This window comes from Pristiophorus japonicus, chromosome 4 (assembly GCF_044704955.1).
Source record: "Pristiophorus japonicus isolate sPriJap1 chromosome 4, sPriJap1.hap1, whole genome shotgun sequence".
Classification (NCBI taxonomy): domain Eukaryota; kingdom Metazoa; phylum Chordata; class Chondrichthyes; family Pristiophoridae; genus Pristiophorus; species Pristiophorus japonicus.
In genome coordinates this window covers 101,067,350-101,139,438 of record NC_091980.1, presented here as the reverse complement: position 1 = coordinate 101,139,438, position 72,089 = coordinate 101,067,350, and the positions used below count along the sequence as shown (strand labels likewise).

The 72,089-nt window shown below is 44.0% G+C and overlaps 1 protein-coding gene across 1 annotated transcript; it reads right to left on the bottom strand.

Moving 5' to 3' along the window:
- Positions 1-12,414: 12,414 nt before the first annotated feature.
- On the bottom strand, positions 12,415-66,859 carry LOC139262129 (histamine H2 receptor-like). The gene is made up of 2 exons (XM_070877277.1): positions 65,659-66,859; positions 12,415-12,571 (listed from the first exon to the last, which is right to left on the bottom strand). The coding sequence occupies exons 1-2, from the start codon at positions 66,780-66,782 to the stop codon at positions 12,415-12,417; spliced, it is 1,281 nt and encodes a 426-aa protein (XP_070733378.1). The 5' UTR covers positions 66,783-66,859.
- Positions 66,860-72,089: the final 5,230 nt, after the last annotated feature.

Below are 72,089 nucleotides of genomic sequence, written 5' to 3'. Positions count from 1 at the left end.
GCATTAATAGTTGTTTGTAAACTGGCTTTTGACCACTGATTTGGCAGTTTTTGTATCTACTTTGTAATTTGTGTACCTGCTTCCTTTGTCTATTTGTTGATTGGTTGATCCCATACCTGTATAGTTGTGGTTTGTGCTGTCTTATGAATATGACTTCAGGTACAAGTGTGACACATGATCGAGTTCAGCTCATTCAAGTGTGGCAGGCACAGGCTAGACATGAGATCGATAGATATGCAAAGCCCGCATTCTAGCACATTTCATAACAACTTTCCAAGAATACCTTATGTGACTGAGAAATAAAACAGCTTAATTGTTATCAATCTGGAAAAGTATTTGGAAATTTGTATTTGCTCTCATTTTATACTTGGTTTCAAGTAATTCAATGACTATTTCACTGCAAATATATAGAGAAAAAAAGTGGAATGATCGAGATCAAGAACTAAATCTAAATGTGATCAACTGAATTTCTATTATTGGATTGAACCTAAAATGTTTGAGCCATTTACAATTTCAGCAATTCAATTCAACAGAGTTTAGACTGTACACTGCACTCTTGATCCAAATTTGCTTGAAAGAAGGTTGTTTTTCTATCTTAATAGTATAACAACAACTTGCATTTATATAATGCCTTTAGCGTAGTAAAATGTCTCTGGGCACCTCATGGGAGCAATTACCAAAAGAATTTGATACTGAGCCACATACAGAGCTATTAGGACAGGTGCCCAAAAGCTTGATAAAAGAGGTAGGTTTTAAGAAGCATCTTAAAGGACGAGAGCGAGATGGTGAGGTTCAGCGATGGAATTCCAGAGATTAGGATCTAGGCAGTTGAAGCCACGGCCACCAATGGTGGGACAAAGAGAATCAGGGATGCGCAAAAGGCCAGAATTGGACGAGTGCAGAGATCTCGGAGTGTTATAGGGCTGGAGGAGGTTACAGAGATAGGGAGTGGTGAGGCCATGGAGGGATTTGTAAACTAGATGAGAATTTTAATATCGAGGTGTTGTTGGACCGGGAGACAATGTAGGTCAGCGAGCACAGGGGTGATGGGAGAACGGGACTTGGTGTGAGTTAGGATATGGATAATAGTGCATTGGATGAGCTCCAGTTTATAGAGGGTGCAAGATGGGAGGCCAGCCGGGAGAGTATTGGAGTAATCGCGTCTATAGGTAACAAAGGCAGTGCCCAGGAAATATATTGTAATAATTGGCATATGATCTATTCCATTGTAATTTTACAAGTGGAATTGGTTTGTCGCAGGCAATAACCTGAAACAAATCAAAGATGACACTTCAAGATATTATTAAGGATTAGATTGCGATACACATGCATGGTAGTAATGTGTAATCTCAGTATATAATCAGAAATGTATTTAAAAAAATAGCTGGTCCAAACAGCCTTGTTATTATTTTTTGTGGAAATGTCATGTTTGCTACAAAGTGACATTTTCAAATATACCTTGCATTGAACAGCAGTGTATGAACATATAATGGCCCGCAATTTGCGGTCAGCAGCATTTGTTCGGGTAAAAAGTTTGGGTTTTCTGACGCGTAATTGAAATTAACAGAAGTTAATGGGGATTCCCAGCAAAGAGCTGCTGTGATGTCAACAAGCTGTTTAAGCAGCCAATCAAAATGCAGAATTCCCACAGACAGCGAACCAGGAACTCGGTAAGCTTCTTTTTGATTTTAACTTTTTTTTAAATGTTAGAGAGAGCAAAACAAATATTGGGGCTCTCACATGGAGCAAAGATAAACCTGAAATAAATATGAACAAACTTAAAATATAATATATATATATAGATTTCTTAAAGTTTCTTAAAGAATTTTATTTTCATTAAAATGGATAAATTTGACACTCCACAATATTAAAATTAGTTTTTCAGGGCCATAACCTTTGTTTAACAGTCAAAACACTGTTAAAGCCACAGTTGCACCTAATCCAAAAAGGTCTAACTTTTAATGGGATATTTAACAGCGATGTTACCTAAGCCTAAATTTTCGTTAGTTTCCATGATTTGACAGATGACACTGATTGTGGGGGTGGGGGGTTTGGCAGGCACAGCAGAGCCTGTGGAAGAGCAGTGAATGACAGACCACAACTTCAGGATTTCCGGAATAGGCTTTCCAGCTTTTTCTCTCAATTAATAAAGAATTAATTGAAAAGGTGTTTCTTTGCATTAGCATATGGAAAATTCATGATTGGTACAATAGTACCCCAGTTTATTTTACTCCAATCTTTCTGTGCTTTCAGTTTCAGCTTCCAAGGTTAAATTAATGGGACAAACATCCTTGTTACAATTTCAAAAACAGTCTTATGTTGCACCGCCTAATATAGATAAGAAAGAAACCCTATCTTTCAAGTCAACTTCAGATAAATTGAAAAACTTAAGTGTTATTTGATCTTTAAAATGGTGTGAAAATATTATCACTGTTATCTATACTTGGGTATAAAGGTTGATACTGTGCAGCAGTTCGTTCACATTTTCAGATGAATTTGGTATGCTTTTTGATAATGCTTTAAGATGCTACAAGATTGAACATAAAAGAGGATTGTCGTATAATTGAAACTATTTTCTTTTGTTTTTGTAAACCCCGTTCAGTTCGAACAAAGTTTACAAAATTCAATACGTGTTTTTATAAAAGGAATTCAGCTTAATAAACAGTCTGCTAATGCTGCGTTCTGTATTGAGAATTGACAGAAACAAAACTTTAATTATGATCATAGATAAACAGAAAAGCCACTTACAGATCTGGGTAGATTGTGTTTCTGTTTGGTCAGCCAATGGATTTAATGCTAAAGTCGATACAGCGACCACCCACTGTGAACAAACATGTGGTACTGTTAATGGATCAGAGAGAAAACTGGAGGAAATGGTTTCCACAAAGCAGCTGTATCAGAGCTGCAGAGTATCAGAATATCTTAGCTTCTGTGAGATGTTTACTTTAAATGGCCCCTATTGTGTAGCAGATAACATAAAGGCCAGGGGAATTATTTGCTTTTTTCCATTTACAATATCTTTTAATAATCTATCAATATAGGTTGTACCAAATGTTATACTTAAACTAGGTAAAGATGTTCAATAATTTTCACAATTGTACAACAACAACAATTTGCATTCATGTGGTGCCTTTAATGTAGTAAAACAATCTAAGGCGCTTCACTGGAGTGATTAAAACATCAAGATTTGACACCGAGCCACATAAGGAGATATTAGGACAGGTGACCAAAGGCTTGGTCAAAGCATCTTAAAGGAGAGGAGGGAGCCAGAGAGGCGGAAAGATTTAGGGAGGGAATTCTCGAGCTTAGGCCCGAGGCAGCTGAAGACACAGCTGCCACGGTGTAGCAAAGAAATTCGAGGATTCACAAAAGGCCAGAAGTGGATGAGCACCGAGGTCTTGGAGGGTTGTAGGGCAGAAGGAGGTTACAGAGATAGGGAGGGGAGAGGCCATGGAGGGATTTGAAAACAAGGATGAGAATTTTAAAATCAAGGTGCTGCCAGACTGGGAGCCAGTGTTAATCAGCAGGCAGTGGGTTGATGGGTGAACAGGACCTGGTGTAAATTAGGATACAGGTAGCAGAGATTTGGATGAGCTCAAGTTTACAGAGGGTGCAAGGTGGAAGGCTGGCCAAGAGAGAATTAGAATACTCGAGTCTAGCGGTGACAAAGGCATGGATAAGGGTTTCAGCAGCAGATGAGCTGTGGCAGAGGCTGGGATGGGCGATGTTACAGAGGTGGAAATAGGCAGTCTTGGGCATGGAGTGGATATGGAGTTGGAAGCTTAGCTCGGAGTCAAATAGGATGCCAAGGTTGCAAACAGTCTGTTTTAGCCTCAGATAGTGGCCAGGGAGAAAAATTGAGTTTGTGGCTAGAAAACAGAGATAATGGCAGTGGTCTTCTAATATTTAATTGGAGGAAATTTCTGCTCCTCCAATGCTGCATGTTGGATAAACAGTATGATAAATCAAAAGTAATAGATGGGTTGAGAGAGGTGGTGGTTGTAATATAAAGCTCCACCGAGTGGACGACTGCGGTAATGCAACTGCTGATGTGAATGCAATAAAAAGTCACCTGAGGTATTGGAGCCATCTTGTAAGTGTGCTTGTTTGTGATGTCATAAAGAATATATCACATAGGCGATAAAGATAGGATAATCGGATTCCCTAGCTGGAAGTTTTATTGGTAGAACATCCAGCCAAACAACAGAGAAGTTCTTTGTTTTGCAGAACAGCTAAAAAGCTGACGTGAATTACAAGCACACTTGGCTGAACTGAAGAGTTCAGATGACCATGCCTATGGGAATAATAGGGCACTTGGGTGAGTTCCATCGCAATCGAGAGACTTTCAGAGCAAATGTGGAGTGGCTAGAAATGTTTTTCACCACGAATAGTATCGTTGAAGTCGCCAATGATGAAAACCATAACCAGGTGTTGTTAGAAAGGAAATGGCCTATTTTCCTGACTGAAGCAGGTTCTGAGGTGTATGAAACCCTGAAAAATGTGCTTGTTCCCATAAAGCCAAAGGACACGCCACTGTCAGAGATTCTAACCAAATTAGAACAGCACTACAGTCCTGAGCCCCTGGAAATTGCTGAAAGTTATCATTTTGGAATACAAGATCAGTTCATTGATGAGACTATCAGTGAGTACATTGTAGCTTTAAAAAAGCTATCCATTCATTGTCATTTCGGAAATGTTCTGGACCGAGCGTTACGTGACCGCTTTGTTTGTGGAATGAAAAATGAAGCAATCAGAAGAAAGTTGTTGACAACCCCTAACTTGACTTTTGATTTAGTTTGTCAGACAGCTATGTTGTTGGATATGGCTGACCAATACTCCCGAGAATTTTGTACCATTTCCAGTCATCAGACAACTGAGGTGAATCACCTGAAAGTTAGAAGACAAAGGCAGTTGGGCCCCAAAGCCTCAGTAACTGGCCAAGGTCAGTGTCGTGCTATCAATGTGTTGGGCAACACATTGCTCAAAGCAGTCCATATGTGAAGGCAGAGTCTTTCTTCTGCAAGAAAACAGGGCATCTAGCGAAGGCATGCCGACTGAAGAGTAAAGCAACTTCCACAGTTATATGTAGAAATCACCAGAGACTAAGTAGCATTGAAGAGAAGCCACAGGATGAGAAGGTTCTGGACATACACGTCATCAGGAGCACAAGGATACCTAATAATGATTCGCAAAGTATCGTCATCCAAGTAGACATTGCAGGAACCAGGATACCCATGGAAATCAACACTGGTGCATCCGTGAGTGTAGTACCGGAATCGCTATATCTCGACAAGTTGAGTGATTTTCCACTGGCGAAGTCGAAGATAGAGCTGCGAGGCTACTCAGGAGAGCAAATCCCTGTGGTAGGATATATCACCGTACCGGTGAAATACAAGGATCACTTTCAAAGCTTGCTTTTCTTAGTAGTAGCAGGAGACAAGCCTACCTTAATAGGTAGGAATTGGTTGGGATCGTGTTGAAATGAAATTTGCATCGAAGGATGATGTCATCAAACAATATCCAAAGGTGTTCTGCGAAACAGGCAGTCTGATCCAAGGTTTCAAGGCAAGTGTCAGAGTACAGAAGGACGCTAGACCAGTTTACTGCAAGCCATGTCCCTGTACCATACGCACTCAAGGAGAAAATTGAGCAAGAACTCAAAAGACTAGAAACTGAGAACATTGATCGAGAAGTTCCTCTCGAGGTCTTCCTGCGGGCAATTGCCTCCTCGCCAGAGAATTTTTACGAATCTCCCTGGTGGTCTAGGAGGCACCCTGGATTCCAGTGGGGAGGCCTTCTCTTCCCTCGCTGTGAAGCGCGCTCCCATCCGGAGGATTCCCACGCAGAAGATGCAGTCACATGTGACTACTCAGCCAATCAGGTAAGTATTTCACAGGTTCCCATTAATAGCATTGAGACTCGCGCATCTACGAGTTCTCAGTGCTATTAATGGAAACAAAACCAAACACACAAAATAATAACAAATAAAAAACAGACCACACATATTTAAAATTAATTGAAATTAAAGTTATTATGTCTTATAAAAATAAAATCTTTTCCTGATTTTTAAAAAAGTTTTTTTAATTGTGGTTAAAAATAAACTTACCGTAGTGGGGAGGGATTTTAATAATAAAATGTGTTTATAATTCAATTTTAGCGTGTTTTTGTATGTTTTAAAATGCTTGCACCTGTAAAAGTAGACTATGCGTCTGCTTTTATCAGGCGCAAGATTTTTGAGGACATTTGCTGGACAAGATATGCGTAAATCCCGCAATCTTGCCCAAGAAATGTTCTCGCTCCCGAGATATCTACAAGCTGTCAAGCTCCAACTTGATGGATCGGAAAAGCCGGTTTTCAGCACATGTGCATTGTACGGGCCCGGGACAATGGAATTTCTACCCCATTATCTCTAAGATAGATCTATGTAATTAGGCTATACCCACTGTTGTTGTACCTAAGTCAGATGGTAAGGTAAGGTTGTGTGGTGATTATAAAGGAACTGTAAACCAAGTTCTAGAGGGTAATCTCCCCAATACATTGCCAAATGTAGAAGACTTGTTCACAACACTGACAGGTGGCCGGATCTTCTCAAAGTTAGATCTCATAAATGCCTACTTACAACATGAACTAAATGAGGAGTCCAAGTCATGCTTGACTGTAAATACTCATCTAGGCCTATATCAATTTAATAGGCTACCATTTGGAGTGTCTTCCGCCCTCACCATATTCCAAGAGGGTGATGAACCAGATTTTGCAAGGCCTTGAATGGATAGTATGTTATTTAGATGACATATTCATTTCAACATCAAACAGGCAAATCCATAATATTGTATTGCATAAAGTGCTCAAATGGCTAGAGAAGCACAGAGTACGAGTGACTGCTCACATGTGTGAGTTATTTCAAAACTCAGTGGAGTATTAGGGCACAGTAGACAAAGATGGTTTACATCCAACCAAGGGAAAGCTGGATGCAATCAGAAATGCACCCACTCACAAGAATGTCACTGAACTTCGATCATTTTTGTGTCTTTTCAACTATTATGGGAAATTCCTACCAAATTTGGCTACAGTGTTACATCCACTGAATGGGCTGTTGAAAAAACAGGTCCATTGGAAGTGGTCAAAAGAATGTGACGCAGCATTCAAAGAGTGTAAAAGCCAGGTGGTAGAGAGTACCATGTTAGTTCGCTATGATGTATCTTAGGAGATCAAGCTAGCATGTGACATCTCTCCGTATGGAGTTGGAGCAGTGATCTCTCATGTACTAGTTAGTGGGGAGGAGAGACCAATTGTTTTTGCTTCACGCACTCTCAGTGCCAGTGAGTGTAATTATGCGCAGATCGAAAGAAAAGTTTTGGCATTAATTTTTGGGGTCCCTAAGTTCCACAAATACTTGTATGGTCATAAGTTTACCATCATTACGGACTATAATCCCCTGACTGCAACCCTCCATCCAAAGTCCCCAGTTCCAACCTTAGATGTAGCCCGAATGCATAAATAGGCATTGATTTTGTCAGCATATATGTATGACATTAAGTACAGATTATCAGCTGATCAAAGTAATGTTGATGCTATGTCTAATTTGCCATCCCCATCACAAGATTTACCCAATAGGGAAGAAGTGTTCTATTTTTCATACATTGATGAACTGCCAGCCACAGCTGAAGAGATTAGTAGAGCAAGCAAACGTGACCCAGTTATGTCAAAGGTATATGATTACATAGCAAATGTCTGGCCAAACCAGGTATCAGAGAAAGATATACATCATACTTCGTCCACGGGAATTAATTGTTTGTGGATAAAGATTGTATCATGTGGGGTGCAAGAGTAGTTATCCCAAATAAATTCAGGTCCAAATTATTAGGAGATTTTCGTGATCAGCACCTAGGAATGTACTTGACCAAGAGTTTTGCATTCAGTTAATTATGGTGGCCAGGTCTAAAGATATAGAGAACATCATTCGTCAGTGTACAACATGTCAATCGGTAAGCAAGAAACCACCGTCAGTACCATCACAGCCATGAAAATGGCCTCCCAGGGTATTGCAAAGTTTACATGTAGATTTTGCTGAGCTAGAGGGACAATTGTTCATTGTCATTGATAGCTATTCGAAGTGGGTGGAGGTGTTTCCGATGTGAAAAATAACAACAAGTAAAACACTAGACAATTTGTTTCATATGGCCTCCCAGAAGAACTTGTGTCTGATAATGGGCCGCAATTTTGTTCAGATAAATTTGCACAGTTCATGAGCAGAAATGGTGTGAAACATACCAAAATTCCACCGTACCAACCTGTTTCAAATGGTGCAGCAGAGTTCACAGTACAAATTATAAAACGTGCTCTCATCAAGCAAATGTTGGATCCAAATCTAAAGAAAGGCAGTTGTCATTGGACCCCAAATTGGCTAATTTTCTGATTACTTAGCGTAATACTCCTCATACAACTACTGGTGGAACACCAGCAGAGTTGTTTCTCAAAGGACAGCCACAAACCAAGTTCTCGCTGTTAAAGCCAAACATGGCAGTCAGTAGAAGAGAAATAATTAAGACAGAAAGAGAATCATGATAGAGGTAGAGTAAGAAAGAGAATGTGAAATTGAATTAGAAGGTTAGAGTGAAGAGTGGTTACCAGGAAGAGTAGTGAAGATATGTGGTCCTTGCACACATTTGGTCAAGATGTTTGATCATAGGTTAGGTTTGTTCACATTGTTCATATTTTACCTACAGATGTGGAAGGAATTGAAAGTTGGAATGATTCGATTATTTCTGATGAGTCAGATAGTCTTGTTGGAAAATGATAATCAGGCCTGTATGTTAAAGACACTATATAAATGCAAGTTGTTATAGGAACATAAGACCAGGAGTAGGCCATTGAGCCCTTCAAGCCTGTTCTGCCATTCAATGAGATCATGACTGATTTGTGACCTAACTCCATATGCCCCCCCTTTGGCCATATCCCTTAATATCTTTGGTTAACTAAAAGCTATGAATCTCAGATTTAAAATTAATAAATGATCTCGCATCAATTGCCATTTGCAGAAGAGAGTTCCGAACTTTTACATGCAAAAGGTGGTAGAAGTGATTCCTAATTTCACTCCTGAAAGGGCTAGCTCTAACTTTTAGACTATGCCCCCTAGTCCTAGAATCCCCAACCAACAGCAATAGTTTCTCTCTATCTACCCTATCCGTTCCCCTTAATATCTTGAAAATTTCAATCAGCTCACCCCTTAACCTTCTAAATTCTAGGGAATACAACCCTACAACTCTGTTGTTGTTGTTGTACTATGGGATCGTCAGTCCTCTCCACCAGATTACAGCCATGCAGTGCAGATAAAATTGTAACATTATTGAGGTAATTTTCACCAGCTCCCTTAGGCACTAAAGAGTCTTCGTGGTGGCCAAATGGGGATCTTAAGCTGAAATTGTGGTTCCACCTGTGTTTAGCGCAAGACACCATCTTGTTAAAAGAGTTGAAGTGCATGCTAGGAACATCCGTCCGGAGGATCATTCAGGGCCTGATTGACACTTAAATTGCCTGCTGGCGCTTATTAAAGGGGCTGCACGGCATTGTGGTGGATAGGACGTGACCTAATGCCCTCGGCTACCATAGATCAGCTGAATAGGAGGAAACAAGTCATTGCTGAGGATTTCAGGCACTACTTGAAGGCATGCTCACCGTTTACTGTTCACTTGCTGCTGGAGGTTCGAAGAGGACTTTAGAAACACATCGGGAGACTTTCTGAGACAGATTATTAAGATCTCACTAACATTCTATCAACATTTATTCCAGAAATTCTCTGAGGACTTTACTTAAAAAGTGATTGCTATGCTCCCCTGGGTTATTGCACACGTTTGTTGGGAATAGTCAAGTTAAAGACTATCTCTGGTCACTTTAATAATCAGGATCAACTATAAACCAATCTGGTCAGTATATTGTGTTTAAGACAGAATATAACTCATCAGTTATACAGCAAAAAACATACAACCGTAACAGATAGTTGATACCAATCCTGATCGGACAAACGTCTGGCACAGTAAGCAGTTCTCTTTAGCTTGCAGTCTCTTTCTCTGTCTAGAGATTCCTTCAGTAAAGCATGGGATCACTCAAAGATTGTTCATAGATTTATATGTAACCTTTAAGGCTGCTGACCAAGGGCCGTGCGACACTTTGTCAGCTGGCGTGGACACGATGGGCCAAAATGGCCTCTTTCTGTGCTGTAAATTTCTATGTTTCTATGAGTATTCGACTGTTACACTGTTTGCGCGGTCAATCTTGATTAGGCTACCTTTATTTTCTTTTAGGGGTGGGCCTGACCCTGGATATTGACAAGACCTTTTGACCTACAGAGCTTCCCCTAAAAACGTAATATCCAATAAGGCTTCTATGTCTCGATTCTTGGTTCAAGAACCCACCCGAAAGATGTCTCCTGATTTTTTTGGTCACATGTTTTTGTTTATACTGTCCCAGAGTTTGATCCTGTGGAAATCTTTAATCTCTCTCTATCCTTATTCTCTTGGGTACAATCAATACAAAGCCTTAGTCCTTACCCTTTGAACCATGAGGCCCAAACCAGAAAACTGCCTACTCAGTGTCATTATCTCCTTTACGACGCAACAACATGGTTAACTCTCACAACTTCCATCCATTCTAAGTCTTTCTGAAACAAATTGTCTTAAAGATACATAAACAAAACTGAAGCTTTAACTTGAAAACCACAGATAATGGTTGTCATAGCGCAGAATGCTATGACATCTCAGCAGGGTACCAAAACATTAGCACTTCTAAGCATGTACTACCAGTCTAGGAGACATTTTGTCTCCAGTTATAAACAACGATTTAAAACACAGCATTCATATCAGTTTTATACATACGTATCAGTTTTATACATTTTAGGCGTCCCTGATTTTTAACACGTTACAGAAGTCACCAGGCGAAAGGGAGTGATTGGTGATCGGAATCTTGCTGGGGGTCCCCCTTGCTCTGCAGGAGGAATGGGAGGAGGACATGGGGCCAGGCAGAATAGCACCAGCTGCTGTAAGGGGAAAAGGGGGGTGAGGTGGTCTCCTTCCCCCCGCTGTGGGTGCAGGACATTCCTCCTCCTCTGGACCCCCTCCACCAGAACCTCCAGTGTCATGTCCGAGAACCTGTGCGCCCTCTCCTTCGGTCCCTGAGCAATGCTGAACTGTGTCAGTCAGTGCACTCTACACCTTCAGTGGAAGTGTGTGTGTGGAGTCCACATGTATTACTCCACTAAAATTGCTTCTAATCAGCGCTTGCGTGCTAAACCTGCAGGTGTCTGTTTTAGCACCTCCAGGCAAGTTAGAATTATGGCAATCAGCAATTGGACCCAAAATTGCATGCTAACACCAGTGTGGAGCGGTGGGGGGGGAATATTTCCCATCCCTCCAATTACGGGCAGTAACTGACTCAGGGTGGGACTTCCTGCGACTGTCGTGGAAGTTCTACCCCGACCACGAAATTACGGTTACCGTTCCTCAGAGAAAGTGGAGCGCAATCTCGCGCACTCCACTTCCTCTTGGGGCGGATTCCCAGGCAATACTGGGACAGCAGTGCTTCATGGATGCTCCGCGGAGCATCCGTCGTGTTTCAACGACCCTCCCTTTTGGTTAAAGGTGAGGGCCGCTGGTCACTCTGCTGGGCCTCTGATGGCCTTCACTGGCCCACCAGGGCGGCATGGTGCTGAGGCCACAGCTCAGCACCCAAAACGAAGTGCCGGGATACACGATGGTCGGCCAAACAGATCAGATGGCAGCACGGGGCGTTACCATGGCAGTCCTCCATTAACTCCTGCACAATTTGGCCGGATCCGGTAGTGCTCCTCGAAAACTGTTTTGCGCCCCATTAGCGCCCCCAGGAGGCGTTAATAAGCATTGCAAAAGGGGGCAATTTCGACCCCCAGACTTTCAAACAGACTTGTATTCAACCTATCCCGAAATAAGCCCCTTTATCTCTCCAGGCCATATATAATTATCTGGTTCATAGAGCAGTTTTTGTATAGTTCATGCCTTTAGAGTGAATAGAAAATTACCTTTCATTTATTGCACTGTTAGATCAAAGTAAAAAGCAATGTGAAGACATTAATGTTGTTAGTCATATTCTGATGAATGATTTATTTAATGTGATTTGATAGTTTAGCTATGTAATCCGTATCACTGGTAAATATAAATATCAGCAGAAATTCAATTTCAGTAACATAATACATAAGCAGGTTTAAGAATTAACTTACAGATTCATATGTAAACTTTGAACTTCCATCCATTTTCTTACAAACAACTTTAAAACACACATGGGAATCTTAACATGACAATCACATGAAGGTAGTTTTCAGTAGACTGATCAATATTGCACATTAACCACCTATAAAATAACATTATAGACTTGGTAGTTCAGTGCTCAAGGTCCCACAATCCTTTGGGGCGTCATAGATTCCACCTCAGTCTCCTCCAGATCCGGAATCCACAAGTTTTTCATCAATCTGACCTTTGTCAGCCATAAGTCTCTGCAGTAAGAGATGATCTCTGCTGAAATTCCACAGGAAGTGACAAGATTTCTGAAGAAACAAATGGGATGAGATGTTAAAGGATGTGATGTACTTTCTGTGGTGTGCCTAAACAATGAAACAAATCATCAGATCTAACAAGTATAAAGGATGATACATTAGTTAGTGTAGCAATAATAAGGGCCCAGAATTTCCTGAAAACTTGCGCCATAATAATACGCATCTATGACTTACATCAATATCATGGCATTGAAATTCTAGGAAATTATAGCATAAGGGACTTATGCTGGCCATCTGCTCTGCTCCACCAAAACCCTTTTCCTAACCAGTTAGAAGTTAATTATATTGGTCTAGAATTTGCTGGAGCGGGGTTAGTTAGAATCTTTCCTCACCCTTCAGTTTAAAAAAAAAATTGCGTCGCAATTTATATGAATGCGAGTTGATAATGGCACAGCGAGGTCAAAGAGCATCTGGGACTTCCATTAATGATGGAACCAACAGTCTATCTCCTTAACTAATGAAATTTAGGGAAAAAAGAAAAATGAAAAAAGAAAAAAAGAAAATAAATTTATAATGTTAAAGACCTCTAGGAACAATTTACATGGAGGGAAACTCCATGGTTTCAATTGGACCTTTTCGGGGCCTCCCAAGTTGATTGGCATGGCAGGAACATCTATCCTGTCATTGAAAGAGTCCTTCCGTCATTAAATACCAGCCCTAACTTTCTGCGGTGACTTTAATTAATTTTAACAGTGCAAATGCAGCAATTTCTTGACACTCATGGGAATATTGATGACATTCTTATAAAACAATCCTAGTGCCAGTTTGAAACTGACAAGCTTGTATGCAATTGCAGTTGAGTTTACCTAATAAAATAGCCATTTAATTTACTATGTTGACTACTATCATTCTCCAACTGGAATTCACCTATGGAATAAGTTAAACACTACCAGCGTGTAATGTGTTGTAGTATAGGGAAACCTGGAAAATAATTTATTGTTGTGCAGACCATTTTTTCAAAGACACCAAATTGTTACCTTTTTATAATTGAGAAAAGGTTTGCAATTGAACTGACAGGCAGAATGCTTTGGTTCCACAGAAAGTTTAATATTCCAATCGTATTCTGTCTAAATATGATATTCTACCTCGGGTTTCTGAAGAACTTCATGCCTCGCCAACCTCTGAGTTTGAACCCCACATCCCCCCCCCCCCCCACCCGACACTTCCAATTACCCCCTGATCTCTTCCCCCCCCACCCAGCCTCCGATCCCCCACCCCCCACCCCCCTCGGACTCCAATCCCCTTATGACAGGAATGGACCAGTATTAAAGGGTTGAGAACCTGGAATGAGTTATTTGACCTCAGCCACAGAGCAGTTAGGATGCTACAATTGGCCTCTATACTCCTGGACCAGGGAGAGACAATCAGCTTGGGTTATCACTCCTGATTATTATCCACTGGAAAGTGTGCAGGTGTGACTAGCAAGTGAGAATAGCATGAGTTTTGTCTGGGATGCCCCTCTTATGTTTTGGGTCTTTTCTAACACTGCCAAGGGCATGTCCCAATTTCTCATATATTCAAATCCGTGACATCTAGGTAAGCTTTTTGTAAAGCATCCAGAATAAAGAAACAGCAAATTCTGCCTTATTAATTGCTTTTAGCTATTGGGCATAAGCTATGTTTTCACAGGGTTTCTCCTCTCACGGTTGATGAGTGGTAGGGGACATTATCACTTGAGGGATAGATACTGTTCTCTGCAGCCGAGAGCTTGAGTCGCAAAGGCTGTGTTGCCTGCCTGGTGCCAGGGTTAAGGACATCTCCTCTGGGCTGGAAAGGAACTTGGAATGGAAGGGGAAAGATCCAGTTGTGGTCCACATAGGTACCAATGACATAGGTAGGACAAAGAAAGAAGTTCTGCTGAGGGTGTATGAGTAACTAGGGGCTAAATCAAAAAGCAGAATCACAAAGGTAATAATCTCTGGATTACTACCTGACCCACGAACAAATTTGCATAGGTTAAATAGGATCAGAGCGATGAATGCATGGCTCAATGATTGGTGTGGGAGAAATGGGTTTCAATTCGTGGGGCACTGGCACCAGTACTGAGATAGGAGGGAGCTGTTCCATCAGGATGGGTTTCACTTGAACCAGGCTGGGGTCAGTGTCCTGGCAAATTGAATAACTAGGGCTGTAGATAGGGTTTTAAACTAAATAGGGATCTGGTGAGCGGAAATTAAAAAAATCAAAGAGGAAGGAAAAGGCAAAAGTGCAGGGTAGCAATAGGGGTAATGATAACCAGAGTGTGACAGGAAGGTACAGAGCGTATACACATAAGACAAAATTAAAGGCTCTATATCTGAACGCACACAGCATTCGTAACACGATAGATGAGTTGACCGCACAAATAGCAATAATTGGGTATGATCTGATAGCCATTACAGAGATGCAGTTGCAAGGTGACCAAGGATGGGAACTGAATATTCAGGGATATTTGCCATTTTGTAAGGATAGGCAGAAAGGAAAAAGAGGTGGGGTAGCTCTGTTAATAAGGGATGAGATCAGTGCAGTAATGAGAAATTATATTAGCTCAGAAGATCAAGATGTAGAATCAGTTTGGGTGGAGATAAGAAATAATACGGGAAAGAAGTCGCTGGTGGGAGTGGAAGGCCAGAGGATTGGGAAATTTTTAGAAACCAGCACAGGACGACTAACAAATGATAGAGATAGAAGATACCTTATGAGAGTAAGCTAGCAAGAAATATAAAAAGACAGTAAGAGAAGGAAGAGAGTAGCTAAAGTAAACGTTGGTCCCTTAGAAGATGAGGTTGGGAAATTAATAATGAGAAACAGGCAAATGGCAGAGACTTTGAACAAATATTTTGTATCAGTCTTCACGGTAGAAGACACTAAAAGCATCCCAATAATTAATTATCAAGGGGATATTGGGATGGGGAGGGGGACTTAAAACAATCACTGTCACTAGAGAAAAAGTACTCGGCATACTAATGGGACTAAAGGTGGACAGCTCCCCTGGACCTGATGGCCTGCATCCTAGGGTCTTAAAAGAGATAGCTGCAAAGTTAGTGGATGCATTGGTTGTAATCTACCAAACGTCCCTAGATTCTGGAGCGGTCCCAGTGGACTGGAAAACCACAAATGTTTAAGAAAGGAGGAAGACACAAAGCTGGAAACTATAGATCAGTTAGTCTAGCATCTGTCATTGAGGAAATGCTGGAGTCCATTATTAAGGAAGTAATAGCAGGACATTTAGAAAATCATAATGCAGTCAAGCAGGGTCAGCATGGTTTTATGAAAGGGAAATCATGTTTGACAAATTTGCTGGAGTTCTTTGAGGATGTAACGAGCAGAGTGGATAAAGGGGAATCAGTAGGTGCCATGTATTTGGATTTCCAGAAAGCATTCGATAAGGTGCCACATAAAAGGTTACTGCACAAGATAAGAGCTCATGGGTTAGGGGTAATATATTAGCATGGATAGAGGATTGGTTAACAGAAAACAGTGCTTTGTCATAAATGGGTAATTTTCAGGTTGGCAAACTCTAACTAGTGGGGTGCTACAGGGATCTGTGCTGGGGCCTCAACTATTTACAATTTATATTAATGACTTGGATGAAGGAACTGCATGTAATATAGCCAAATTTTCTGATGATACAAAGACAGGTGGGAAAGCAAGTTATGAGCAGACGCAAAGAATCTACAAAGGATACAGATAGGCTAAGTGAGTGGGCAAAAATTTGGCAGATAGTGTATAATGTGGGAAAATGTGAGGTTATCCACTTTGTTTAGAAAAATAAAAAAAAATGATTATTTAACTGGGGAGAGATTACAAGATGCTGCAGTACAAAGGGATCTGGGGTTATTGTACATGAAACACAAAAAGTTAGCATGCAGGTACAGCAAATAATTAGGAAGGCAAATGGAATGTTGGCCTTTATTGCAAGGGAGATGGAATATAAAAGTAGGGAAGTCCTGCTACAACTGTACAGGGCATTGGTAAGACTACACCTGGAGTACTGTGCAAATTTTTGGTCTCCTTATTTAAGGAAGGATATATTTGCATTGGAGGCAGTTCAGAGAAGATTCACGGGATTGATTTCTGAGATGAGGGAGTTGTCATATGAAGAAAGATAGAGCAGTTTGGGCCTATACTCATTTGAGTTTAGAAGACTGAGAGGTGATCTTATTGAATCGTGTAAGATTCTGAGGAGGCTTGACAGGATCGATGCAGAGAGGATGTTTCCCCTAGTGGGGGAATCTAGAACTAGGGGGCATAGTTTTAGAATAAGGGGTTTCCAATTTAAAATGGAAATGAGGAGGAATTTCTTCTCTTAGTGGATCATGAATCTTTGGAATTCTCTACTCCAGAGAGCTGTGGTGGCTGGGTCATTGAATATATTTAAGTGGAGATCGACAGATTTTTGAATGATGAGGGAGTCAAGGACTATGGGGTGCGGGCGGGGAAGTGGAGTTGAGATCCATGATCAGATCAGCCATGATCTTATTGAATGATGGAGGAACTCCAGGGGCCAAATGGCCAACTCTTGCTCCTATTTCTTATGTTCTTATGAGTGGTATATAGCATCACCGCTTCAAATATTACTTTCAGTTTAAAGCTACTAAATAAGTTTATTTCACAAAAGGTGAACAAAAAAGTAATTGTCCTGTTATAGTTTATATATATATATATATTTATATTCAACATCTTTCCACTCAATGCCATATGCCTGATGTGCACCTACAATGAAAATCAGCCCCATAGTTTGTTGGTATACTATCTCTCTGTGCTATGATCATTGCCTATTTAAACTGCTTGGAGAATATATAACCAATTAAATGGTTTGAAAAGCAATTACACATTTTGTAACTTATGCTCTGTAAGCCTGTTCAATTCTACCTGACAATTTATTGATTTTAGGCTGAATTTGCAGTATTTCAAGATCCTATACTTATGTGGCAATGGAATTACAATTAATGGATTCAGAGCCCTGTTAGCAAATCTATTGCACCATCATTGCTGTAGTCTATCTTTAGCTTGAGAAGTCTATATTTAATAAAAATTACATTAGGCAATTTCCCATCAAAGTCTGTTGACAAAAGACTAGCTCCGTAATGGTATTGTAAATACACATGAAAATTTCTTCCATTTGCTATTTTTAGTAAAACTGTAAACATGTTTTAAGGAAAAGAACATCAATAATGGTAACAAAATACATTTACCACAGCATTTGAAAGATAAATAACAGATTCGTTTAGTTAATTCTCTAACATAATTTGAGTTAAATACTATTATTGTATCTTCTCCATCAATTAAAAATGTATCTGTACTCTATGTACAATCTGAGTTGCCTGGCTTTACCTTGCAATATGCGAACTACACATGATTCAGTGGGAATCGCAGCAGGCACAATGAACAATCACCATGGAACAAACAGAATCTCAGCCTACAAACTACAGCCTTCAGCTCCATCCAGGGTTAGCTACAATGGACAGATGCTCCTCTGGTTCCCTTTATCTTTTCCCGCTGCAGAACTTGAAAGCTTCTGAAAAACCTGATGTACATGCTGTCAGGTGTTAAGGTGTGCCGCAATGGTGTTCCTATTCCTGTCTCATCAGGTACTTATAGAGGTAGTTCTTGCTCTTTCTCACTTCATAGTGTGTAATTTTTCATTGGTCATTGGATCTTATGTGATTGAGAAAAGACTTTTACATGCCTGTTGATTCTTCTGCTTTCCTGTCATACACTACAACTCCAGTGATTTCCCATTAAAAGTGCAGGTTAGTTCATTTTTGCTACCCATATCAGATTTTATCTTCTCCCTGTTGACTTGCTACCAAACTTGTCAATTGGACCTCCTTCCGTCCTACAGCCCTGTTGCCTCCCTTTCTAGTTTTGCTCCCAACCCCCTGGCCTTGTGATACACGTCTGGCTTTAAAAATATTAGAATCCAGCTGACATGATTTTTCTTTGTCCCAAATCTCTGCTGCCTTGTGTTACTGAAATATTCATTCAGCCTGGGTTTCAAAGGAGTTTGAGCACAATTTCTGTATAACCAATAAACAGTCTGTTTGAAGTCTATCCTGATACAAAACAGTGACTGCACTTCAAAAGTATTTTGAAACATTCTGAGGTTATGAAAGATGTTTTATAAATGATAGTACGTTCTTTCTTTTATTACAATTATCAAAGGCATAATTTAATGTATTTTTAGGGACAAAGGGCGTAATGTGTTATCTATTTATATAACATTTGTTTCATAAGTATTTTTACCACATATTTTATCCCTACAATGTAATATCAGCACCAACAATCAGAAGTGGAATCAGTTATTGTGAAGATTTCAGATTTTTAAACAAATTAATTATTGATCGTATCTACACTGGTGTTAGATACAAAATTGCCCACCGCTGGAAACGGGGCACACACCCTCCGTTTCTTGTGTTTTCACCGCCGCGGTGGATGAGGTGGCCTCTTGAGTGAAATTCTGCTCTTTAGCTTTTTTTTTCCGGCTGACCGGAAGTTGGTCATAAAGGGGGCAGATATGCGGCAGTGAGCACACTAGAGGGGCAGAAGTTGGAGCGGGGGAGTGGGTGGAGTAGTCGCCGCTGTCAGTCACCAGCGTAGCGCTGATGATATCATCACGGCGCAGTGTCACCACGGTTCTCCCCTTTACTTAAAGGGGAGAGCCTGAGCAAATTTTTAAAGTTTGGTCTACTGGGCCACCAGGGAGGATTTTGGCCGGGCCAATGACCTGGCACCCAAGAGGGGATGCCAGGCTGCCTGTTGGCAGCCCGGCCAAACCCGGGGACATAATTGTCGGTCCGACACAGCAGTCGGCCGACAAAAGAAAACATGGCGGCAGTGGCAGTGCATCCTCCCCTTTAATGGGAGCCGCACCGCCATTTTAGAAGGCCACAGCCTCGCTGCACCGCCTGAGAAAAGCAGCTTTTGGCATCGCCCGGCGAGAGGAAGATTTTCTCGGCGGAACTTCGCCATCAGGGTGAACATCGGTGGTGCGCCCTCTGATGACGCACTTAGGACAGATCGGCAGCGGTGGAGGGCGGGGGGAGCGGGTCACCGCCGGGATACCGCAGGAGCGGAATTTTAAAATGGCGGTCATTATACGAAAAATCAGTGGCCATTGCACTCCGCAGCGTGGCCACCAATTTCCGGAGGTAACAGGCCTTAAGGAAAGGGACAATTTCAGCCCCATGATGTGTACACAGATTATTGAGAACATCATTATTAATATCCAGTAGCAGTAAATGGTGATCATGGTTTCCAGAGCAGGAATGATTAATGCACATAGGAATCTAGATTTACAACAAACCTGAAATAATGAGCCATTGATCTTTCTTGCATTGTTAGATTTCCCATCCCTCCTATTAAAAATACATTTTCATCTGAAATTCACCATGTTAACTACATGGGCCGGAACTTTCTGAGGTCCTTGTGGGCACAATTGGAGGCAGGTCGGGAGGGAAATTTGAAAAACTTTGGAGTGGGTCGGGAACCTGCCGAAATCCCGGCCGCAATTGCCTTTCCCTCGGGCACATTTGCCAGCGCAGCATTGCAAAGTGCATTGTCAGTACAGATTTAACTTTCTAGAGGTTGCAAGTAATTCCAGTAAAGTCGGGATCCACTGTCAACTCATTGGGAGAACCGATCACACCATTGACAGATTACGTTTGTCATCGCTACTTGACCTGCCATCTATTACACCAGAATGGATGCCATTTATACCGTCTCACTTTGATCCTCAGAATCGAACCACGATGAGCCCCAACACCAGCAGCACCAACAACACCACCAACCTTCTCCTAACCAATCTGATACTGCACAGGACAGGCATCAGCTTAGAGCTTCACCGTGCCGGAGGCGATATCCCCAACACAGGGTATACAGGCAGAGGATGAGCTTCCTCAACATAATGAAGCAGCAGTGCCAAAGGAGGCTCAGACTATTGTGTCAGGTCATTGCAGACATTTGCACATTTCTGGAGCAAGACCTGCAGCCCAGAGAAGCAGGTGGACTCGCCTTACCAGTGGCAGTCAAAGTCACCCTTGCCCTCAACATCTTCGTCTCAGGCTCCTTCCAGGGATCTGCAGCAGACATTTGCGGCATCTCGCAGTTGGCCGCCCACAGATGCAGCACACAGGTCACCGATGCCATCTTTGGCAAGTCATTCAATTATGTGAACTTTGCCACTGATGAAGCCAGTGTTACTGAGTGGGCGCTGGTCTTTGCTGCTCTGGCTGGCTTCCCACGGGTGCAGGGCATTGTTGACTGCACACATGTGGCCATCAGGGCAACCCCATATCACCCAGGAGTCTTTGAGAACCACAAGGACTTCCACTCCCTCAATGTGCAGCTGGTCTGCAACCATTGGAAGATCATCATGCTTGTGTGGACCAAATTCCCTGGCAGCTGCCATGACTCCTTCATCCTTCGCCAGTCCACCCTCCCTTAGCACTTTGTTCCTCCGAACAGACATTCCGGCTGGTTGTTTGGAGACAAGGGCTATCTATCCACTGAAGACGTGGCTTATGACACCCTTAAGGAGGCCAAGTACTGAAGCCGAGGAGAGATCTAATGAGAGCCACATATCCACCAGATGTGTCATAGAGAAGACTATAGACATGCTGAAAATGCGCTTCAGATGCCTTGACAGATCTGGATGAACCCTTCAGTACGCACCAGCCAGGGTCTCCAGAATCATCGTGGTCTGCTGTGCCCTGCACAACATAGCGCATCAGCTGTTCCATGCAGGTGGCCATCCTATCCATGGAAGAGCCTACAGTCGCCATCGCCTGCAACACAGTGGTGTTTATGTTGGGAGATGGATTCCTCCATTCTCTGCACATTTGCAGACATCGTGGTTGCAAAACCTGTTAGAGCCTCCTGCACTTCTTGTTGCAGCTCCAGGATTGCCCTCTTTCTGCATGACCCCCAAGGCTCAGGGTCTGCAGGCAACTGAGCAGAGCTGGGAGTGTCCTGTACTCTCCGACGAGGAGTCTCCACTACTGTCCCTGTCTCCACTATCTCATCTTGCTCACTTGTGACTTGTGACAGATCCGGTGCAAAAATACTCTATCCCGTGTTGGACCCACCGAGGTGTGCGTCTCTGCGCTGGTGCTGGGCGTGCTTATATCTGGTGATGGTGCGCCCTCAGAGGTTGGAGGTTTCTCTGAGGAGTTGTCTTCCTCTTCCACCTTGATAGTTGGGGGGGGCTCTTGATGGGCCTGCAGGAGAGTAAAGAGATGAGTTAGATACATCATATAAAGAATGAATACAGATATCATTATGCACATGATGACCATTCAGTGGCTGCTGACATCAGTCCCCATGTGAGTGACTGCTGTATACCATGTGGCTGTATGAGATGTAATTCTGTCACCAGGTTGCTGAGATGTCCCTCTCTCTCCGTCTCCCACCTCCAGCTGCTCTGCGACTCCAGACACTTCAAAGGCAACCTCTGCTGCTGCTGTTAAGGTGGCTAATGATGAAGGGCTCCCTCCGGTTCTCTCCCTCTCCCTCTTATTGTGGGGTCTCTTTTCCTGCAAGGAGGGAAAAAAAAGAAGGGTGAGTGAGAGTGATGAAATGAGTGTAAGGATTGGATGGATTACATCGTTGGCGAGTGACTATGATGGAGTAGGATGGAAAATGCCAAGTGGCCTCTTTGTGTGTTGTTAGTTGGTATGATAAGAATTATCACCATTACGTTTTTATCGACACCAACACCTTGGCTGCCCGTACTTGCAAACATCGCACCACCACACCCATGCCGCGAATTTGCAATCTCCAGAAAATACAACCGCTACACCAGCTGCATGCCGATCCAGATCGACTTGAACAACCTCCCACCAAACCATCTCAAATCCAGAAGGCCATTTTGGACCATCGCCGAAACCCTTCAGCGATCTCCCCTCAGCTTTGAAGACTGATGGCGAAATGCTTGGAAGAACTGTGACATACAGAATGGATTTCTTACAGAGGACCCCACAATACAACTTGAAGGATCAAAGCTTCCTCACAAACAGTGGACAAATATCAACCACGTCAGAACTGGTTATGGTAGATGCTGCCACCTTCTCCATAGATGGAAGATTAAAGCATCCTCATCATGTGACTGTGGAGCTCCTAATCAGAGCCTGGAGCACACATTAAGCACTGCCCTCAAATGAAATTTGCAGACAGCCTACAACATATCCACGCTGTTACACCGGAAGCTTTGGCCTGGATATGCAACTTAGATATTGACATTTGATTTGCTTTGTTACTACCATACAAAAGAAGAAGAATTGGTATGATTGCATTAGGATGAGGCTGAGTGTGAGGGGTGGATATTCAGATGGGGAGATGTTAATGTAGATGGAGAGGGATGGGTGAACATGCAAGGTATGTTGGTGTGAGTAAGGATGTACAGGAGTAGGGTTGGGAATGCAGAGTGATGGGGATGTGATGAGAGACTCAGCAGATTGAAGTTGAGTGTGACTTTGCACCACCTTTCCTGATCTAATCAGATCATTAAAACATTTGTGGCACTGCACCCAGGTCCTCCTGAACGCATTCCTGCTGTTGATCTCCTTGGTTATATGGAGCTAAGCTCCTTTGGTTTCCTGGGAATGGTTCTTCCGCCCATCCAAAGGGAAGAGGATCTCCCTGCATGCTCCCACGCCCTCCACAAGCATCTGGAGGGAGTCATCTGAGAACCTGGGTACAGCCCTCTGTCTCTCTGCAGTCATGTTTAAAACCCTTCGTCACATTGCAATGGTGCAGTGCAGTGCCTGCACTATCCTAGATGAACCTTTAAATGCAATGTGGCCATGGCTCCTTTAAATATCCCGGCTGAAGATGCATCATCGATGATGTCATCAGACCCGCACCATTTAATTGGGCCTGGTAACGTACAGGGCTGTCTTAATAGGCGTCATTAATGGAAAGTCGATCTCAGCAGTGGGATGGAATAAAGACTGGGGTCGCGACCTACCACGGTGTATGCTTGCACCTGGCTCACCCAGGTACAGAAAATTCCGGCCATTTATCTGCACAGCTAATGGGAACAATGTGCTTACAAGTGATCATACTTTTTTCGTTGGCAAATTGGTGGCTATTAAAAGGCTGCTGCGACCAAAATCTCCAACTTTGCTGCTGCCCCTCCTGGTCTTACTCCTGGTCTTGCTGTCATCAGTGTCACTAAATAAATTGGTTTTGGGGAACAATTAATTTGTTGAGGTAAGGCTGAGGGCTATGGCTGGGCTTTAGGTTAATGTTAATGCTCAATGTGGTCTGAATTTATTTTGCAAGCGGAACAACTTGATTTTGTTGAAGGGAATTGATTAGTTCGGGGGAAACTTTGTACTTGATGAATTTGGCAAAGCAGGGAAAGGGAATCTGTTAAGGGGGAAAAAATAATTCTCAAACTGGCTATTCTGGCTTCTTATTTTGTCATGGACCATGTTGCTGCAGGCCCCGGAGGTCAAAGGTTTCATGATGGTGTTAAACAGTACACAAGTTAGAGCAGTGAGTATTGCTTCAGAAGATCATAAGAACATAAGAAATAGGAACAGGAGGAGGCCATACGGCCCCTCGAGCCTGCTCCGCCATTCAATAAGATCATGGCTGATCTGATCATGGACTCAGCTCCACATCCCCGCCCACTCCCCATAACCCCTTCTCCCCTTATCGTTTAAGAAACTGTCTATTTCTGTCTTAAATCTGAGGCAGCGAATTCCACAGATTTACAACCCTCAGAGAAGAAATTTCTCCTCATCTCAGTTTTAAATGGTGGCCCCTTATTCTAAGATCATGCCCTCTAGTTCTAGTCTCCCCCATCAGTGGAAACATCCTCTCTGCATCCACCTTGTCAAGCCCCCTCATAATCTTATACGTTTCGCTAAGATCACCTCTCAGTCTTCTGAATCCCAATGAGTAGAGGCCCAACCGACTCAACCTTTCCTCATAACTCAAACCCCTCATCTCTGGAATCAACTGAGTGAACCTTCTCTGAACTGCCTCCAAAGCAAGTATATCCTTTCGTAAATATGGAAACCAAAACTGCACACAGTATTCCAGGTGTGGCCTCACCAATACCCTGTACAACTGTAGCAAGATTTCCCTGCTTTTATACTTCATCGCCTTTGCAATAAGGGCCAAGATGCCATTGGCCTTCCTGATCACTTGCTGTACCTGCATACTATCCTTTTGTGTTTAATGCACAAGTATCCCCAGGTCCCACTGTACTGCAGCACTTTGCAATCTTTCTCCATTTAAATAATTTTTTTCTGCCAAAGTGCATGACCTCACACTTTCCAACATTATACTCCATCTGCCAAATTTTTTGTCCACTCACTTAGCCTCTTCTTGTCCTTTTGCAGATTTTGTGTGTCCTCCTCACATATTGCTTTTCCTCCCATCTTTGTATTGTCAGCAAACTTGGCTACGTTACACTCTGTCCCATCTTCCAAATCTTTAATATAGATTGTAAATAGTTGGGGTCCCAGCACTGATCCCTGCGGCACCCCACTAGTTACTGGTTGCCAACCAGAGAATGAACCATTTATCCTGACTCTCTGTTTTCAGTTAGTTAGCCAATCCTCTATCCGTGCTAATATATTACCCCCAACACCGTGAACTTTTATCTTGTGCCGTAACCTTTTATGCGGTACCTTGTCAAATGCCTCCTGGAAGTCCAAATACACCACGACCACAAATTGGGCTGGAATTTGGTCAGCACTTCCACCGGGTTTTTCGGCGGTATTCCTATTTTTTGGTAAACCCACCCAGTGCAAGTTTAACAAAGTGTTCTACCCACGGTTTTGAAATACTGCTGGGGAGCAGGCCGCCGGTGTGCAACATTGAAAAAAATGCTTCCACCCGAGTTTGGTGGTAGCGGTGATCCGTAGTCGCTTAAAAAAAAAGTCCAGGAGAAACCAGCCGGAGAAACCTTTCGATCGGCGGTAGGTATGAAACCCTGCAAAAAAAGGTAAGTGAAAGTTTTTCTTAAATTCTTTTGCAGCGATTCACTGGAAAAGGGTCCTGTGAATGTTTTCTGATTTTTGATTTTTTGTTTTTTTGCAAAATGTTTTTTGTGTTTTCCCCCCTCCCGAGGCCCAACTCGTAGCCTCGGATTAAATTTTGACTAAATTTGACCAGGAGGGTGTTTTCTGCCGAGAATCCACGTGGAACACCGATTTTTCACGCCAGGCGGATTCTTTTCCTTTTTTTGACTAATTTTCCGCCAATCTTAATTGAATAATCATAGCGGTTTTTTGGGTGGTAATCCGGTGGTGGTGGTTTTTGACCAAATTCCAGCCCATTCACTTTACCGCTGCCCGTTGTCTGTTTCCAGTATTTTTTGTTTTTATTTCAGGATTTCCAGCAATGGAAATTTTTACTTCTTACTTGTTATTCACTCAATAATACCAATGCTGTGGGAACAGATTAACCTTCTGAACTTAAATTTGTTCTCAATTTTATTGCATGTTGCCAAACATGAGTCATTGCTGAAGTTAAGTAGAAGCTTTATTTGTGGAGCGAGAACCAGAATTAACGTTTTAGGTCGATGACTTGTCATCGACATGAAACGTTAACTCTGTTTGTTTCTCTCTCCACAGATGCTGCCTGACCTGCTGAGTATTTCCGGCATTTTCTGTTTCTATTTCAGATTTACACCATCTGCAGTATTTTGCTTTTGTGGAAGCTTTATTTTCTGTCCTGATAATCCAATATCTCATAACTGTAGTTCAGTTATTTTATGTGTTTCAAGTCTCTTTTTCTGATATACACACATGCACATAAATGATCACAAGCTATGCCAGTGAGTCACTTTGTAAAGTTGGATCAATCATCATTTTAACAAATGTTTGAAATTACAGAATGTCAATACCAAACTTTATATATTTCAGATTTCATTCTTATGAAAGACAAGAAAGAACTTGCATTTATTTTGTGTGTTTCACTACCTGTGGATGTTCCAGAGTGCTGCTTCTTCTTATCGTGTCTTCTCACTGTTCATTTGAGGGAACATTGTGAATTAGTGGAAGGATTCGCAGCTGATTATCAGTCTGACTGGCTGCATTAACACTCCTTCCATGGCCGGAACCATCTTTATACCAGCTGATTGGATGGTCAGTCCTATATGGCAAGAGGGACTAGCTTTGGAGGAGGTACAGAGACGATTCACTAGGCTGATTCCGGAGATGAGGGGGTTACCTTATGATGATAGATTGAGTAGACTGGGTCTTTACTCGTTGGAGTTCAGAAGAATGAGGGGTGATCTTATAGAAACATTTAAAATAATGAAAGGGATAGACAAGATAGAGGCAGAGAGGTTGTTTCCACTGGTCGGGGAGACTAGAACTAAGGGGCACAGCCTCAAAATACGGGGGAGCCAATTTAAAACCGAGTTGAGAAGGAATTTCTTCTCCCAGAAGGTTGTGAATCTGTGGAATTCTCTGCCCAAGGAAGAAGTTGAGGCTAGCTCATTGAATGTATTCAAATCACAGATAGATAGATTTTTAACCAATAAGGGAATTAAAGGTTATGGGAGCGGGCGGGTAAGTGGAGCTGAGTCCACAGCCAGATCAGCCATAATCTTGTTGAATGGCGGAGCAGGCTCGAGGGGCTAGATAGCCTACTCCTGTTCCTAATTCTTATGTTCTTATGTAACTCATACGATAAGCGGGGACCAAACACACCCACCGGAAGCAAGTATCCCACTGGATGTGAATTCAAAGTCGCAACTCCGACTCCACTCGCCGGTACTGTCTGGAGTGGGGTTCGAACCCTGCACCTTCTGACTAGGAGGTACCAAAGGCTCACTCCCCAGAGTGGTTGTCAGCTAATGAGATACTTTTCAAATTCTGGCCACTGTTGTAACGTAGGAAAATGCAACAGCCAATTTGTGCATAACAAGCTCCCACAAACAGCGATGAGATAAAGCCTGCTTCTTTGACCAAGTGTTAATTGGCTTAATTGTCAGTTTTCGTGCCCCCCCCTTCCCCCGTTAATAAGGGGGCACTTGATTTATGGTTTTATACAAAATAGTTGTATCTTCTCAACCAATGAGATTTAAGATTTTGAGAAATAAACAACAGAAGGTCGGAGAAGGAGGATGAAAAAAGGTGAATTCAATGTCAAAACAGATACAGAAAGAGAAATAAAGGGCTCAATTTTCCCCAGTATTTGCGCCTTTTTTTTGGAGTAGGCTGCTTTTTCTGGCCTAAATTAAAAATCCCCAGTTTCCCCAATCAATTTGCACCAGTGTAACTCATTTTGTATGTTTTTTTTAGGTAAGCTTTTTTTTCTCAAAAGGGGACGTTACCAGCCACCTACGCCAATTCTGGCCATTTAGGCAACTTTGACCAGCTAATAGTTACTCCATTTCTACTTAGGCCAGCGTATGTGACCTCTCGAGAAAACCCTTGCAGAGAATTAAAGAAATCGGCGCAGGTAAGTGCAGTAGATGCCCAGAGAGCAGCAGCAGGAAAGGTAAGGGAGGGGGAGAGACAGGTGGGCGGAGGGAGAGGGAGTGTGGGGAGTCTTTCGGGTGTAGTTGGGTGCAGGGACCGGGAGGGAGGAGACCACTCGGCCTGAGCTAGGGGCGGGAGAACGCGCCGGCGGGAGAATACGCCGGCAGGAGAACGCACCGGCAAGCCCTTTGGCCAGGGCTATGGGCAGCAGAACGCACCGGCAGGAGAATCAAACCGGTGGGGACTGAGAATGGGACTGGACCGGCAAGTCCTTCCGGCAGGGTTGGAGGTAAGTTGCTATTATGTGTTTTTCAATCCTTTTAATTGTCAGGAGCTGGCTGTATGCTTCACTTTGCAGCCTCAGCTCGCACTGTGTCCCTGGTTACCATGGCAACCCGATCTTTTTGGCGCAGATCAAGGCTCCGCCCCCCTCGGGTTAGGCCACGCCAAAATTAAGAGATTCTAAGGGGAAACTTACAACACTTTTTTTTGGCGTACTTGGGCCACAAAAAATCGGGCATAACTCTTCAAGTACTCCAAAAAATGCTTTGGGGAAAATTGAGCCTAAAGAGAGGAAGGAAAGATTGGATTAAGAGAGAGAAAATGTCAAAACCTGAAGGAATGAGACTCCACATTTGTATAAGTTAATTTTAAATGCTAGAGAGGTTGTTTGGCAGTAATTAACAATTATCGCATCATGAAAATGGTACTTAACTAGCCTTAAATATTCGTGGTGGGTTTAGTTTGTATTTACCATATCACGACATTTAATGCTTGTCCATGGTGAGGCAGACAGTGACATGCAATTTTCATGAAACTAGTGCTTTTCATAAGCAGTGCAACATTGACAGCAACTTTTGGATATTTGCATTTAACTGTGCATTTGATCCTCACCTGAAATTGCAGTAGCATTTACTCATAAAAAGCAGTGAGCACTTTTATTTTGACAGCAAATTCTGGCCCTATAATTCTTCATTCTTAAACCCTAAAAAAATTATGACAATGAAAATTTCAAGGAGCCTAAATTGCCCCTGTCTATCAAAGCCGTGACCGCCTCAAAGAGGCTCACCGCTCGGTCAGTGCGGAGGAGCCGCCATTTTGTAACGTACCCTCCTTTATTTCTGGGGCGGTGTACGGGACCGCCCCGCCCTTTTCCCCACCGCCTCGGGCATGCACCGACCTCTTACCGACCGGCGCTTTCTGACCCTCAAGGGAAATTGCCCCGTGGGAGCGGCACTGTCGCTGGTCAGTGCCACTGACAGCTTTTCCCAGCGGTGTGAGGGCAGCTCGTCCGCCCTTAAAGGGGAGGTCGCGCTGCCAGCGACTCCATTTTATTTTTTCTTGTCGGCCGACTGCCAGGTCGGGCCAACAATTATACCCGCTGGCCCGGCTGAAACCCCCTCTGGTGGCACCGTGTTTGCCACTATAGTGGCAGCAGAGTTGGCAGCGGCCTTCCCCTTTAACTGAAAGGGAGGGATGTTGTGATGCCTTAACGTGATGCTGATGGCCTGGAGCGATGGCCGTTCTGACCCACCCTGCTGATGACGGCCACTCCGACCCGCCCGCACTTCCGCCCCTCTTCTGACACCAACACCACTCCGACTGGAAACAAGAAACAAAGTGCTGAAAATCGCCGTATTGTCCGCCCCACACATTGAAGCGGACGGAACACTTAAATATCGGTAGGTGCACCCAGTTTCAGGTGGAGGACAATTTCAGCCCCCAAATGTTTATGAAAAAGTGTTGGAAAGATTTTTCTTGTTTCTTTGCATTAGCAAAATTAAAAGGTATCAATTGAGTCACTGGGCATCATCATGTCATTCAGTGACATCCTAGCAGAAATAATCCATTGCTTTTCCTATGGACTAATTTCTGGATTATTTGTTTCGGTAGGAATTGGTTGGCTCTTCATTCAGAATGTGGTAATTACACATGATTTTATCAGCATTGTGCTCATCAATTAGAAATAGCATTATGGGGCGAGTTCAAGTATAATGCCTCCAATCCACTGCATTATTTATTGCTGCGGTACAAATAATGTGCAATATATTTAATTTAATTTATTTAGGAAAAACATTTTTAGTTCTTTCACCATGTAGGCAGATTATGGTCAAATGTCTTTAAAAAATATCATTTTTTATTTTTAGTCTAGACATATTTCAAAATCATATCTAAATATTTTATTCTGAGGCTTAGAAGTAGAAATATATTCAATTTAAAAAAATTCCTACGGTGCCTTATAAATAAACACATTTCTTGGAACTAAATTCTTCGAATTAAACTGTCTCTAGCTAATTCCAGCTAAATAAATTGGATATGCAATTTAACAATCAAGAAGAGAACCCTTGCAATTGTATTTTTCCTATTCCAAGCCTATGGCACTGAGATCAGTTCTACCACCCTTACTCTGGTTCTGACTGTGATCAACTCACTCAGAGCATATTGGGCATTGGATCTCACAATGTATTTTTATTCCATATTTAGAAAAACGCCAAAATACAGCAAAACAAAAATACAGCAGAACTGTATTTCCAGTCTGCCTTTCCTTTCAGGGTTATATCTGTAAATCAACAAAGATCATGCATCTTATCTGATGATCATTTGAAGTAAGTTACTGTGCTCCTACTGAAAAATTGATTTTTCTAGTCTGTGTACTAAGCAAAGCACACAAACGGAGGGGGGCAATTCAGCTGCCCGTTATACATCTCTCCTGATTTTAATTTCCATTGACTTTACCCAAAATCAAAATGACCCCTGAGAAATCTTGACAATCTGAGTTAACAATGAATACATATTTAATGGGAACAGTACTTGATAAGTAGAGAAATATATATACAATCTATGGAGTTACTGACCTCAATAGAGCATAGGCCTATTTATAATGCAGAAAACAATTGCAAGTGAACTACAGGCACTGTTTTTTCATGAAAACAGCTCATGTCTATAATTTTGGTTTGCTCGCACGAAAAGACCAGAACAAACACTTAATTATGCCTTTTCTTTATTAATGATTTAGATCTGCCTCCATTGCTCCCAAAAGATTGTGTCATAACCTACAAGGCTACGGACCAAGAGTTGGAAAGTGGGATTAGGCTAGGTAGCTCTTTTTCGGCCGGTACAGACATGGTGGGTCAAATGGCCTCCTTCTGTGCTGTAAATTTCTGTGATTCTATGATTGTTTCATCAATTATTAACTGAAATATTTACTAATGGATAACTGCTCTAATCCAGCCTGTCTTTCCTCTCTCCATCCTGTTTTTTGGCCAACTTGAATGACAACATTTGCAGCAAGACAGTTGAGTTTGTCACTGCGTCATACAAATGCCTAGGAAATGTGCAGCCAATTATGCTGAGCTAACCCACATGGAATTCCGACTGTGTACTCGGTTAATAACTCTGGTGGAAAATGTGTTTGTTAAATAATAATTGTAAATGTATTTTTAGATTTGATAGATTACATACTGATGGCAAAACTGGGCTTTCACTTTGCCACAGGTAGTGCCAAATCAAAAATTAAACATCTCCCAAGAAATATCCTGCTACTGCTTCTTTAATAATGAACTTCAACATTTGCCCAACCACAGATGTTAGGCTAACTGGTCTATAGTTTCCTTCTTTTTGTCTGCCTCCTTTTTTAGTCTTCAATCACTTTTTTAAAAATCTCTTGCACAAATGCAGAATCCTCCAAGCCAATATTTGATTTCCCCAAATTGTCTTTGTGCACAAATACAAGTTTATGCATAAAAATTTTGAAAATAATTTTACATACGGAGAGGATATGGACTGTCAGTGATTGAAGGTGTTTATACCACGATGTACCGAACTACATAACCAAGTGTTAAAAGCATTAGTCAATTATGACACTTTCCGTTCAATATTAGTATAAATTTAGTAAACCACTGGAAGAAGTTATGTGTTCTTTTTGTGATACTATTTTTATTTCCTGTGTAAAATGCAAAACAAAGTGCAATCCATGAGAATGTCCTTGCATGGAAAATGAAATGATTCATTTTATTTTTATAGTTATATAGAGAGCTTCTGAAGGCTCTCTATATAACTATCTTCTAATTGGAGATATACAACCGAGAAAGGCCCCATGTTTACTGAGTTAGCAACATCAGCCCAAGTGATGAGGCATAATTGAATTCAGAACGCCCTGACTAGCATGGAGGAGAAGTAGTCAACTCTCCCATTTATAGGAGTAAAGCCAAATTTCTCAGACTGGAAAGTCATGGTGAGTGGAGTTCGACAGAAGTCTGTGTTGAGGCAGCTCTTATTTGTTAAATCGTATATAGTCATTGAGGAACCGTGTAAACATTCTGATGACACTAAATTGGGATGCCAAATTGTGATGAATGCAGTGAAAGACTGCAAGATATTTTGGCTAGCAGACACAGTTCTATTTAGAAAAGGATGCAATAGTGGGGTCGAGTTTCTGCTTTGGACACAATCGATGGGCCGGCAGCAAATTGGGCCCAAAATTGCACCCTTTTTGAGACGTGTTCTCTTTTTCTTGATTTTCTGCTCAAACTTATTTACATATCAGTGAATGCAAAATCTGCTGTGGACCAGTGCAATCGGCCAGCATTTTAAAATGTAATTAAAAAAAAATGTTGCTTTAAAAATATTCCTTGATATATTTAAGAGTGGTAACTTGGTGCAGTTTGATTAATACAGCTGAAAATGGGTTGATCACAAAGAAATAAGATCTTTTAATCACAGTGTCCCCAAGGACTTTGCTGCGCAGATACATATATTATTTAAGGTGGGAGAGCAAAAATATAAGGCAAACTAAATCTTTGGTATTTCTAAATTCAAAGAATAAAAAAGCAAGGAGATAATGTTGAACAGGATCTTAGTTTGACTACAGTTAGAGTATAGTGTACAGATTTGGGCACATCATTATAGAAATCTAAAAGCGATAGAAAAGGCATTGCGTAACTTCACTGGGAAATGACTGGAGGAATTATAGTTACGATGAGATCCTAAAGAAATTAAAACCTTTTTTTAACTGGAGCTGATAAGGCTGATAATGAAAGATAATGAAAGAAGGAAATTAATGACCATGAAAATGGTTCAGGCCTCCAACGAACTTCATCGGGCAGACGATGGGTTCGTTCTGCCCACTGCCTGCCCAATGAATGGGGTCATAAGAAAATCGACCCTTACATGTATGGATGTCAAGTGAGTGCAACTTGGACTCAGCTGCCATGGTCCACATAGTCAAATAGTCTACCAACATTCACTTTTTAGGCTCACACATGAAGAATGGTCCCTTGGATAAGTTGTGGCAAGCTGCTAAGGAGGTGCGCCCCAGCAAGAGATAGGGGGTAAAGAGAAAATAATAGTTAAAATAAAAATAGGTCCATTATCTTATTCCATCACACCAAACTCTAGTATCCTAGTATACATGAAGAAGCTGACAAATAGTCGCTCTAAATAATTTATTTTTTTGTCCCCAGGTTAGCACTCACCACCTTTGTATGTTTCTCCAGCTGGGATGAAATCTTGTCCACGATTTCCAGGATTGCTGCAGATCTGCAATCAGTTGGCTGGAGGCATAATTCTATTGGGGTGTATCAATTTCCCTCTCCCTGAACACCTCTCTACTGTGTACATCTCCACCGAGTGGCCTGGGTGAAAACAAACAAAATTCACCCAGGTGAAGCATGCAAGCTTGAGTGACAGGCATCTCTCAGACTTGGACACACAATGGTTGGTCATCAAACATTCAATCAACTAAGCTACTTGGCACCAGCTATCAATTTCTATCTTATGTTATGATGCTAGCTTCCTCTCTCCGATATTATTTACACCATAAACACAAATGCACTTATCAAATTAACAGTTTACATTTGTACAAATATTTTTAACAACATAACTCTTTGTCCATTTATGTCTCCTAATGCTATATACCATTCTCTTCCTCTCCCTCTCCTCCCCTGCTCCATTCTATGGGGAATCCTCTCAGTATTAGGAGTGAGATTAACAACAATTACTTATATTTAGATAGTGCCTTTGAAGTAGCAAAACATCCCAAAGTGCTTTACAGGAGCATCATCAAACAAGATTGGACACCGTGCCACATAAGGAGATATTAGGACAGATGACCAAAAGCTTGGTCAATGCAGGGCCGAAATTGCCCTTTGCCCTTTTTGGGGCGGATAATTTGAATTAAGTGAATATTCTCCGCCCGAATCGAAAGGGGCGGAGAATAGACCGAAATTGGTCTCTTTAAAATGTTTTAAAACATCGGGGCGGTGTTTGGGACTGCAGAGGGGCGGAAGTGAATGGGGAACGGGACGGAAGGTGGGCAGTGTCATCAGCACCGTGCTGAGCATGTCAGCGCGACGCTAATGACATTGGCGCGACACGGACGTGCTGCATCGCGCTGACACGTCACAACGTCCCTCCCTTTCAGTTAAATGAGAGGGCCGCTGCAAATTCTGCAGCCACTTTAGTGGCGCCCCCTGGGCCACCAGGGAGGGCTTCGGCTGGGCCAGCGGCCCAGCACCCTAGAGGGGGTGCCAGGCTGCCTGTTGGCGGCCCGGCCGAACCCATGGCCATCATTGTCAGGCCGACTTCAGAATTGGCTAACAATTAAATTAAAATGCTGGCCAACGAATGTGCTGCCCAGCCACTGGCAGCTTCCTATTGGTAAAAGCTGTCGGGGGCACTGAGTGGTGGCGACTCAGCTCCTGCAGGGCAATTTCCCTCGCGGGGCGGAAAGGGGTCGATGATGGGCGTTAAGGGGTCGGCACGTGCCTGACGGGATGGGAACACTGGGTGAGGCGGAAACCCTTTTCCACCGTCCCCTGGCCCGGGGGCAATTTTGGATGGGTCAGATCATCTGCCTGTCTCCAGCCAGAAAGGTCTTACCGCAATGGACCTTAAAGAGGAAGGCAATTTCGGCTCCATAAGTTTTCCGGACTGCCTTAAAGGAGAGAAATGTAGCGAGATGGAGAGTTTTAGGGAGGGAATTCCAGAGCTTAGGGCCGAGGCAACTGAAAGCATGGCCAACAATGGTGGAGCGATGAAAATTGGGGATGCGCAATGGATGCAAGAGAGTTGAGAAATCTCGGAGGTTTGTAGGGCTTGAGGAGGGTTACAGAGATAGGGAGAGGCAAGGCCATGGAGTGAATTAAAAATAATAATGAGACGTTTAAAATTGAAGCGTTGGCAGACTGGGAGCCAATGTAGGTCAGTGAGCTCGGAGCGATGGATGATCAGTATGTTGAAACAGTTTGGGTGGAGATAAGGAATAATAAGGGAAAAAAGTCACTGGTGGGCATAGTCTATAGGCCCCCTAACAGTTGCAACTCTGTTGGTCGGAGTATAAACCAAGAAATAGTGGGGCTTGTGAAAAGGGATCATCATAGGCAGTCCCTCAAAATCGAGGAAGACTTGCTTCCACTCTAAAAATGAGTTCTTAGGTGACTGAACAGTCCAATACGGGAATTACAGTCTCTCACAGGTGGGACAGACAGTCATTGATGGAAAGGGTGGGTGGGATTGGATTGCCGCATGCTCCTTCCGGTGCCTGCGCTTGTTTTCTGCATGCTCACGGCGATGAGACTCGAGGTGCTCAGCGCCCTCTCGGATGCACTTCCTGCACTTCAGGCGGTCTTTGGCCAGGGACTTCCAGGTGTCGGTGGGGATGTTGCATTTTATCCAGGAGGCTTTGAGGGTGCCCTTGAAACGTTCCCTCTGCTCACCTGGGGCTCTCTTGCCGTGTAGGAGTTCCGAGTAGAGCGTTTGCTTTGGAATCATGTGTCAGGAATGTGAACAATGTGGCCCGCCCAGCAGAGCTGGTCGAGTGTGGTCAGTGCTTCGATGCTGGGGATGTTGGCCTGGCCGAGGATAAAAAGGGAACAGCAATAATCATGGGTGATTTTAACCTCCATATTGATTGGACAAATCAAATTGGTCAGGGTAGCCATGAGGAAGAGTTCATAGAGTGCATAAAGGACGGGTTCCTTGAGCAGTATGTAAAGGAACCAACCAGAGGGCAGGTTTCTTGGATCTAGTCCTGTGTAATGAGACAGGATGAATAAACAATCTCCTGGTAAAGGATCCCCTTGGAATGCGTGATTGAATTTCAAATTCAGATGGAGGGCGAGAAAGTTGGATCTCAAACCAGCATACTAAACTTAAATAAAGGAGACTACAAAGATATGAGGGCAGAGTTGGCTAAAGTAGACTGGGAAAATAGATTAAAGTGTAGGACGGTTGATGAACAGTTGCGTACATTTAAGGAGATATTTCATAATGCTCAAGAAAAATATGTTCCAGTGAAGAGAAAAGGGTGTGAAAGAAAAGATAGCCATCCGTGGCTAACTAAAGAAATAAAGGATGGTATCCAATTAAAGACAAGGGCATACAAAGTGGCCAAACCTAGTGGGAGGACAGAAGATTGGGAAGCTTTTAAAAGCCAGCAAAGAATGACTAAAAATATGATTAAGAAAAGGAAGATAGACTATGAAAGTAAACTAGCACGAAATATAAAAACAGATAGCAAGTGTTTCTACAGGTATATAAAAAGGAAAAGAGTGGCTAAAGTAAATGTTGGTCCCTTAGAAGATGAGACTGAGGAATTAGTGATGGGGCACATGGAGATGGCAGAAACGCTGAACAATTATTTTGTATCAGTCTTTATGGTAGACGACATTAAAAATATCCCAACAGTGGATAGTCAAGAGTCTATGGGGGGGAGGAACTTAACACAATCACAATCACTAAGGAGGTGGTACTCAGTAAGATAATGGGACTAAAGGCAGATAAATCCCCTGGACCTGATGGCTTGTATCCTAGGGTCTTAAGAGAAGTAATGTCAGGGATAGTGAATGCATTGGCTGTAATTTACCAAAATTCCCTGGATTCTGGGTAGGTCCCAGCAGATTGGAAAACTGCAAATGTAATGCCTCTACTCAATAAAGAAGGCAGACAAAAAGCAGGAAATTATAGACCAGTTAACCTAATATCTGTGGTTGGGAAAATGTTGGAGTCTATTAATAAAGAAGCAATAACAAAACATTTGCAAAAGCATAATTCAGTCAGGCAGAGTCAGCATGGAGTTATGAAGTGGAAGTCATGTTTGACAAATTTGCTGGAATTATTTGAGAATGTAACAAACAGGGTGGATAAAGGGGAACCAGTGGATGTGGTGTATTTGGACTTCCAGAAGACATTTGACAAGGTACCACATAAAAGGTTACTGCACAAAATAAAAGTATGCAGGGTTGGGGGTAATATATTAGCATGGATAGAGGATTGGCTAACTAACAGAAAACAGAGAGTCGGGATAAATGGTTCATTCTCGGGTTGGCAATCAGTAACCAGTGGGGTGCCGCAGGGATCAGTGCTGAGACCCCAACTATTTACAATCTATATTAATGACTTGGATGAAGGGACCGAGTGTAACATAGCCAAGTTTGCTGATGATACAAAGATGGGAGGAAAAGCAATGTGTGAAGAGGACACAAAAAACCTGCAAAAGGACATAGACAGGCTAAGTGAGTGATCAAAAATATGGCAGATGGAGTATAATGTTGGAAAGTGTGAGGTTATGCACTTTGGCAGAAAAAAAATCAAAGAACAAGTTATTATTTAAATGAAGAAAATTTGCAAAGTGCTGCAGTACAGCGGGACCTGGGCTCATGGTAGATGAAGCAAAAAAGTTTAGTATGCAGGTACAGCAAATGATCAGGAAGGCCAATGGAATATTGGCCTTTATTGCAAAAGGGATGGAGTATAAAAGCAGGGAAGTCTTGCTACAGCTATACAAGGTATTGGTGACGCCACACCTAGAACACTACGTACAGTTTTGTTTTCATTATTTAAGAAAGTATATACTTGCTTTGGAGGCAGTTCAGAGAAGGTTCACTAGGTTGATTCCGGAGATGAGGGGGTTGACTTATGAGGAAAGGTTGAGTATGTTGGGCCTCTACTCATTGAAATTCAGATGAACGAGAGGTGATCTTATCGAAACATATAAGATTATGAGGGGGTTTGACAAGGTGGATGCAGAGATGGTGTTTTCACTGCTAGGGGAGACTAGAACTAGGGGACATAATCTTAGAATAAGGGGCCGCCCATTTAAAACTGAGATGAGGAGAAATTGCTTCTCTGAGGGTGGTAAATCTGTGGAATTTGCTGCCTCAGAGCTGTGGAAAATGGGTCATTGAATAAATTTAAGACAGAGATAGACAGTTTCTTAACCGATAAGGAGTTATGGGAAGTGGGCAGGGAAGTGGACTTGAGTCCATGATTGGATCAGCCATGATCGTATTAAATGGCAGAGCAGGCACGAAGGGCCGTATGGCCTACTCCTGCTCCTATTTCTTATGTTCTTATAAACAGGATTTGGTGTGAGTAAGGATATAACAAAAGCTTCAACAACAACTTGTATTTATATAGTGCCTTTAAAGTAGTAAAACATCCGAAGGTGCTTCACAGGAGTGTTATGAAACAAAATTTGACACTGAGCCACATAATGAGAAATTAGGACAGGTGCCCAAAAGCTTGGTCAAAGAGATAGGTTTTAGGGAGCATCTTAAAGGAGAGAGAAGTAGTGAGGCGGAAAGATTTAGGAAGGGAATTTTAGAGCTTAGGGCACTGGCAACTGAAGGCATGGCCATCAGTGGTTGAACAATTAAAATCAGGATGCTCAAGAGGCCAGAATTAGAGGAGCACAGATATTTCAGGGGGGTTGTAGGGCTGGAGAAGATTGTAAAGCTAGGGAAGGGTGAGGCCATGGAGGGATTTGAAAACAAAGGATTATAATTTTAAAATCAAGGCGATGCATAACCGGGAGCCAATGTAGGTCAGCGAGCACAGGGGTGAGGGGTGAGCGGAGCGAGGTGGGACACGGACAGTTGAGTTTTCTATGATCCCAAGTTTACGGAGGGTAGAACATATGAGTCCTGCCAGGAGTGCATTGGAATAGACAAGTCTAGAGGTAACAAAGGCACGGATGTGGGTTTCAGCAGCAGATGAGCTAAGACAGGCAGCAGAGTTTTGGATAAGCTCAAGTTTATGGAGGGTGGTAGATCGGAGGCTGACTTGAAGAATGTTGGAATAAACAAGTCTAGAGAACTTTTGTGAACACTGCGGATACAATGAATGCTTATTTAGTGGGTTCTGTATCTACCTTAAATACTAAGCAAATGAATAACCCGAAACAGACTGACCTGTTGACTTAAGAACATAATTACATAAGAAATAGGAACAGGAGTAGTAGGCCATACGGCCCCTCAAGCCTGCTCCGCCATTTAATAAGATCATGGCTGATCTGATCATGGACTCAGCTCCACTTCCCCGCCCGCTCCCCATAATCCCTTACCCCCTTATCATTTAAGAAATTGTCTATTTATGTCTTAAATGTATTCAATGACCCAGCTTCCACAGCTCTCTGAGGCAGCAAATTCCACAGATTTACCAACCCTCAGAAGAAATTTCTTCTCATTCTCTGTTTTAAATGGGCGGCCCTTTATTCTAAGATTATGCCCTCTAGTTCTAGTGTCCCCTATCAGTGGAAACATCCTCTCTGCATCCACCTTGTCAAGCCCCCTCATAATCTTATACATTTCAATAACATCACCTCTCATTCTTCTGAATTCCAATGAGTAGAGGCTCAACCCACTCAACCTTTCCTCATAACTCAACCCCCTCATCCCCGGAATCAACCTAGTGAACCTTCTCTGAATTGCCTCCAAAGCAAGTATATCCTTTCATAAATATGGAAACCAAAACTGCACGCAGTATTCCAGGTGTGGCCTCACCAATACCTTGTATAGCTGTAGCAAGACTTCCCTGCTTTTATACTCCATCCCCTTTGCAATAAAGGCCAAGATACCATTGGCCTTCCTGATCATTTGCTGTACCTGCATACTATCCTTTTGTGTTTCATGCACAAGTACCCCGAGGTCCTGCTGTACTACAGCACTTTGCAATCTTTCTCCATTTAAATAATAACTTGCTCTTTGATTTTTTTCTGTCAAAGTGCATGACCTTACACTTTCCAACATTATACTCCACCTGCCAAATTTTTGATGACTCACTTAGCCTGTCTATGTCCGTTTGCAGATTTTTTGTGTCCTCCTCACACATTGCTTTTCCTCCCATCTTTGTATCGTCAGCAAACTTGACTACATTACACTCAGTTCCTTCTTCCAAGTCGTTAATATAGGTTGTAAATAGTTGGGGTCCCAGCACTGAGCCCTGCGGCACCCCACTAGTTACTGGTTGCCAACCCAGAATGAACCATTTATCCTGACTCTCTGTTCTCTGTTAGTTAGCCAATCCTCTATCCATGCTAAAATATGTTACCCGCAACCCCGTGAACTTTTATCTTGTACAGTAACCTTTTATGTGACATCTTGTCAAATGCCTTCTGGAAGTCCAAATACACCACATCCACTGGTTCCCCTTTATCCACCCTGTATGTTACATCCTCAAAGAACTCCAGCAAATTTGTCAAACATTACTTCCCCTTCATAAATCCATGCTGACTCTGCCTGACCGAATTTTGCTTTTCCAAATGTCCTGCTACTGCTTCTTTAATAATGGACTCAACATTTTCCCAACCACAGATGTTAGGCTGACTGGTCTATAGCTTCCTGCTTTTTGTCTGCCTCCTTTTTTAAATAGGGGCGTTACATTTGCAGTTTTCCAATCTGCTGGGACCGCCCCAGAATCCAGGGAATTTTGGTAAATTACAACCAATGCATCCACTTCTCTGAAAACCCTAGGATGCAGGCCATCAGGTCCAGGGGATTTATCTGCCTTTAATCCCATTATCTTACTGAGTACTACTTCCTTAGTGATTGTGATTGTGTTAAGTTCTGAGGTATGCAGTCCTTCAGATGACTTGCCTCCATCTAGCAAGCCATGTGGCTTTTCCAGTTTATTTTAAATGGGTTAATACCTCAGTTAAAATAGGAGACAGAATGCAATAAGAATGCATTAAGCATTGATAATTCAGTTAATATTGCCAACAGTAATTTCTAATCTTAAATGTCATGATTGTAACCATGGTTCAAATCTCTAGACCCAGCAGATAATTGTTTATAGATCTCTTTCTTCCTGTCACTGTTTGAATCCCATATTTGAGTACTGAAATCTAAGATGAACTTAATTAAAATGTTAAGAGCTATCAGTTCTACAATATATTTCTTCTTGTTACCATGGAATTGGTACTCCAATGTGCTCAAAATAGTGTGAAGTCGTGTATTTAAACATAACGATTGTTCTGCTATCTGCCATTCAGCTAGTCTAACATAATACACTTCCTCATTGCAAGTTCAAGCCAAAATCCAGGATGTGAGCACATAATGTCACTCTGCAGTCCTTCAGATGATATGTTCAAGTGGGCGTTAAAGATGGCACTATGCCAAAAATGCAAATGGTACTTTTTCGAAGAAAGGAGTTCTCCTGGTGTCCTTAACCAGCACCATCAACAGCCCAGATTAACTGTTCATTCATTTTGTAAGATCTGTGCAAAGTGGCTGCTATGTTTCCCTATATAACAATCACTGCATTGCACTGTATGTGAAACACTTTGGTATATTTCTGAGCAATGTTTTAGGATGCTGTATAAATACAGTTTTGTTGGGCATGTAGATATTTTCTTTAAAAAAAACCTAACCCCCACAAAAAATATTAAAAATGTTGCAAAGGCTGTGAACCAAATTAGAAAAAAATAGTAAGAAGGGCTATTGGATGTAATTATCTATCCAGGTAATGACCCTCACCAAATATTGCAATGATGCACTTTTGCCACATATACCCTACTCTGTTCAACTGGGTAACTTCTATATCTAGTGGGACCTTGGCATTGTATTTTTATTTATTGGAGAATAAAGTGAGTTATTAGCTTTCACCTTTCAGTTCCAGATCCAGGTTCAACTCCAGCTCTGATTGTTGCGGTGAAAATCTTCTTTAGATCACTTCCTAACTGAAATGAGTTTGGAAGTCTCTAAATAATTCCTAACCAGCCATCAGTCCAAAGCACAAAACTAGCATGATTTATCACAAACTGTCTGTTTTGACCGGGGATATGTAAAAAGATAGCTAGCGTGGGAAATTAAAACAGCTCACTGGTGCAGCAAGAGCTGCTCTACTGAAGTAAGAGCTAATGTATATTTCTGATATAAAATGCAGACTCTGCATCTAATTCGTATCATACCTGAACTGATCTGGAACTGGGAGTATGCTTCATTTCTCAGAACTAACGTCTACATCTCTTTAAAAAAAAAAGTTAAATACCCATAATGCAATTTACCAGGAATTATGAACTCATTAATGTACGTGTCTCTAGGTTTTAGCTGTGAAGGTCTGCTTTACAATTAACTTTACCTCAAACAGAAGTGGTTTAGTGGCCTGCAACATATGACAAACATGCATGTACTTCTGTTCACTCTTGCCCACATAAACCGATGATCACATGCTCGAGCAATCATAGAGTTATAGAATCATTGAAGTTTACAGCACGGAAGGAGGCCATTTCGGCCTATCGTGTCCATGCAGACAGCAATAGGCTATCCAACCTAATCCCACTTTCCAGCTCTAGGTCCATAACCCTGCAGGTTATGATGGCACTTCAAGTGCACATCCAAGTACTTTTTAAATGTGGTGCGCGTTTCTGTCTCTACCACCCTTCAGGCAGTGAGTTCCAGACCCCCATAACCCTCTTCGTGAATAAATTTCCCCTCAAATCCCCTTTAAACCTTCCCACAATTACTTTAAATTTATGGTTGTTGATTCTTCTGCTAAGGGAAATAGGCCCTTACTATCCACTATATCTAGGCCCTCATAATTTTATACACCTCAATAAGGTCTCCCCTCAGCTTCTTCTGTTCCAATGAAAACAAATCCAGCCTATCAAATCTGTCCTCGTAGCTTAGATTCTCCCCTCCCGGCAACATCCTTGTAAATCTCCCCTGTACCCTCTCTAGTGCAATCATGTCCTTCCTGTAATGCGGTGACCAGAACTGCACGCAGTACTCCAGCTGTGGCCTAACCAGTGTTTTATACAGTTCAAGCATAACCCCCCTGCTCTTGTATTCCCTCGGCAAATAAAGGCAAGAATTCCGTATGCCTTCTTAACCACCTTATCTACCTGGCCTGCTACTTTCAGGGATCTGTGAACATGCACTCTAAGTTCGCTTTGTTCCTCTACACTTCTCCATATCCTACCATTTAATGTGTATTCCCTTTCCTTGTTAGCCCTTCCAAAATGCATTACCTCACACCACTCTGGATTATATTCCATTTATCACTGTTCTACCCACCTGGCCAGTTGATTGATATCTTCCTGCAGTCCACAGCTTTCTTCTTCATTATCAACCACACAGCCAATTTCAGTATCATCTGCAAACTTCTTAATCATACCCCATATATTCAAGTCTAGATCAATGATGTATATCACAAAACGCAAGGGACCTAATACTGAGTCCTGCGTAACCTCACTGGAAACATCCTTCCAGTCACAAAAACACCCATCAACCATTACCCTTTGCTTCCTGCCTCCAAGCCAATTTTGGATCCAACTTGCCACTTTGCCCTGGATTCCTTGGGCTTTTACTTTTGTGGCCAATCTTCCATGTGGGACCTTATCAAAAGCTTTGCAGCTGTGGTCCATGGGAAAAATGAATCACTGCTGTAAGCACCAGTCTTGTCTTAAAATAAATGAATAGAAATATATTTTGTTTTTACACAAAATGTAAGGCATTCAAACTTCAACTTTCCACAGATAGTCCCAGGACTCTCGTCCCAATTCAATAGGCACCAGCACTAAACAAGTGAGGATATTAACTCTGCTAGCGAGATTTTAAAAATCCAAATCTAGAATACTCACTTGGCAAAAATGTTAACTATTAAATCACACTTTGTAATGGGGAACAGGTTGGTTGTCTGTGGATTTGAGGAACTCCGTTTCCCTAACAACAACAACTTATATTCATATAGCACCTTCAACATAATAAAATGTTCCAAGGTGCTTCACAGGTGTGTTATCAACAAAAAAAACGTGTGCATATTCCCGATATCCAGTAGTTAAACTAGTAGTTCCCAAGATATGTGGACTTGACCTCCACATTTTTTTTCATATGCTTCACAAGAGAATTACGAGTGAGGTATGCATTACAGCTTAACTTCATTCATCCATACTGAAAGAACCCGAAGTCCACCAATTGCAGCATCCTATTGTTTCTGAAATGATTCCAGGGTTTTTGCCTCCACTATTCTATCTGCAAGTCCATTCAATGTAGTGATCACTCTTTGTATGTGATATCAGTCCTAAAATTGCAATCTACTAATTTGAACCCATATACCCCATTCCTATTATCTGAGACAAATACTTAGTGCATATAAAAGTAGAACTATTAATATAACTTTAATCAGAAGAATTTAGGGAGATTTCTCTTAGTTACCATGTGTTAACAATATCATAAAGTCAGAAGGAAGATTGTTATTTCTAGCAAAATTAAAAATAGCAAACATAAATCTTCCCGCTAAGCTTACAATACCCTTAACAATACCCTTAAGTAGCAAGCTAAGAAAAGTTTCAGTCAATTTTCAATGGTCTAAGTGCACTCCAACTAATATCATGCCTGCTCATTTGGTGTACTTTGGTGTACAGTGTCAGCTGTGGCTCAGTGGGTAGCACACTCGCCTCTGGGTCAGAAGGTTGCGGGTTCAAGAACACAAAAACCTAGGCTGACACTCCGGTGCAGTGCTGAGGGAGCGATGCACTGTCAGATGTGCCGTCTTTCGGATGAGAAGTTAAACCAAGGTGGATGTGAAAGATCGCACGACACTATTTTGAAGAAGAGCAGAGGAGTTATCCCTGGTGTCCTGGGCCAATATATAGCCCTCAATCAACATAACAAAAACAGTTTATCTGGTCATTATCACATTGCTGTCCGTGGGAGTTTGCTATGCAGAAATTGGCTGCCGCATTTCCCACATTCAACAGTGACTTAATTTCAAAAGTACTTCATTCGCTGTAAAGCACTTTGAGACATCCGGTGGTCATGAAAGGCACTATATAAATGCAAGTCTTTCTTTTTTTTAACTAGTTTTATATGAGTTACCTTATCACATGCCTGAATAAAATCCCAGCATCTATAGTTTCACTCTTATTCACATCTTCTGATACCTTGTTATAATATTTCATTAAATCGCTTATGCATGATTTCCCCTTTGTATGTCCAGGCACACTGTTAGCAATTAGGGGGCCAAGTTTCCGCCTGAGTTGCTCCTGTTTTTTTGGAGCAACTGGTTTAGAATGGAGTATCTTAGAAATTTGAATTCTCGGCATTTAGTTTGCTCAAGTTCTAGTCAGTTGGAACAGTTTCACTTTGGAACAGAATTTTTTTTTCAAAGGGGGCGTGTCTGGCCACTTACGCCTGTTTTCAAAATTTAGGCAGTGAAAACTTACTCCAAACTAACTTAGAATGGAGTAAGTGAAGATTTTTGTACGTTCGAAAAAACCTTGTCTACACTTTAGAAAATCAGGCGTAGGTTACAAATTAGGCGTAGGGAAAGGGGGGGGCTAGGGTTTAAAGGGAAGTTTACAAACATTAAACACTTCAGTTTTACAAATAAAGAGCCATCGTCAATAATAAATGATAAATACATCAATAAATCAACCAATAAATCAATCAAAAAAAATTGATAAAAAATTTTTAAAAATTAAAAAATCAATAAATAAAACATTTTCTACTTACCGACTGCAGCACCGGGAGTCCTCCAACAGCGTGCTGGGATGGCCCCCCCAGTGTGTCTCTGTCAGTGTCTCTATCTGTCTGTCTGTGTGTGTGTCTCTCACTCTCTGTCTGTCAGTGTCTGTGTTTCTGACAGCGTGGGGAGGGGGAGGGGGAGAAGGGGGTGGGAGGGAGGGGGAGAAGGGGGGTGGGGAGGAGGAGGGGGGGTGGGGTGGGGAGGGGAGGAGGAGGGGGTTGGGGTGGGGGGGAGGATGAGGGTGTTGGGGTGGGGGGAGGAGGAGGAGGGGGTTGAGGTGGGGGGAGGAGGAGGAGGGGGTTGGGGTGGGGGGAGGAGGAGGGGGATGGGGTGGGGGGGAGGAGGAGGAGGGGGATGGGGTGGGGGGGAGGAGGAGGAGGAGGGGGGTGGTGGGAAGAAGGGGGTTGGGGAGGGGGGTGGGGGGTGGGGAAGAGGAGGGGTTGGGTGGGGAGGAGGAGGGGTGGGGTGGGGAGGAGGAGTGGGGGTGGGGAGGAGGAGTGGGGGTGGGGAGGAGGAGTGGGGGTGGGGAGGAGGAGGAGGAGTGGGGAGGGGAGGAGGAGGAGGAGTGGGGGTGGGGAGGAGGAGGAGGAGTGGGGAGGGGAGGAGGAGGAGTGGGGAGGGGAGGAGGAGGAGGTGGGGAGGGGAGGAGGAGGAGGTGGGGAGGGGAGGAGGAGGAGTGGAGATGGGGAGGGGAGGAGGAGGAGTGGAGATGGGGAGGGGAGGAGGAGGAGTGGGGGTGGGGGGAGGAGGAGGAGGTGGGAAGGGGAGGAGGAGGTGGGGAGGGGAGGAGGAGGAGTGGGGGTGGGGGGTAGGAGGAGGTGGGGGTGGGGGGGAGGAGGAGGAGGTGGGGGGAGGAGGAGGAGGTGGGGGGAGGAGGGGAGGAGGAGTAGGGGGGAAGGAGGAGGAGGAGGGGGGGGGGAGAGGAGGAGGAGGGGGGAGAGGAGGAGGAGGAGGAGAAGTTGGGGAGGGGAGGAGGAGGTGGGGGGGAGGAGGAGGAGAGGCTCAAGAGTGGAGGAGGGGGTGGGGAGGGGAGGAGGAGGAGGAGGTGGGGGGGGAGGAGGATGGGGGGAGGAGGAGGAGGGGCTGGGGAGAGGAGGAGGAGGTGGGGAGGGGAGGAGGAGAGGAGGAGGGGGAGGGGGAGGAGGTGGGGGGGAGGAGGAGGGGTGGGTAGGGGAGGAGGAGGGGGGTAGGGAGAGGAGGGGGGGTAGGGAGAGGAGGTGGGGGTGGGGAGGGGGTGGGGAGAAGGGGGGGAGGGAGAGGGGGAGAGGGGGGGAGGAGGAGAAGCGGGGGGAGAGGGAGGGGGGGAGGAGAAGGAGGGAGAAGGGGGTTGGCGAGGAGGAGGGATGGGGAGGAGGAGGAGTGGGGGTGTGGGGGGAGGAGGAGGTGGGGGGAGGAGGAGGGGAGTGGAGGAGGAGAAGGGGGGAGGAGGAGAGGGGGAGGAAAAGGGGGGAGGAGAGGAGAAGGGGAGGAGAAGGAAGGGAGGGGAGGAGAAGGGGGAGGAGAGGGGGGGAGAGGAGAAGGGGGAGGAGAAGGGGGGGAGGAGAAGGGGGGAGCGAGGGGGGGAGGAGAAGGGGAGAGGGAGGGAGAAAGGGAGAAGGAGGGAGGGAGAGAAGGGAGAGAAGGAGGCTGAACGGCCAGGCCCAAGACTTCACGCTAGATTTACAGGTAGGTGGCGTCGGGTCTCGGGGGGGTCGTGGAGGTCCGGGGGGAGGGGAAGAGTCGCGGAGGTCCGGGGGAGGGGGGGGGATGAGTCGCGGAGGTCCGGGGGAGGGGAGGCGGGAGTCCCCGGAGGTCGGGGGGGTGGGAGAGTCGCAGGGGGAGGGGGGGAAGAGAGAGTCGCGGGGGGTGGCACGGAGGTCGGGTCGGGGGGTGGGGGGGAGCGGAGGTCGGGTCGCCGGGCGGGGGCCGGGGGAAGCAGAGGTCGAGACGCCGGGGGGGGGGAGCGCAGGGGTCGGGTCGGGTCCAGTCGCCTGGGATGAGCCTTATTCACGCAGCCCCAGTGTGGCCATTCGGCCAGGGCTAGGGGCTGCGTGCTTCGGGCTCCTCCCACAGTTTTAGGCGCCTGGAGCTACTGCACATGCGCGCCCACTGTAGCGCGCATGTGCATGGGTCCCGGCACTGTTTTCAGTGCAGGGACCTGGCTCCGCCCCCTACAGCTCGTGCTGCACCACGCCCAGCTCCAGAGGGCCTGCAGGGAACCGGAGAATAGGTACGTTTTTTTTAGGCGCACTTTGTGGCGTGATAAACGGGCGTCCAGGTCCGGGGCTGCGCCGTTTTAGGCGCGGCCCGAAACTTGGGCCCTAGAATTCATCTACCATATCCTTGATAACTGATTGCTGAATTTTATGGTACTTACTCAGCTTTTAAAAAAGTCTTCGTTGCTACCATTGTTTTTTAAAGATACAACAGAATCCTGTCTTATTCAGAGTTGTCTCTCACAGCTGACTCTACCACCACTGACTGAAATAACATTTTGATTTTATGCATGTCTATTTGAGAGTATGATGAAAATTATATTTTACTTGGGTGTAGTACCATCATCACTCTGTTGAGATATTTCCTGCCATATTTGGGAGCCACAATTTAGTTCAAAAGTCCAGCATTATTATTCAGAGTTAGTAATCAAAGCTTCAATGCTACTCGCTGATCTCAAACCCGTTGATCGATATATTGGCAAAAAAACAGGGAAAGTATGATTGCATTATATAGAATGCAAAGTTGGACTATTTAACATTCTCTTTATTCCATAGAATTCATCATAATTTTCTATTTATTTTGTTTAACCTGTCACAGAAAAGGATGCAACATGGATTAAACATAGAATATTACTTGTAACTTTTTCTGATGAAGCATTTTTGGGAAAGAGGAACCAAGACATTAGTGAGGGAGGATTTTTTATATAAATCTAACAGGCTAATTAAACCATGGCAACCACAGTACAGAAAGGGCAATGATGTTTGGAAAGACGCCCTGGTTACCACTTCTTAGATGTGAGGGAGTGAAAGAAGCCAAAGTATTAATGGAGCAAACTTGGAGAGTGTCTAATCTACAAGAAAAAACAAAACAAGATGTGATAACACAGAGAATTGAGTGGAGTTGACGGAAGGGAAACAAAAGAAGCCCTGAGGCTCAAAAAAAGGAACTGAAAAAATGGAACTTGCGAAGACACAGGAACAAAAGGGAGTTGGATAAGTATCTGAATGAAAATAAATTGCAGGGCTACAGGGAAAGGACAGGGGAGTCGACATGGGCTCGACGGGCGAATGGCCTCCTCCCACTCTGTAACCATTCTATGATTTTATTTTAACAAATAAAGCAAGACATCAGATAAAATTGAAATAAAGTATTGGAAGACATAGGACAACCGGATACAAACAATCAAGTAAATCCTGTAGACAAGATAGCACAGAGAAGCTGAGTGAGTACTGGAGATAGGTTTTTGACATCCAGTTCCTCTTAATCAATTATTAAGTATATATTATAAACATGACTCTGGTTTGCAACAGTAAAGTTGCTGTCACTTATAAAGATTTATATGGTACAGGTGCTTTATGTTTGCTCTTTTTATGCACCCAAAGTAACTTTCACACTTTGACCCTCGTTTTATTTTGTAAAATGTGCTGGTAAACAATATTTTATTTTAAACATTCTTGGGATGTGGGCATTGTTAATGTAGTGTATGGAGAAAGAGTCAGACTGAACACTGAGAGCACAAAGTGTGACCATAGTCTTTTATTACAGGTCTCCAGCATGCCTCTCCAACCTGTGAAGTCTCCTTAAATACCTGTGCTCCCAAGGGATTATGGGACTCCTTGGGACTCCAGGGGATGAACCCTCTGGTGGCTGTACAGAGTAAATACAAATTTACATATATAACACTCCGCCCCCGCACCGCCCCCCCCCCTCCCCACCACACCCCCCACAAAGTCAATAGTGTAACTATTTACAATGTGAGTCGATCTGGGGCCCTTCTTGCCATGGTCGATCATCTCTGTGTGAAAGCTGGTGTTGTTGAATCATTTGTTGGGCCCCCGCTAGGCTGCTGTGCAGCTGGCCTTGCTGGGCTGCCTGGTGTGTTGGGCCCTGCTGGGCTGCTGTGGATGATGGGTTCTGCTTCATGGTCAACCGTGGTGCCGGTTTCCACTGGTATGTATGTTGGGGGATCAAAAAAGGTAGGGTCCAAGGTAAGTTGCTCAGGATAGTCCGTGAATCTGAGTTTGATTTGGTCTAAGTGTATCCTAGAGTCCATTTGAAAGTTTGACCCGAAACACCCTGCTCCCCTCTTTGGTCACGACAGTGCCGGGAAGCCACTTGGGACCTTGTCCATAATTTAATACAAATACAGGATCATTGATTTCAATCTCGCGTAACACATTTGTGCTATCATGGTAATCACTTTGTTGAAGCCGCCTGCTTTCTACCTGTTCATGTAGATCAGGGAGAACTAACGAGAGCCTTGTCTTACGTGCTCTTTTCATGAGCAGTTCAGCAGGTGGGATCCCAGTGAGTGAGTGGTGTCTCGTGCAGTAGCTAAGCAGGACTCGGGATAGGCGAGTCTGCAGTGAGCCTTCAGTTACCCTCTTCAAGCCTTGCTTGATGGTTTGCATTGCTCTCTCTGCCTGACCAGTGGACGCTGGTTTAAAGGGGACAGATGTGACATGTTTGATCCTGTTACGGGTCATGAATTCATTGAAATTGGCACTGATAAAACATGGCCCGTTGTCGCTCACCGGGACATCAGGTAGGCCGTGTGTGGCAAACATGGCCCGCTGGCTTTCAGTAGTGGCAGGGGACGTGCTAGCCGACATTATCTCACATTCAATCCACTTGGAGTACGCGTCTACAACCACAAGGAACATTTTACCCAAGAACGGGCCTGCATAGTCGACGTGTATCCTAGACCATGGTTTGGAGGGCCAAGACCATAAACTTAGCGGTGGCTCCCTGGGTGCATTGCTTAACTGTGAGCATGTATTATATCTGTGAACGCAAGCCTCTAAGTCCACATCGATACCGGGCCATCACATAGAAACATAGAAAATAGGTGCAGGAGTAGGCCATTCGGCCCTTCGAGCCTGCACCGCCATTCAATAAGATCATGGCTGATCATTCCTTCAGTACCCCTTTCCTGCTTTCTCTCCATACCCCTTGATCCCCTTAACCGTAAGGGCCATATCTAACTCCCTCTTGAATATATCCAATGAACTGGCATCAACAACTCTCTGCGGCAGGGAATTCCACAGGTCAATAACTCTCTGAGTGAAGAAGTTTCTCCTCATCTCAGTCCTAAATGGCCTACCCCTTATCCTAAGACTATGTACCCTGGTTCTGGACTTCCCCAACATCGAGAACATTCTTCCTGCATCTAACCTGTCCAGTCCCGTCAGAATCTTATATGTTTCTATGAGATCCCCTCTCATCCTTCGAAACGCCAGTGAATAAAGGCCCAATTGATCCAGTTTCGCCTCATATGACAGCCCAGCCATCCCTGGAATCAGTCTGGTCAACCTTCGCTGCACTCCCTCAATAGCAAGAACGTCCTTTCTCAGACTAGGAGACCAAAACTGAACACAATATTCCAGGTGAGGCCTCACTAAGACACTGTACAACTGTAGTAAGACCTCCCTGCTCCTATATTCAAATCCTCTAGCGATGAAGGCCAACATACCATTTGCCTTCTTTATCGCCTGCTGTACCTGCGTGCCCACTTTCAGTGACTGATGAACCATGACACCCAGGTCTCGTTGCACCTCCCCTTTTTCTAGTCTGCCGCCATTCAGATAATATTCTGCCTTCGTGTTTTTGCCTTCGTGTTTTTGCCCCCAAAATGGATAACCTCACATTTATCCACATTATACTGCATCTGCCATGTATTTGCCCACTCACCTAATCTGTCCAAGTCACTCTGCAGCCTCTTAGCGTCCTCCTCACAGCTCACACCGCCACCCAGTTTAGTGTCATCTGCAAACTTGGAGATATTACATTCTATTCCTTCATCCAAATCGTTAATGTATATTGTAAAGAGCCGGGGTCCCAGCACTGAGCCCTGCGGCACCCCACTAGTAACTGCCTGCCATTCTGAAAAGGACCCGTTTATCCCGACTCTCTGCTTCCTGTCTGCCAACCATTTCTCTATCCACGTCAGTACATTACCCCCAATACCATGCGCTTTGATTTTGCACACCAATCTCTTGTGTGGGACCTTGTCAAAAGCCTTCTGAAAGTCCAAATACACCACATCAACTGGTTCTCCCTTGTCCACTCTACTGGAAACATCCTCAAAAAATTCCAGAAGATTTGTCAAGCATGATTTCCCTTTCACAAATCCATGCTGACTTGGACCTATCCTGTCACCTCTTTCCAAATGCGCTGCTATGACATCCTTAATAATTGATTCCATCATTTTACCCACTACTGTGGAGGTCATTGATGAAGGTGTCTCTGCCCTTCTTGGGGACCACTACTCGATTGCCTCACAGAAAGCAGTCTGCCTGTATAGACATTTCATCCTTGCGCCGCTGGAACGGCTTTATCTCTTCTTGCATTTCCACTGGGGCACTGGACCAGCTCCCGTGAAGCACTCAGCTTTTGACTAGAGATAATAAGAGGTCTTGGCTTGTCCAGGTTTTGATCTGTCGGACAGTGACGGGTGATTGCTCACTCTCAAATGCTTGCACAACCATGGCCACATCTGTGGGCTGCGCCATTTCCACCCCCGTGCTGGGCAATGGCAGCCTACTGAGATCATCAGTGCAGTTTTCTGTGCTTGGCTTGTGGCGGATGGCATAGTTGTATGCAGACAATGTGAGCGCCCATCTCTGGATGCATTGGTATTTATCCCTTTACTCTCGGAAAACAGGGATATAAGTGGCTTATGGTCAGTTTCCAATTCGAATTTTAGCCCAAACAGGTATTGATGCATTTTTTTTATCCCATAGACACACGCTAACGCTTCTTTCTCAATCATGCTGTAGGCTCTCTCAGCCTTAGACAGATTCCTGGATGCATAAGCAGTTGGTTGCAGTTTCCCCAAAACATTAGCTTGTTGCAAATACACACCATATGTATCACATGCTAGTACCAAACGCTTACATGGATCATACAACACAAGCAATTTGTTTGAGCATAACAATTTTCTCGCTTTTCCAAAGGCATTTTCTTGGCTTTTGCCCAAAACCCATTCATCCCCTTTTCATAGTAAGACATACAGTGGTTCTAACAGTGTGCTGAGACCCGGTAAGAAGTTACCAAAGTAATTCAGGAGTTCCAGAAACAATTGCAGCTCCGTCATGTTCTGTGGTCTCGGTGCGTTCTTGATTGCCTCCGTCTTCGCGTCGGTGGGCCTGATGCCATCCGCCGTAATCTTCCTTCCCAGGAACTCCACTTCAGGTGCCAGGAAAACGCACTTCGAGCATTTTAACCTGAGCCCCACACGGTTGAGTCGACTAAGAACCTCCTCCAGGTTCTGTAGATGCTCGACTGTGTTCCGACCTGTGACCAAGATGTCGTCCTGGAAGACCACGGTGTGTGGAACTGACTTCAGTAAGCTTTCCATGTTTCTCCGGAATATCGCCGCCACCGATCAGATTCCAAACGGGCATCTGTTATAAACAAAAATACCTTTCTCCGTGTTGATGCAGGTGAGGGCCTTCGATGATTCCTCCAGTTCCTGCGTCATGTAGGCTGAAGTCAGATCCAGCTTCGTGAACATCTTTCCTCCCGCCAGCGTTGCAAAGAGGTCGTTGGCCTTTGGTAGTGGGTATTGGTCCTGCAGGGAGAAACGATTGATAGTTACTTTGTAATCACCACAGATTATGACGGTGCCGTCTCCCTTGAGGACTGGGACAATAGGACTGGCCCACTCATTGAACTCGATCGGGGAAATGATGCCCTCTCTTTGCAGCCGGTCTAGCTCGATCTCTACCCTTTCTCTTATCATGTACGGTACTGCTCTCACTTTGAGATGGATGGGTTGCGCCCCTGGAATTAGGTGGATCTGCACTTTTGCTCCTTGGAATTTCCGATGCCTGGTTCGAACAGCGAAAGAAATTTCTTTAAGACCTGGGTACACGAAGTGTCGTCAGCGGGCGATAGTGCTCGGACGTTGCCCTAGTTCCAGCGTATCTTTCCCAGCCAGCTGCTGCCGAGCAGCATGGGACCATCGCCTGGTACCACCCAGAGTGGTAGCTTGTGCACCGCTCCATCGTAGAAGACCTTTACAGTAGCACTGCCGATTACAGGAATCAGTTCTTTTGTGTAAGTTCTTAGTTTCGTGCGAACTGGAGTTAAGACTGGCCTTGAGGCCTTGTTGCACCACAAACTTTCAAAAGTCTTTTTGCCCATGATGGACTGGCTCGCACCCGTGTCCAGCTCCATTGATACTGGGAGTCCATTTAGTTCAACATTCAGCATTATCGGGGGACAATTTGTGGTGAATGTGTGCACCCCATGTACCTCTGCCTCCTTGATCTGAGGCTCTGGTTCATCGTGATCCTCCGTGGATCTGTCCGCCTCTGCAACATGGTGGTTTGCAGGTTTAAAAGGCTTTGCAGCTCACCTGCACACTCGTTGGAGGTGTCCCATTGTTCCACAGCCCTTGCAAATGTACTCTTTGAATTGGAATGAATGGAAATGATGATCACCCCCGCAGCACCAACAAGGTGTTAATGGCCTTGCATTCATCACCCTTGATGGTGGACTCTGAGGCATCTGTGGACGTGCAGTTGCAGGTAAGTGTGACCTGCCCTGTACGTTATGATTCAAAAACAATGTCACTTTATTCACAGTACTTGTAGCAGCACTTGTGTGCTGAGAGATTTGCTTCATATTGTCACTGGTGGCAATGAACGTCTGGCTATCGCTATGGCCTTACTCATGGTTGGGGTCTCTACAGTCAAAAGTTTGCGAAGTATGGTTTCGTGGCCAATGCCAAGTACGAAAAAGTCTCTGAGCATGTGCTCCAAATGTCCTTCAAATTCGCAATGTCCTGCAAGGCGTCTTAGCTCGGCAACATAACTCGCCACTTCCTGGCCTTCAGACCTTTTGTAGGTGTAGAACTGATACCTCGCCATCAGAATGCTTTCCTTCGGGTTCAAATGCTCTCGGACCAGTGTGCACAAATCGTCGCATGATTTCTCCGTGGGTTTCGCTGGAGTGAGCAGATTCTTCATGAGTCCATACGTTGGTGCCCCACAGATGCTGAGGAGGATCGCCCTTCATTTGGCAGCACTCTCTTCCCCATCTAGCTTGTTGGCCACGAAGTATTGGTCGAGTCGCTCCACAAAAGTTTCCCAATCATCTCCCTCCGAGAATTTCCCCAGGATGCCCACTGTTCTCTGCATCTTTGGGTTCGCTATCTGTATCTTGTCGCCAGTTGTAGTGTATGGAGAAAGAGTCAGACTGAACACTGTGAGCACAAAGTAAAGTGTGACCTTAGTCTTTTATTGCAACTCTCCAGAGTGCCTCTCCAACCTGTGAAGCCTCCTTAAATACCTGTGCTCTCAAGGGATTATGGGATCCCTTGGGAATCCAGGGGATGAGCCCTCTCATGGCTGTACAGAGTAAATACAAGTTTACATATATAACAGTTAACAAGACCAACATTCGGATAGTTTTCAGCAAAAAGGGTAGTTTACAAGTGCTAGATGTTGGTTAATTCTTCTACCATCAAAGTGACCCACTATTATGTAACATTCTTAACACAGCACTGATCACTTACATATGTATCCATCCTTGTCGACAAGCCAGAGTTATACGTGCGTATGTGTGTGCGTGGTTTTAAAATATTTTTTTCTATTGAAACTGTGCAGTCCCAGCTTGTGCAATGCCTTGAAAAGCCCTGGTTCATTGTGGCAATGATAGAGATAGCGCTGATAACCCCCTCCCTAGTTGTTTAATTAAAACTTCACTTCTCTGTGGTAAAAACATGCACCCTAAACTGATTAGTGTCATGGGCACTGACAATATTGAACCTGATATTCCTCTTCCCTCTAAGCTCACCCAGGTGCTAGTCAGGATATCCTAACCAGAAAATGCTTGCATTTTTCCCTGAAGAAGGAGCAACTCCAGCTGTTGCTGTAGGCCTGAGAGGGCTGCAGCAGTGCTAATTGGCTGCCAGCTGCTGTCCAAAAACAACAGCCAGAGGGCCTTCAGCCCTGGCAGCTCTTTGCTGCTTCTCAAACAAAAAAGGGCAATTACCTTCTAGGGTGTATGTGGCTTGCTGCCCGTCCCTCTCAGAGCCTCTGACCTGAGGGTGATCAGCTGTAATAGCTACTGCCAACTTCTTTGGATGCCCCATCCACATGGATCCCCAGCCAGTGTCCCCAGAGAAAATGACACATAATGTGCTGCTAGGCCCATTCCCCCTTATTTTCGTACTATTGCAATGCCTGTGTCTGTTATCTTCTCCACCCCACGCCCCTCCCACACCCAGCCACCCACCTTACCTGGTCTCATCACTTTGCATTTATCCACATTAAATGTCATAATGCTATTGATCACGCACCTTACCAAACTATTCAAATCCCTTTCTATTTGGTTTGCCTCCACCCTGTTTCCTCCCACTCATTGCACCAGCAGTGGAATTCCCAGAGTGAAGAATTTCAGGCTCTCTGACCTTAAGCTAGGTATCAGTTTGGTTGACCTTTTCTGCACTGCCTCCATAGCCGAGATATCCTAGCTGTAGTCCAGTGATCAGAATAGCACACAATACGCCTGGTGTATAGGGTACTAGTACTTGGTGCAGACTACTTATCACCTGGGATTTGTGCTCTATCCATCTGGTTATATATCGCAAGATCCAGTTGCTTTTTCTTCCTGCTGCCTTATACTACATTGCTGGTTTCAGTAAGCTATCCACCAGTATCTCCAGCTCCATCTCCTGTGTTGTGTCTTGTATCCTAGAGCCATTTAATTTATATTCTGAATGTTTATTATCCTCATCAGCCCATCTTTCCAAACTCCCTCTGTAGTTGGTTTGCCTCTTCCAAATTATTTAAAATTCTCCCACTCATGACCCCGACTTGTGCACCCTTGCCGTGTTGATGCAGTTTATTCACAACAACCCTTTACTTCTTCTGGTTTAACCAATTTTCAAACCACCTCAGAAGCCTGCCACCTGTTCCGTGCATTCCTATCTTGTGGGCTAATCGCTTATATAGCATGATATTGAAAGCCTTGCCAAAATCTAAATATATCAAGATCAGTAATTTCCTCAAAAGAAATTAGGGTGAGACCACATCTCTCATAAATCCTTGCTGACTCCTACTAACCATACCACACCCATCTGATTGTTTTCTTGTCCCACTTTCAGCATGCCTTGAAATATCTTGCCCAGAACGGATGTTAGGCTTGTAGTTCCCTGGGTCATCCTTATACTCCTTTTTTAAAGATTGGCTAAGTCAGCAACTTTCCAGTCCTCGGGCACTATTCCTGTTTCTGATAATTCCCGAAAGATATTGCCAAGAAAGCTGATGAATGTAGAGTGGACACATTATTAAAAGTTTACATAATCAATGATGAGGGGAGCTTAATTAATAAAAAAAATATTCAATTTGGGATGAAAGAGTGAGAATTTAATTTTCAAAAACTGGTATTCATCTTTTTCCTTCTATGGATTGCGAGCAGTCTAGAGACTGAGTAAAGTACACTTAAAAGAGATGTATGTAAGTGGAGCAGGATGTATTTTAAATATCTGTAGGCATTAAACATCTGAAGACTGTGGTAGCAATTTATGGTAAATGTTAAATAGTATATTTTATAATTTTTGTGTTCATTTAATTATGTTGCATTGCTAAATATTTACACAAGCACTCATCAAAACATAGAAGCAAAAACTGAATATTTCAACATTATCCTTTTTTCCAGGTTTACAACTGCCAAAGATTTGTCTGAAAATATCAACATTTTCTGATGCCCTGTGCATTATGTTAATTCTCTGATCAGAAAATGTTGTAAATGCACTGTGTATTTGTCAGAAATCTTCAGTGATGCTTGTGTTTGGATCAGAAAACTTAAGTAAAACATCTTTGGTACATGCCATCAGGATGTCATTTTTCTTATCTTTTAAGTTGTCAAAGTATTATTATAATATGTTGAAAAATTAGTGCAAAAAGTTAAATATTAAAGAATACTTTCCCCAGAATTTAAAAATATTACTAATAATACAACAACCTTGACTAATTATTTCAGTGGAAGGGGTCCAGTACAGGAAGAGCTCTGAGCAAATTATTATTTATTAAATCTCCCATATACCTATATAAAATGTATCTGTCTATAATACTGTAGTGTAGGGAGCTTGGGATATTGCTGATTGGGTCATATTATCAAATGGTATAGCTTGGCCCAATCAGATCCCCGCAAGATGAAACAAGACAGCCATTTTTTTATTTTCTATTTTTATTTTTAGCTTTTTAAAAAAAAAAGCATTTTTAATATTTATCCCTTTTACACTTTTTTTTAGTTCTTCCATGCAACCAGAACTCAACCCCTTTGCTTTCCATGATTTAAATTTCCAATCTCTCCCCTCTGATCATAGCCACACATACAGGTCCTTCCCTACTCAACCTCTGTGCCTGACACAGAATCTGTGCCTTGCCCAAGCACAACCTGACCTATCTTCCTGATCTGCACGGGGGGGGGGGGGGGCGCGTAATGGCTGCCGACTCTCCACAGAGGGGCCGTTATTTTGCAAATTGCCGTTCATCAGGGGCGGAGTGGTGTAAGGGACCGCTCCGCTCATTTTCCAGCCGCGGCGTGCACGTGCCAACCCCTTACCGACCAGCGGCGACTACTTCCTGAAATTGCCCTGCGGGAAATTTCCCTTTTGCGGAATTGCCCCACGGGAGCAGCGTTGCTGCCAGCCGGTGTCTCCGACAGCTGTTTGTGTCGGTGCACTCCTTGTTGGTCGGCGGCGCGGCCGCCTTTAAAGGGGTGCTGGCGCTGCCGGCGACGCCAATTTATTTTTTATTGTCGGCCGACTGCCAGGTTGGGCCGACAATTATGCCCCCGGCTTGGGCCAGGCTGCTTGGGCGCCAGGCTGCTGGACCGGCCTAAACCCTCCCTGGTGGCCCAGTGGGCCTAACTGAAAAATATGCAGAGCTCGCAGCGGCTCTCCCCTTTAACAGAAGGTGAGAGATGTTGTGACGTGTCAGCCCGACACGGCCATCAGCGGCGCGCTTGCGTCATTACCGTGGCGCTGATGGGTGATCGGGGTGACCGAGCCGCTGCAAGGGCACTTCCGCCCCTCAGCCGCAACTACATCCGCCCCAAGCAATATCGACGGCACCTCCGCCGCAACCCATGTGGTGGAGAAAAACTACAAAAAACAAAAGGTGCGCCCCATTTTGGGTGGAGGTAAATTTCTACCATATTTCCTGCCATATTCTAGCCACTCAACATTAAGTCGTACGCACTTTAGTGGCCATCATCCCCAGTATCACTCTCTGGCATTCATCTTGTGGCTCAGAAATTGCCTCTCTCACAATCGGCTCCCTGGGAGTTGAAACACAAGCAATGATGTGGGAGATCTCCTAATAGAAAAATATAATTATGTCTTGTAGCAGAAATCCTGAATGGATGTTGCTGCTATTTTAAGGAGCTCCACATGTTTGGTTTTGTGGAGACTTTAAGGTCAGCTATTGCCAATTATGGACTCAACTCGTGAATGTTTGTACTGACTGAGAAAATTGGAACCAATACTTTAAGATGCTACTACTTACATAACATAAGAACATAAGAAATAGGAACAAGAATAGGCCATACGGCCCCGCGAGCCTGCTCCGCCATTCAATAAGATCATGGCTGATCTGATCATGGACTCAGCTCCACTACCCTGCCCGCTCCCCATAACCCCTTATCGCTCAAGAAACTGTCTATTTCTGTCTTAAATTTATTCAATGACCCAGCTTCCACAGCTCTATGAGGCAGCAAATTTCACAGATTAACAACCCTCTGAGAGAAGAAATTTCTCCTCATCTCTGTTTTAAATGGGCGGCCCCTTATTCTAAGATCATGCCCTCGAGTTCTAGTCTCCCTCATCAGTGGAAACATCCTCTCTGCATCCACCTTGTCAAGCCCCCTCATAATCTTATACGTTTCGATAAGATCACCTCTCATTCTTCTGAATTCCAGTAAGTAGAGGCCCAACCTACTCAACCTTTCCTCATAAGACAACCCCCTCATCCCCGGAATCAACCTCGTGAACCTTCTCTGAACTGCCTCCAAAGCAAATGTATCCTTTCTTAAATATGGAAACCAAAACTGCACGCAGTATTCCAGGTGTGGCCTCACCAATACCTTATTTAGCTGTAGCAAGACTTCCCTGCATTTATACTCCATCCCCTTTGCAATAAAGGCCAAGATACCATTGGCCTTCCTGATCATGTGCTGTACCTGTATACTATTCTTATGTGTTTCATGCACAAGTACCCCCAGGTCCCGCTGTACTGCGGCACTTTGCAATCTTTCTCCATTTAAATAATAACTGGCTCTTTGATTTTTTTCTGTCAAAGTGCATGACCTCACACTTTCCAACATTATACTCCATCTGCCAGGTCACATGCTGAGTGTGAATCATTCATTGCCAATACCTTGGGGAAGGTCTGAGATAAGAGCCAATCAATGCCCTTGTCGGGTGTTACCTGATGTGGGTGAGGAAGTCACCAGGAATATGGTCCAGGCAGTAACAGAGAGCACGAGAAGCAGTTCCAGTATTGTGGATGCATCTATTGCCTGGAATGGGAATGGCTTCTGGCTGGCTTGGTAAGCTCAATGTGTGAGATGAGACAAGAAATTTCAAAACACTTCCTCGGTACAGGCTGAGCACTGTTATGTATATGTAGTGACTCTGCCAGATAACAGTAATCGTTTGATAATCCTACACCAGTTATATCACAAGTAATTAGTTACTGTGGATGTTATTATGCTTCAATGGCATGAAGAGCCTTTGTCAGCAATGCCCACAATTATGGCATTTTCTGGGGGGAAAAAACTCAAAATTGTACAAAGCACCCCAGGATTCTACGCCATATAGAATATCAAAAAGATGAATCCCATAATAATGATTCAATGATGTAATCTCATTTCAGTGATACAGATTTTGCAGACATTCAGACTTCACTGTCATGACTTATGACATCATCCGAACCCAATGCTCATATTTTGGTGAATACCCTGGTATTTACAGGATTTTTATATAAATATGGATATAGTAATGATGTTTCATGATATATCATGTTCATATGGGCTTTGAAACATCCCACCAGAATCCCCCAACATGCTAATATTGCAGACATGGAAATTCCAATTTTTTAACCAAAATCTAAAATATCAACAACAATTTCTGAAATGCCTTCTGGAGCATACAGGAAGTATAATATAATGACAGCGGTGAGGGTAATACCTGTGGATGCAAACATGTATGAAGATGGTGATAACAATGTCATCATAGATTAAATTTTAGTATTGCAAGAACATAGCAGAGCCTGGAGAAAACATGAGGCTAAAGCCAGAGATAGAAAGCAGAAATGAGAGAGGCAGAACAGATAGAGGCAAAAGAATTGACAGAGACAAATAGAAAAGAAGCAAAGCAAATAAGAAACAATAAATTGTTTAGATCCATGATATGGTAAATTTTATAATTTTAAAGGGGTGCAGAATAGAGAAGCCTGGGAGTTTACGATCACGAATCTTTGAAGATGCCAGGACAGATTAATAAGGCTGTTAAAAAAAATCATACAAGATCCTTGGCTTGATAAATTTTGGGTTGGATTTTCGGTTCTGCTCATTCTGGGGCGGTAATGCCGGTGGGCGGTAAAGTTTGCGCCGGTAACAGTTTGCACCTCAGTCAGCAAAGTTTATCAGCTAGGCCTTGAGTGTAGGGTGGAGCGCTAAGGGAGGCGTTACACACCACTTTTAGGGCGCTAGGCTGGCTGAGCAAGTGAGAATCCCGAGCTAAACAGCCGGTCTTGGAGCGCTGGAAGAGATGCCTGGGTGGGGGGGGAAAGCTTTAATAAAATCACAAAAAACATTTCCAATAAATAACTCACGCCACCACAATGTAAATCACAAAAAACCCAATCACACTTACCTGAGGTCGACATTACTTACCTCACTGCGGCCGCTACAGCTCAGACCGCCAGTTTTCACGGGCAGTCCCAGCAGGGCGCTCTACAGAGTGCTACGGATCAGATGGCAGCCAAAAATCAAGCCGGTGTCGCAACCAGGTTCTTTGCTCACCGGCTCGCCTCTTCCGGGTGGTAATGCTCCGCGTCCCTTCGAAACCTGCACCGAATGTCCGGGCGGGGCTCTGGATGCTGGCCGCACGCCTGGAAGTGCTTATCGCCGCCAGTACCACTAACAGGGGCAGCAGAAGACCAATAATCCAGCCCAATATTTATTAGAGTACAAAAGCAAGGAAGTTATGCTAAACCTTTATACATCACTAGTTAGGCCTCAACTGGAGTATTGTATTCAATTCTGTGCACCACATTTTAGGAAGGCTGTTAGGGTGTATCATAGGACAATTGAGTTCAAGATGAGGCATACTATTTTGTCCTTGTACAAGACCTTGGTCAGGCCACACTTGGAATACTGTGTCCAGTTTAGGTCTCCTCGCATGCTGGGTAATATTGAGGCTTTGGAAAGAGTGCAGAGGAGGGCTACTAGACTAATTCTCAGTTTAAAGCATTTTAGTTATCAAGATAGGTTAAAAGAGTTAGGACTCTACACTTTAGTAGAGATTGAGGTTTATAATGAAGGGAATAGGTTGTATTCCAGTTGACAGTTTGTCCAATAGGTTAGAGAGGACCAGGGGTCTCAAATTTAAGTTATATAAGGCCAGATCTAGGTTAGATATCAGGAGGTAGTTCTTTTCCCAGAGAATAGTGGGCCTCTGGAATAGGCTGCCATCTCTTGCGATGGACATATATATAAGGCTAGATGTAGGTTAGATGTCAGGAGGTGGTTAGTTTCCCAGAGAATAGCAGACCTCTGGACCAAGCTGCCGTTTCATGTTAATACAAAAGCAAAATACTGTGGATACTGGAATCTGAAATAAAAACAGAGATTGCTGGAAATCTCAGCGTGTCAGGCAGCATCTGTGGAGAGAAAAACAGAGTTAACGTTTCGGGTCGATGACCCTTCATCGACAGTTCTGACGAAGGGTCATCAACCCAAAATGTTAACTCTGTTTTTCTCTCCACAGATGCTGCCTGACACGCTGAGATTTCCAGCTTTCTCTGTTTTTATTACTGCCGTTTCATGTGGTGGATGCAGATTCGCTGAATTACTTCAAGCGAGGGCTGGGCCTGTTTCTGGCTGGGGCAGAGATCACCTCTTACAGGTACTGCAGAGAATTCAGGGCCAGAGGGATCTCCTGGACTAGTTTTGATTGCCTAGATGGGTTGGCGAGGAATTTCCCAGATTTTTTCCCGAAATTGGCCTCGTTTTTTTATCTGATTTTTTTTCCTTTTTTCATTTGTTCCACGATGTGGGTGTCGCTGGTAAGGCCAGCATTTATTGCCCATCCCTAATTGCCCTTGAGAAGGCAGTGTTGAGCCGCCTTCTTGAAACGCTGCAGTGCGTGTGGTGAAGGTACTCCCATAGTGCTGTTAGGGAGGGAGTTGCAGGATTTTGATCCAGTGACGATGAAGGAATTGCGATATATTTCCAAGTCAGGATGGTGTGTAACTTGGGAGGGGAACTTGCAGGTGATAGTGCACCCATGCGCCTGCTGCCTTTGTCCTTGTCCTTCTAGCTGGTAGAAGTCACGGGTTTGAGAGATGCTGCCGAGCAAGCCGTGGCGAGTTGCTGCAGTACATCTTGTAGATGGTACATACTGCAACCACCGTGCGTCGGTGATGGAGGGAGTGAATGTTGAAGGTGGTGAATGGGATGCCAATCAAGTGGACTACTTTGTCCTAGATGGTGTCGAGCTTCTTTAGTGTTGTTGAAGCTGCACTCATCCAGGCAAGTGGAGTGTAAGCCAGCGCACTCCTGACATGTGCCTTGTAGATGATAGAAAGGCTTTGGAGAGTCAGAAAGTGAAACACTCGCCGCAGAATACCCAACCTCTGACCCACTCTTGCTGCCATAATATTATGTGGCTGGTCCAGTTAAGTTTCTGGTCAATGGTGATGCCCAGGATATTGATGGTGGGGAATTTGGCAATAGTAATGCCATTAAATATCAAGGGAGGTGATTAGACTCTCGCTTGTTGGAGATGGTCATTGCCTGGCACTTGTGTGGCACAAATGTTCCTTGCCATTTATCAGCCCAAGCCTTAATGTCGTTCAGATCTTGCTGCATGCGGACATAGACTGATTCACTTTATGAGGAGTTGTGAATGGAACTAAACACTGTGCAATCATCAACGAATATCCCCACTTCCACATTTTAATGGAGGGAAGGTCATTGATGAAGCAACTGAAGATGGTTGGGCCTAGGACACAGCCCTGAGGAACTCCATCAGCGATGGCATGGGATGATTGGAGAGATGAATGACCTCCAATAACCACAACCATTTTCCTTCCTCTCCCAGGAGATCACATGGTTTCAGGTGGGGTGAAGTATATATTGTGATACATAAGGTTTCACAATTGTATGGGACAGGCTCGATGGACCAGAGGGGCGTTACCTGTCTGTCATTGTTCGTCTGTTTGTATGTCTTGGAGAGGATGCAGAGGTGAATTACTAGAAGCTAGGTTGATCTTCTTAGAGCATAGAAGGTTTTGGGGAGATTTAATAGAGATGTTCAAAATTATGAGGGGTTTTAATAGAGTAAATAGGAATAAACGGTTTCCACTGACAGGAAAGTCGATAACCAGAGGACATAGATGTAAGTTATTTGGCAAAAGAACCAGAGGGGAGATGCAATGATTTGTTATAATCTGGAATGCACTGCCTGAAAGGGTGGTGGAAGCAGATTCAATAGTAACTTTCAAGAGAGAATTGGATAAATATTTCAAGTTGAAAAAATTGCAGAACTATGGGAAAAAACAGGGGAATGGAACAAATTGGATATCTCTTTCAAAGAGCCGGCACAGGCACGGTGGGCAGAATGGCCTCCTTCTGTGCAATGTGATTCTATGATTAACGTGGATCATTATTTTTTCTTTACACTCTTAACTGAGAACACAGTAGGAAAAGCATGAAAATAATCAAAACTTAATTATTACCACATTATTTCTTAGTGTGTTTGTATTAATCTGTATACAGGAAAGTATATTGGGAGGAAAGTAGATATAAAATTCCGAGAAAACACAAGAAAAACATGTGATTTTACAGAAAAAAGCCTGATTCTAGGAGCACTGTGAATTTGTTTTCCCTTTCCCCATTGGACTATTATAATTGTAATCGTACCTTTTCATACATTATTTTTTTTATATACTGATTGTATTGTTTTCTAGAATGCATGGACATCATTCAATGAAATCTGCAGCAATTATGTCACATTTAATTATCTTTAACTTGGCCATCAACTACATGGAGTATCTTTCCATGACACTGACAAAAAAGGATTAAGAATGGAAGCAGCATCCTTGGCTTCAGAATGAATGGTGGTAATAAATCAGTGGTGATGTTATCTGAACCCTTTGATAATTGTCATCAGAATCAATCCGTTTAGTCCATTATTATGTAGGTAGATGTGTATATGAGAAATTAAATCCCTCCACCAAATACTCTTTTCACTCTTGAGAAAACAATCACCAAGTCCACACAACTGAGCTGAATGAAGAACAGAGCACTCCTACACTTATATGATGTAGTTCTGTTTTACACTTGGCATTAATAAATTCACACAAAATTAATGTAACGGTTTTACATTAACAAAACTAGTGGACATTTAAAACTGTAACGAAAGCCTGTGCTTTATCCATCGAACGTTTAAGGAAGTGGGGGTGTTACCTTTCTGAGACTTCTTTACAGGGAGCAGTATCTTTGCCATTCCCAATCTCTGAAGTGAGCTCATTGTCTTCGGAGTGTTGTCCCAGCGGGTGGCACCGTTCAGTCCTGGGCTCCCAGCTGCGCAGCGGGCGGCAGGTCAGCGGGTTGCCAGATGAGTCGCTGTGGTACAAATTTTCTTTCTTGTACCGCAGTAGCTTTTGGTATGCCATGCGGAAATCCCGGTTGAGGGCAGCGTAAATTATGGGATTCAGGGCTGAATTGACATAACCCAACCACAGCACTACGGCATACACAGTCTTGTCGGACTGATGCCCCGAAATCCCTTCGTGGGTAAACACTGTAAAGTAAGGGAACCAGCAAATGATGAAGACCCCCATCACTGTCGCAAGTGTTACTGTCGCTTTATACTCCTTCACAGTTGGCAGTGATGGGTTCACTGTTGTGCAGCCGTTGACAGTGTTGATTCTTTTGGCCTGGTCCCTCGCAATTTTGAATATTCTGTAATAAGTCAGGCACATGATGGCTAAAGGAATGTAGAAAGTGATGAAAGCATCCACGAGAGTGTAGACTTTGTTGAGCTCCAAGTGGCACTGATTGGTTTTGGGCAAGCTTTGCACTGACAGATCTTTGGTATTCCAGCCCATGTTGATGGGCAAGAAGGAGACCATGATGGAGATGCACCAAATCAGACTGAGGGAGATTGCAACCCTGTTGGGAGTAATGAGCATGTTGTATCTCAGGGGGGCTGTCACTATGCAGTAACGGTCCAGGCTGATCATGAACAGATTGAGGATGGAAGCTGTGCTCAGCATGACATCCAAGCTGGTGTGGACGTTGCAGAAGATGTCCCCAAAAGGCCATTCTGAGTCAAGCAGCTCTGAGATGGCCGAGAAAGGCATGACCAGCAAACCCAGCAGTAGGTCGGTGACCGCCAGGGACACAATGAAACAGTTAGTACGGTTCTGGAGTTTGCGGTTCAACCCCACCGCTAAGCAAATCACCACATTCCCGAATATGGTTATTATTATAATCACCCCTAAAACCAGGCCAAGCACGACCATGGAGGGCACAGTCCTGTTCTCAGATCCACTGGTGGTGTTCTGGCTCCTCTCTATGTACACCATCTTGTAATTAGAAAGTGATAGTCAAAACACTGACAAATTGTACTGTGTAATAAAGTCAAGTCACATCAAGCTTTTAAGATTCAGTATTTCTTAAGTCACAGGTCTGAACAGAAGGCAAATCCATGTCTGTTTGAAATCATATTAATAGGCCAGTTACAATGATCTACATCATCTCGGCCATATGTGTTTAATTTACCAGTGCTGGGCAGGTTCATGTGGGTGTGGAGAGCACAATTTCATAATTCCCATCCATCTTGTGCGTGTTGGGACAAATTCAGCATCGTCAAGTTGTGCGTGTGGCCAAGCTGCAATAAAAGTAGCACGGTAAATGTCAAACTCATATTGGACTGCATCAGCACCTTACTTTCAGTAGAAAGGTCATTCTCTCCTATTTGTTTTATTTCTTGGAGAATGGAGTTTGATGATTAATACAAATAAGTTAAATTCCTCCAGTATATGTTAAGTCAGATCCAATATTTAGTGTTATATTTATCGATAAGACATTCCAATTCACTCACACAAAAGCAAAATACTGCGGCTATTGGAAATCTGAAATAAAAACAGAAACATAGTTAACGGCTGGCGTGTTGACCTTTGCATCGGGTTGGGTATGTGCGGGAGGCATAGCGGGTCCGGAACTCATTGTTATGAGCAAGGTGCTGCTCGGAGCGACTTTCACTTAATTGTCCCAATTAAAAGAATCATGCGCGATTTCTGGCCCTATTAAATGGTGTGGGTCTGATGATGTCATTGATGACTCGATTCCAGCACTCATATTTAAAGCAGCCTTGCACTGAATGGAATACAATGCGGGAAGCACTTCAACGATCTCATGAGGTCAGGAAAGGTGAATGCAATGTCACACTCACCCTCATCATGAAGTGCCAGTCAAAACATCCCCATCACTCTGCCTTCCCAAGCCTACTCCTGCACATCATTCCTCAAACCAACATACCTTTCAGGTCCATCCATCCCTCTCTCTCTATGTACCCATCCCCATCTGACTAACCACCCCTCACACTCACTCTCATCCTAATGCAATCATCGCAAGTAACACCACAAAAGGAGGCCATTTGACAATGGCAGCCCACTCCCTCATAGTCACCCTTTATAGATGTAACCTATCCATTCCTTACACCCATTCCATCACTCTCATTCAAACGTTTCTTCTTTCCCTCCTTGCAGGAGAAGAGAGCCCACAACAACGGGGAGAGGGAGAGAACCGGAGGTGGCCCTCCAGTAATTGCACACCTCACAGCAGCAGAGGAGATGGCTCAGGAAATTTCGGGAGTTCGACAGATGCTGGTTGTGGGAGATGGAAAGAGGGGCATATCCCAGCAACCTGGTGACAGAATCACATCTCATACAGCCACATGGCATACAATGGTCACCCATATGATAGCAGCCAGTGAAATGTAATCATGTGCATAATGGTAATGTTACCCACTCTTATTATAAAACTTTGAATTAATCTCTTTTCTCTACCACAGGTCCATCAACTGCCACCGCTCCCTCGCCCCCACCCCCTGCCGCCAATGTCCAGCTGGAGGAGGAAGACAACTCCTCAGAGGAATCTCCAGCCTCTGAGGATGCAGCCTCAGTATGCTCCAAGTTCTGCTGAGTTTCATGCAGATGCTAAGCCTCGGGGGCCATCAAGAAAGAGGGTGATCGTGGAGGGGCAGCAACAACTGCAAGAGGATCTGGTATCTTTTGTGCTGCGATATCACCAAATGTTCAGAGAATGGGGGGAGTCCATCTCCAACATGAGCACCACCAACTCGCAGGTGATGGTGATGACTTGCTCTTCCATGGAAAGGATGGCCTCCTGCATGGAGCAGCAAATGTGCCACTCACATAAACACATGCTAGCTGTGGACAAATTATGGCAGGCGCTCATAGACCTCCTCTCAAGGAGGGATGTAAACATTGACTGAGGCCTTCATTGCCCCACTGCTGTGCAGCATGATGCTCGCCAGCTCCTTGCTAGCAGGGAAGTGCTGGTGGCCCATGAGAGGGATGATGGTGAGAGGAACTGGGGGCCCCCCTCAAAGTGCTCACACTTCTCTCCCGTTTCCTCCTCTCAGTCAGAGGTAAGTCCTCGGATCACGATGGTTGAGTCTGACCCTGCACAGTCGCAGGAGGAGCAGGCGGTGGCGGGGCCATCACAGGCCCCAAAACCTGTCAAAAGTGACTGTGCAGTTGAGCAGCCTGCAACTGCCTCTGCTGAAGCCGAAGTGGTTGCACCTCGTAGAAGCACTCGGCAGCAATGTGTGCCGCTACTAGTGGCACCTGCAACTCGGCCTCCTCCTCAACGGCACTACCATCATCAAATTCCTCACCATCAACATCCTGGGGGGAGGTCACCATTGACTAGAAACCTAACTGGACCAGCCAATAAATACTGTGGCAACAAGAGCGGGTCAGAGGCTGGGTATTCTGTGGCGAGTGTACTCCCCAAAGCCTTTCCACCAGCTACAAGGCACAAGTCAGGAGTGTGATGAAATACTCTCCACTTGCCTAGATGAGTGCAGCTCTAACAACATTCAAGAAGCTGAACACCATCCAGGACAAAACAGCCCACTTGATTGGCACCCCATCCACCACCTTAAACATTCACTCCCTCCATCACTGGTACACTCGGGCTGCAGTGTGTATCATTGACAAGATGCACTGCATCAACACGACAAGACTTCTTCAGCAGCACTTCCCAAACCCGTGACCTCCACCGCCTAGAAAGACAAAAGCAGCAGGTGCATGGGTACACCATAGAATGGTTATAGCACAGAAGAAGGACATTCAGTCCATTGAGCCCATGCCGGCTCTCTGCAAGAATGCTTCAGCTACTCACACTCACCTGTCCTTTCCCTGCAGCTCTGCAATTTTTTTTCTCACAGGTACTCATCCAACTCCCTTTTGAAAGCAGTGACTGAGTCTGCCTTCACCACCCTTTCAGCCCATGGTATTCCAGATCCTAACCACTCACTGTGTGGTCACCTCCTCTAAGGAAGCCCTCTGCCCTAACCCTAACCTAAAATCTTTCTCCAGTTTCTCTCCGATTTTCTCTCACGACCTTTCCGAGGTCATCCTGTCCAAAAGATCCACTTCCTGCTCCCTTGACCCTATTCTCACCAAACTGCTGACCACCCAACTTCCTTTTCTGGTTCCCATGTCAGCTGACATTATTAATGGTTCTCTCTCCTCAGGTACTGTCCCCCTCTGCCTCAAATCTGCCGTCATCACCCCGCTCCTCAAAAAACCTACCCTCGATCCCGCCGTCCTTGCAAACTACCGCTCCATCTCCAACCTCCTTTTCCTCTCCAAAGTCCTTGAACGTGTTGTCGCCTCCCAAATCTGTGTGCATCTTTCCCGCAACTCCATGTTTGAATCCCTCCAATCCAGTTTCTGCACCTACCACAGTACTGAAACGGCTCTCATCAAAGTCACAAACATCCTTTGTGACAGTGACAAAGGCAACTATCCCTCCTCGTCCTTTTTGACTTGTCTGCAGCATTTGACACTGTTGACCACTCTATCCTTCTCCAACGCCTCTCCACCATCGTCCAGCTGGGTGGGACAGCACTCGCCTGGTTCCATTCTTATCTATCTAATCGTAGCCAGAGAATCACCTGCAATGGCATCTCTTCCCACCCCCTGCTTCATTACCTCTGGTGTCCCCCAAGGATCTATCCTTGGCCCCTCCTATTTCTCATCTACATGTTGCCCCTTGGCGATATCATCCAAAAACACATCGGCAGTTTCCACATGTACGCTGATGACACCCAGCTCTACCTCACTCCAACTTCTCTCGACCCCTCCACGGTCTCTAAATTGTCAGACTGCTTGTCCGACTTCCAGTTCTGGACGAGCAGAAATTTTCTCCAATTGAATATTAGGACAACTGAAGACATTGTTTTCTGACCCCACCACAAACTCTGTTCCCTCGACACTGACTCCATCTCTCACCCCAACTCCTGTCTGAGACTGAACCAGACTGTTCGCAACCTTGGTGTCATATTTGACCCTGAAATGAGCTATCGAACACAGATCCGCAGTATAACTAAGACCGCCTATTTTCATGTCCGTAACATCGCCCGTCTCCGCCCTTGCCTCAGCTCATCCGCTGTTGAAACCCTCATCCATGCTTTTGTTACCTCTAGACTTGACTATTCCAATGCACTCCTGGCCAACTACCCACATTTTACTCTATGTAAACTACAGGTGATCCAAAACTTGGCTGCCCATGTCCTAACTCGCACCCATCACCCCTATGCTCACTGACCTGCACTGGCTTCCGGTTAAGCAACGCCTCAATTTCAAAATTTTCATCATATTTTCAAATCCCTCCATGGCCTCACCCCTCCCTATCTCTGTAATCTCCTCCACCCCCACAACCCCCCCGCCCCCGCCCCCCCGAGATGTCTGCGCTCCTCTAATTCTGCCCTCCTGAGCATCCCTGATAATAATCGCTCAACCATTGGTGGCCGTGCCTCCTGTTACCTAGGCTTCAAGTTCTGAAACTCCCTGCCTAAACCTCTCTGCCTCTGTACTTCTCATTCCTCCTTCAAGATACTCCTTAAAACATGCCTCTTTGACCAAGCTTATGGTCACCTGTGCTAATCTCTACTTATGCGGCTCGGTGTCAAATTTTTATTGCATAATACAACTGTATTATTGCATAATACAAAGTCATGGGATGTTTCACTACATTAAAGGTGCTATATAAATACAATTTGTTGTTGTTGTTCTGTAAAAAAAGTTTTTTCTTATGTCGCCTTTGGTTCTTTTGCCAATCACCTTAAATCTGTGTCCTCTTGTTCTCGACCCATCTGCCAATGGAAACAGTTTCTCTCTATTTATTCTGTCCAGCCACCTCATGATTTTAAACACCTCTACCAAATCTCCTCTCAATCTTCTCTGCTCTGAGAACAACTCCAGCTTCTCCGGTCTATCTACGTAACTGAAGTCCCTCATCCCTGTAATAATTCTTGTAAATCTTTCCTACACCCTCTCTAACATCTTCATATCTTTCCTAAAGTGCGGTGCCCAGAATTGGACACAATACTCCAGTTGAGGCCGAACCAATGTTTTATACAGGTTCATCATAATTTCCACACTTTTGTACTCTATATCTCTATTTATGAAGCCCAGGATCCCATAAGCTTTTTGAACCACATTCTCAACCTGCCCTGCCACATTCAACGATTGTGTACATATACCCCGAGGTCTCTCTGTTCATGCACCCCATTTTAAATTGTACCCTTTAGTTTATATTTCCTCTCCTCATTCTTTCTACCTAAATGTATCACT

Coding starts and splice junctions, on each gene's coding strand:
- LOC139262129 (XM_070877277.1), bottom strand. CDS start 66,782: ATGGTGTACATAGAGAGGAGCCAGAACACCACCAGTGGATCTGAGAAC. Junction 12,572..65,658: donor TGTAAAGAAGTCTCAGAAAG/GTAACACCCCCA, acceptor TTGTTTCTTCAG/AAATCTTGTCACTTCCTGTG.